Consider the following 72,089-nt stretch of genomic DNA (forward strand, 5'->3'; position numbering starts at 1 on the left):
GCTGGAGTTATTATGAATATTAGAGATGGATGACCTGTACTTTTCTCTGTGTTTTTCTTCACAGCTCATCTCAGTTGGATTTCTCTTCTTGTGATAACCATAGTATTTTACAATGACAAGCCAGTGTAATTATCAAGTTATAAACAGACTGTAGAAAGAAGTGAAATGGGCAAAGAGAGATAAATACTCTGTGTACTTGACTGCTGTCAAAAAGTAACTGCTACTTCTCTTTTTAACCAGCAAAAAAAATTAAAATTATGTTGTACAAAACTTTCCCAGTATGTGAATGGTGTTCCTTAAATAAATGTGCTCATTTTAACTGCTGTTGTAAATCAGAAATACTATTATATTTTTATTTACTGGCTGCTGAGAAACATTAAATTAAGATTAATTCTTATTCTGTTGCATCCACTGTATATTTTGTTTATCAACAAATAATGGCACACAATCTTTTTGTATGAAAGTATGCTTCATTCTGTGCAGGATACTAAAGTGCACAGAGTTTCAATGTATAGCAATATTGTAATAATTTGCAACAACAAAACAAAGGTCTGAATAGCTTGAAAACAGAGAGTAAATACAAATGATCTCATTCATGTATCATTTATAACATTTAGTATAATAAAATAATAATTTAGAAAAACAGAGAGATTAGGGAAAAAAAGAGAAATCCTTTTGTAGCAATGTAATTATCCTCCAAGTAATTTGCTTGTTTTAACTGTTTGTGCATTGCATGCAATCTGTCTTTCACCTGTTACCTTACTACCAAATATTATTTTCAACACCAAGGGCAGATCTAGCCATCTAGATTTACATATATTTGAAATATTCATTCACCTCTGTTCATACTTCCTCCCTAGGTGCAGATAAGCAAGTAAGAAGGACCTTTGGGTCTATCTTGGCAGGACACAGTTGAAGAGAAATCAGATGGCTTGTGAAAACTTTCTGATTTTCTCAATTTTTCAGCTAAATTAATAGTACTTTGGAATCATTAGTGTCAAAGGAAACTATTGGATATGACAGCTTAATATGGACATCTGGATTAAATATTAACACATACATAAGACCAGGATAAAATTTCCTTTACTTGTAAAAGAGCCAAGATTTCACTTGGATGCTCATGCTTTGTGGAGGAAAATTGTTGTGGCAATGTCTTTCCTGCTATCTGTCTAGCTAATGTAGCACAGGTCAAGGAATTTTTGTGTTTTGAATGTAGCAAATCTGAAGACAGAAGGTTTCTTATAAAAACTTGGTTCAAGGAAGGAGCAGATTTACAAACACAAAGAACAGGCACAATTTAAGATCTGTGTTGTTTTCTGAATCTATTTTCAACTTCGAGCTCCTCCAGTTTTTTCCAAAAGTTGTTTAAATATTTTCTTATGGGAATTGCAATTAATTAGATATTCCAGTGTTAATTTTAGTCAAATCACGTGAGAAAAAATGTACATTGTCATAGAAAAGGTGATTAAGCCTCATGCACTCCCTGGTTATTCCTTTGTAATTGATCAATTGAACAAATGGCCATGCCAGTTGATGAAATTATAAACAATAATACTCTGCATATATATCATAATTTTCAGCTTCAATATGTTATACAAATTATCTAACTAGTACAACAATCTTTCTAATTCAATTTTTTTTCCCTGAAACACATACTGATGAAAGGCAGTGTCAACACATAGCTGACTTGCACCAGGCATATGGTCTGTATTGGTGTCAACTTAGACAAGGACAAATTGATACAAAGATGTAGTGTAAAGTCAGCTGACTAGAAATTAGGTTTATTATTTTTGGTTTGGTTTGGTTTTATGTATTCTTTTTCCTTTCCTTCTTTTCTTTTTTTTTTTTTTTTTTTTTTTTTTTTTTTTTTTTTTTTTTTTTTGTTCAATGTATCTAATAAAAATATCTCGGGAAAAAGTTATAAAGCAAGGGCATTTATGTAGTTTATGGAATGGAGCATTCAGACCTGGTGTTATTGTTCAGAACATAAATTACTGGCTTTTTAATAATTTTTCAAAACTCACCTCTTTTTGCCTATATCTTTTATCCAAACCTTGTCAGTTCTAACCAGGGACTAAATTCTGGTAAGAAGCAGGATGTGGATTTTTCCTTTAATTTGGCAACATGGTTGTGGTTTAACTCCATCTGGGAACTAAACTCAACCCAGCTGCTCACTCAGTCCTCTTGGTGAGATGGAAGAGAGAAGAAGGGTAAAAGATGGAAGAGAGAAGAAGGGTAAAAGTGAGAAAAATCATGGGTTGAGGCAAATGCAGCTTAATAGGAGAAGCAAAGCCATCCAAGGAAAAAATAAAACAAAAGGAGTTGATTCACCACTTCCCATGATTAGAGAAGTGTCTAGCCATCACCAGGAAAGCCAGGCTCCATAACCCATAACCATGCCTTTAGAAGACAAAGACCATCAGTCCAAGTGTCCATCCTTTTCTCTTTCTTTCTCCAGCTGTATATGCTGGACATGATGCCACATGGTATGGAATGTCCCTTGGGTCAGCTGGTATCAGCTATCTTGGTTGTGCCTCCTCCCAGCTCCTTGTGCACTCCCAGGTTGCCCACTGGTGAGACGGGGTGAGGAGCAGAAAAGGCCTTGACTCTGTGCAAGCCCTGCTGAACAATAAGGAAAACATCTCTGCATTATCAACACCTTGGTCACAAATCCAAAGCATAGCCCTGTGTCTATGGGGCTACTATAAAGATAATTACCCTAGCATGAACCAGTACAAACTCTAAGAGTACTGGTTCCTTGTGTGCTCCCTTATGATGTTCCCTTCAAGATATTGGAAGGCAAAAAATCACTGTAGTGATCAGAATTGCTGGATCATCAATAACATGGGCAAGATAGACTTGTTCTCATATAAAACCCCTTCTGATGTCGATGAAACATTGAGTGGACTTAACTGACTGATGCATGTGGAACTGCAGCTATCAAGCTTAAGTGACTACAAGAACACCAGAAAATTTAAGGGTCAAATTCACCAATACTTTCTGACGGTTTTGCACGGATACAGCGACAAAAAAGAAGGATGAGGCTGGCTTTGTAACCACCTAGCTAAAACAATATTATTTACTGAGTCTGAGTCCAGATAGGCTAGCTGTGATCATCAAGTTTGACCTTCTGTACTACATATGCCTTTGAATTTGAAGTGGCTACCATATCAAACCTGTTAGAGTTGCTGCTACACATTTACTAAAGCAGCACATACAGGTCAAACTGCCCCAGATAACTGTGTGAGGTACATGAATAGTAATTTAACTCATTCTGTTCCAATTGTATTTACCCTGTATGCAGCTAGCAACTACAGAGTCTAAGTTATGACTTTCATGTTTGGTGCTAGTTTGGTGTCAAAACTAGAAGTTGTTTTATATATTGGAAGCATGCATCTCTTTTTAACTTTCGATCTGAGTGAGAGACAGTGGGTTTAGATTACATACTAAGAAAACATTGTTTACTGTGTGGGCACTGGAACAGGTTGCCCAGAAAAGCACCTGGCTGCCCCACCCCTGGAAACATTCAAGGCCAGGATGGATGGAGTTCCAATCAGCTTGGTCTAATGAAAGGTGTCCCTGTCCATGGTAGGGGGTTTGGAACAGAATGATCTTTAAGATCCCTTCTAACCCAGAGCATAATGCGATTCTGTGATTGTATAATATTGTGCAAAAGGCGTTCATATCAGTCATACTTTTTTATTGGTGGAGAAATGGTGGCATCAGAGGATTCAGCCTTTTCTGAAAGCCCTGATTTCAAACTCCTGCTAGCAATGCAGTAGTCCAAGGTGGCAAAACACATGAAAATGCTGCTTCTGAAGTGGCATAACTGTATAAGGTTGTGTCAGCTATTTCCAGTCCTTTTTAGGTGCAGCCCTGTTAGCATGATCGCAGCCACATGGTAACAGACATGTCTCAGGAAATTTGGGACAGAAGCTGCTTTCCAGCCTGCAGTAATTTACATATGCACGGTTGCATTTTCCACTGGAAAGGAATGGAAATTTTACCAATTGATTAAATTTTCAAGCCCTCATATTTGTCAAAATCAAAACTTCGAGGCACATTCTGGATGTGAATCAGTCAAAACTGTCTCTCTCTCTCCCTGGAGCTTTGAATACAAGTGTGATACTTCATTTCCCATTTCAACCACTTTCATGTTCAACTGATATTCTGTAAGGGAAATGACAGTGTCTAAGTAATGAAGACATGATGAAAAAAATCCAATAAAATACAACGTTTCCAGATGATGTTTTATTACACTATTAAATGTACTAGAATTGCAGGTAGTAATGTAAGAGAAAATTCATTGAAAACTGAGCCAACAGAATCCACCAGAAACACTCGCTTTCCATTTTTCTCTTTTCACTAAAATCAGTGCAGTCTTGTGAGTCTTCAGTAATTGTCACTTTTTGTAATTTATGATATTCTTCTGTAATTTGTGATGTTCTTCTTCTGTTTACAATTTGGACTACCGAATTTACCATAAAGAACTTCAGTAAGAGCGTAACATCTGTTCTGAATTTTTCACATTCTAACCACTTCTTCAGCTGGTGTGCAGACAACAGAGGGAGGGAAGGGATTACTCTAGTCTTGCTTACAAATGAAATAAATATTTCTGAGTAAGGCATTTTGGCTTACATGTTTCTGACAGTTATATAGGCATATAAATTAAGCAAAGTCTTCCATAACATTTCCATTTCTCTAATCCATCAGGTTAACACTCCTTGATATATAGGTTTTGTTAACTGACCACCACTCACTAAAATTTATGTCTACTAATTGCAATTTCATTGTTTTTTAAGCTTAGCAGCTTAGATATCTTTATGTATATGAGTAAGGAATCTTTTCTTTCTGAGATTTGATTTGATTTGATTTCTTTCTAATAGGAAGTTCATAAAAGTACTGCAAAAAATCCCCATCAATACCAAGGGGAAAGGCAGTCAGATCTGGCTGTGGGGACTCTTATTGAATTGTTTTCTAATGCCTGTAAAATGCATGGCAATATAGTCCTCCCTTCCATGAACACTTGGCACTTTTGAAAGTGGTTTCCCTGTCATGAAAATTAATTTTCAAGATGTTGTAGTATTGAAATTACACATACTGAAAAAGAAAAAATATATTTGTATGCATATACATAAATGTATGTATTTATCTGAGCTGTCATGTGTGTACTGCTTGGTTCAGAAATAACATTTGATACATGTATACATTATTCATATATAATGGCATTAAACAGGTATCCAGAAATAATTCTGCCATTAAAATACAAGCAGAAAGAAAGTTAGATAAATATACAGCAAGCTGTCTTTCCTCTTTAACCACATTCCTTGGTATGAGATGCAGGTGTTCATCATATGAAAATAGAAAAAAAAAAAGACATTTTTGAGAGTATACTGTATCTGCAATGAATTTAATGCAATGAATTTAATGCAATGTACATGTGCATATCTGTTATTCATTGAGGCATTTTTATTACCTACTTTAAGGAATGTAAGAAGATAAAAGATCTACAGCTAAAAGGAGAAATGGGCTTACATGAAAAAAGCAGCCAAGGTCTTCTGTTTTCAGTGGGGGTGATAATTAGTTCTGAAGCTACTGAAAAGGCAGAGTGATTTTAGGAAGGTGAATGCAGTGGTTAGTTTCTGTTGACTGCACCAACTTCATACATCTGCAGTTGAAATTACTTGATTCTCAAATTGGAGACCTTATCTTGTAGACAGTTTCAGAATCAGCAGGCAGGAAAGATTTGATTATTCTTCATAGAAAGCTATGAAAGGTAATATTTTCTTTTCCAGTAGTCCTCCCACCTTCCCCTAATGTTCATTGGATTTTATTTTTGAGGTTTAGTATTGTTCTTACCATTACTTGAAATGGCGCACTGTAGACTTTCAAAACTATCAAAGAAAGGAGAAATTCTATTCCTTCTGAGAAACAAATTTTGCATGGCTAATATCAGAAATTATACTTTGATTTACAAGTTAAACTATGATTAATATAAAATTACAACCAATGTTTTTCACAAACTAGAGCTTCTGTGAAAGCCTGTTATATTTGATGGGATTTTTTCTTAAATTCAGCTGAATTTTTATCAGATCTGGGAAGTTAAAAGGGAATTTCACTAGATTTTAATATTCTGTTCTATCTGGACCTCCTACAACCTGTTTCAATACAGTAAAGAGTAATTTTTTTTCAGGTCAAGAATTACTCCTACTCAGGTATTCATTGGTCAGTACTTTAATCCACAAAAATGTATTTATTCTAAGCAAATAAATAACCTGAAACCACCTAGTAGAAACATACAGAGAAAAACACTCTAGAACTTAAAAAGCTTTTCTGAGTGGTTTAAACAAATGAGGACAGCATAATAAACGTTTCTTTGACCTGTACTGTGAATATACCCAGGTGAAGCCTGCAAGGAACTCTAATAGCATATTCCTTGTAGCTTTCAAGTAGAAAGAGCTCTTTTCTGACCCCAGGTTTTTTATGTTTCCTCATTATGTAGATTGACTGGTTTGATAGGCTGAGGTGACTGATGATAGCTGAGTCTCAAGGTGGCAGTGAATCTGATTGTCTGTGCATTGGTAGAGAAATGAGTACTCAAAGCAATTGTCAGCTACATTATTGGCGTTACTCAGGAGAAAAATCAAATAAAACTTTGAAGGAGCTAATAATTTTAAGAATGGTCATTGAATGACAATAATGGCAAAACTGGAATTATGAAGAGACTGAAATCAAATAGGACACAAAAGAGAGAAAAGCATTAAAAAAGAGATGAATATTGTCTTTTTTATTATTTTATTTTTGACTTTTTAATTCTGTGAAGAGATAAAATTAAATGATCTCTGTGACAGTGGAAAAAACATTGTAGGAATCAGCTACTGACTGAGGTCACAGAAAATAAAATGGATTTGCTTTCATAAGGAGCTTCATTATTTTAAGAAAGCTGTTGTATCTGTACTGTATTTCATAAAGTTTTGAGTGACAAATTCCAGTTTGTTACAAGACTGGCAACATGTGCAAAGCAATCCTGATTTAGATATCTAAGCCGTAAAGATAAGATACCCTGGTTTTCAGTGATTATCATTGTGTATAAGGCAGTAAAGAGTCCTGTGAGTTAGTATTGATCCCAAATGACATATCCATACAATATGCTATAGATTTTTGGAGGATTACTGTTTTCGCTTTAATACATTGTTCTGAAAATGCAATGATTTAGGAGTGAGTAAGCCTCAGCTGTAGGAGCAATGTGGATGTGTGTAAGGTAATGACACACACTCCCAGTTTAATTTGCCACTGAATTTGAATCAACACCAGCCCTTTAGATACAGACCCTTTCTCAATCCTTTTGACAGATTAGCCCACAGAGAGACAAATAATCTGTGATTCATAATCCTGTCAAGTTCTTTAATGTTTTTGGAAGGCCAGCTGTAAAATTATACTGGGACACTCAATATTGAAAGGTTAGTTAAAGAATTTTATGGTGTTGCAAAAAGCACTGAAAGCAATAACAAATGTCTAAAATAAAAGCTGGTTTAATTGGTTTCCTAAGATGTTCTGAAAATGCAAGCAAGGCACTATGCTCTTAAAGTGCTTCTACCCAGCAACAGACCCGCACTCTATTTAGAAAGTTAATGAAATTCATGCTAAATATCTTGCAATATTCCAGAAGAAGAGTTTTGGTTTAAGAGGGGAAAGGACTATTGTATCTAATGTTGAATGCCTGTGTTGTTTTAAGGTTAATCTATTTGCTGGTGCAGAATTTTTGCTTACGAAAATTGCTAGAACCACTGACACAACTGCTAAATAGGGAACAATGTTTACCAGCAGAATGTGAAATTTAATGGTAATAAATGCAGTGAATTACTGTGCACTAGAATATCTCCCAAGTCTTGTATCTTTCATCACACACCTTTTTGTGCTCAGTAATCCCTAAACTTACATAATACAGAGAAAATGGCATTCAAAGTGATCTTTATGAATGTTTTTTGTGTTCCATAGCTTGAAGATAAGAGCTTCTGTCTGCTGTGGAAAGTCTCTGTCAACAGAATCTGCTTGATCAAAGCATCCTTTGTCAGTTATTAGTAGAAAGAGTGAAAATCCACTAAATTGTGATTCACTGTTATCTGTAGCATTTTCAGCTTGCAGCTTTTGCAATTTTCATGCTTCCCAAATTGTAACAATAGTTTAACATTTCAAATATGTTTTTTGGCATGCAGCTAGGAGAATATCAGGGGATGTTTTTGTTTCTTTTCTTTGGAAAATAATTGAGGGGGTTTTTGCTTTTTTTTTTCCTTTCCCCTCCTGCAATGAATTTCTACTACTGCTTGTTCAGTTCATCATTTTTTGACTTCTAGAGCATGCCTGTATGAACCCTTAGCCATCGTATCTGAACAAGCCTTTGCCTAGCCTTTCTGGCAAACTAAGTTACCATCACATGCAACACACTAGCCAAAGAAAGATAAGAAAACCCTGAAACTAAATCATTCTTTCATTGTGAAAGCAAATGGTTCCTTTAGACAAAACTGAAAGGCACTAAGATAAGATAGAATTTAAGCTCTCACTTGCCCACATCCTCCTACAAAAGGTGACTTTTCAGCATTGTCTCTCTTAACTCCTATTTTCTTTCTTCACTTTAAAATTCCTAATATATTGTATTCCTCCCTTACTCTTTCCAATATTTTTAAACAATTGAGTCACTCATGTGACTGACTTCCTCCACTATGCCTCATTAAGTAATTGAGTTAAATTGATTCAAAATAAAGTGACACACTATTTCACAATGATTGGATTAAATCAACACTTGCCTTTTTTCCATTGCCTCTCCAAAACAAGCTTTTTCTCTCTAATGTTCCCAGAGTTTTTGTCTTGAGTTAAGCAAGCAGTGAGCATAAGCATTGTTCAGATATATCTGCAAAGAATAGTGTGTCAGAGCTCTTGTGCTTCTATACAAAGATTAGAGCCATTCTTAAAATCATAATTACTCTGACACTACTAAAGAAAAGAATTACCAACCTTTTTCTTTTTTTTTTTTTTTCAAATTGTCTAGGAATATTTCAGAGAAAAAAAAATAGATTGAATTAAAATACTTTGAAAAATATGCAGGAGCACAAAAATATTCATCACAGAGTAAATGAGTGTCCTCAAAAGGTACATACTAGATTACAAAAAAAAACCCACTACCAAAACAGAACAAAAGAAAGACCTCAATTAATTTTTAGAAGATAATTAAAAACATGTGGGGGAAAATCATTCTTTTTTCCATTAAAAAGCTGGAAAAGTAGTAACTAAAGTAAAAGAAATTATTGATGGCATGTCATAAGAAATGTGTTCAGACAAATATTTCAATCAAATCTTTCTGTAATGTCATACTTTGTATTTATGGTTCACTAATTCACTAAAAAGTGATAACACTTTAACATCGTAAGCTTTAAATTAATCACAGAACCACAGAGTCACAGAATAGGCAGAGTTGAAAGGAACCCATGGAGTTGGAAGGATCACAGAGTCCAACTTGTGTCCCTGCACAGCATCATAAAAAGACGAAATATCTGAAAATGTAAGGATAGACTGCTGTAAAAAGATTCCAGATGAATGTCTGAACATCAGTGCTTTATTAACATACCAGTTGCATTATCCCTGACATAAAATTGCAGCAGATTATACTCTTCAGGAAACAAATACCAAGCCTGAAACTTATGTAACTGTAACACTTCCAATAGCTGTTGGCAATGGCAGCTTACTTTACTAATGAGAAAAGTGTTTTTCTAAAATGTGAGTGATAGCAATCAGAATTTTTAAAATCTATTTGCTTAATATAGCAATCAAAGAAAAAAAAGAAGAAAATATGTTTTTCTTTTCTCTTTGCCCTGAACTTATCCAAGTATCATTAGAAAAACAAAAATGCTCCATTGATTAAGTTGCTCAACCAGATTAATGTTCAAGCACTTTTTCCTGCAGAAAAGATCTAGTCTTTTACATGGTAATATAGCTAATGACCCATGCCTAGTCTTGCTATTGCTGGAAGATTGCTATTTATAATTTCTTATAAACACAACATACATTTTAAAGAATATTATCAAGGGTGAGAATGCCACTGATGGTAATCCTTTATTATTCCAAAACCATTCCAGTCACCAAGGCTACAGAATATTACATTATGTAAAATCAGAACGTGAAAAAAATGTGTAATTGAAGTCTATATTTTGGTTTTGCTCTCTGTAGTGGGTTGACCCTGACTGGATGCCAGGCACCCACCAAAGCCACTCTACTACACCCTTCCAGAACTGGATGGGGAGAGAATATAAAAAAAAGGTTCATATAATGTCCAGGAGAGATCACCCACCAAATACCATAATAGGCAAAATGGATTGGATTGAGTATATTATTTAAATTTATTGCTAGGAAAATAAGAGCAGTATAATGAGAAGCAAAGTAAAAAACATTTCCCCCATCCTTCTTTCCATTCCATAGCTACCTTATTCCCCTCCCCACAGGTGCAGAGACAGCAGATGGGGGCTACTGTCTGTTCATCAACACTGTTACTTATGCTGCTCAGGGAGACAAATCTTTCCCCTTCTTCAGCGTGGGGTCCCTCCCATGGGACACAGTCCTCGACAAAGTTCTCCAGTGTGACTCCATCCCAAGAGCAACAGTTGTCCACAAGCAATGTGGGTCTCTCTTTCACAGTGTGCAGTCCTTCAAGGAGAGGCTGCTGCAGTGTGGGTCCTCCTCAAGGTCACAAGTCCTACCAAGAAACCTGCTGCAATGTGGGCTCCTGTCTTCACATCTCTGCAGATCTCTGCAGGAGCTTGCTCCAGCACAGGCATCTCACAGGGTCACAGTCTCCACTCCAGCATCCACCTGCTTGAGCACGGGTCTCCTCCATGGGCTGCAGGTGGATCTCTGCATTCCCCTGGACATCCATGGGCTTCAGGGACACAGCTGCCTCATCAGGGGCTGCACCATGGCCTGCAGGAGAATCTCAGTTCTGGTACCTGGAGTACCTCCTCACCCTCTTTCTCCACTGACTTTGGTGTCTGCAGAGATCTGGTCTTCTCTGTCAGCAATTACAACTGTGTAATAACATGTCTGGTTGTTTATTTTTCTTGTTAAATATGTTATCACAGAGGCACCACAACAATTCTGATTGGCTCAGACTTGGCCAGTGGTATGTGCATCCTGGAATCAGCTGGCATTGTCTCTGCCAGACGTGAAGAAAGTTCCTGGCAACTTCCCACAGAAGCAACCCCTGTAGCCCCACTGCTACCACAACCTGACCATGCAAACCCAATACACTTTCCGCTATTTCCATTTTTCTCATAGTTTTGGAAGATCCCATATATTTAATACTAAAGTTCTTACGGCCCAAAAAGATACTTTTATGAATGCAAGAGTGCCCATATATATGTAGATTGAAATAAAGGAACATCTGTTTTTGTTATCTGCTAAATTAAAAGAGTATCCATCAGTACCTACTTCACCAAAGCAATTTTTCCATGAGCTGACAAAAAAAATTATAGAATTTATTCTAAAATACATATGCTAACTTAAAAGGTTTGGAATGTGTCACTAAAGTTAAAGACTTTGGAGGAATTTTATAATAATTAACATATGATTAAAAATTATAATTGTGAATGACTTCCATTTGTATTTTCTCCAAAGAGAAACCAGCTTCATTCATTCATACAACTGAAGAATGTGAGCATGAACAAATATTTATTTTCATAATCATATGACATAATTTTCAGTTTTTTGTGTCCTTGACCGTCTGGAGGTGCAGTGTAAATATAAGAATTGACAACCCGCCACTGTAGATGAAGAAATCAGAATGTCTATTCTCCATAGAACAGGAAGACTGTAGATTAGGAATATCTGGAAGGTAGTCACAAATAAAACCAAGAAAAGGCCTTTGAAAAGAGTTGCTAGTTTCAAATAAATGAAACCTTCATTTTCTTTTATATACATATATATGTCTGGTGAAGAAGGTTCCACAACCCATTTGGTGAGCTGTTCACAGCCTTTGTTTTTGTCGTAATTACGATGCCTTACCTAATATGATCTCAGTTCTGATTTGTCTTACTGAAGACAATTTTCCTTAACCATCCTAAGTGAATAACATTTCTTTTATGGCTACAAAACTGTCTGAATAGAAATAATAAGCATGGAGCTTGGATATAATTCAAGAATAGATTTAGAAACATGGAAGCAAAACTTGTCTCAGGTGCTTAATATCATAAAAATGCATGCCAGATCAGTCTTCATGTATACACTTATTACTCTAAGAACTTTATTTTTAAACATCATGTGATAAAACAGAAGATGTTAACTCTTTAATAACAGTTCAAGAAACATAATACAAGTAGAGTGTGTGAAGAAGCCTTTAACTGACATATGTGACATATGACAAATTGAGGGTTCTCCTTCACAAAGTCTCTTTGGATGGAGGAAAGAGAGTTTTCTTCCCAGCTTTGGTCTTTACTAATCAATACTTGAACTGGATGAGAGATTCTATCCTAGAAAGTTGCAGGACACTTACATGAGGAATTCTTGTCTCCCACCAGAAGAAGATTCTGCTTCAGACTCACAAGGCATCGAGCTTTACAATGCTCTGCTGTACAGATTACATCACACACAGTGGTCTCATAGAAATTAGGAAAAATCTGTACTTCAGCCTTTGATTCACTTCATTAATTTCTTCCTTGTCTAGAACTATATGGATATACCAAAGAATTATTTTGCCATTCCTTCATTTATAGAGAGAATAGCCAATATTTTTCTTTTATAGTCTCGCCTTGAAAAATTCAATCCTTCTGTAATGACTTATGAACACTCATTCAACTCAGGCTATACAATCAGAATGGGGAAAACTTTTCTCTGACAATAAATCCATGAGCAAAATCAAAACTGGACAGATAATATGAAGCTTGTTCAGCTCATATCTTTAAATGTTGAAAAGTGTGTTTTACTCCATACAGAACATAGCTACCAAAAAAGATTTAATCAGTAAGAATAAAAATAGCATTCACTTCAATGCTTTCTGTTTGTTGAAATTGTTGAAATTGTTGGTAGGAGAAATGGTTGTATTATGTGAAAAAGAGCATTTACTCTTAAAGTCTCATGCCAAGAAAAAGAATAAAAATGTTAGCTATATTCCCTTGGAACACATTATATTGTTTTTTTCAGCTCCTATGAAATATATTACTTTTCCCTTTGGACTGGCCACTGCATAACCTTATCTGATGCACTAGATGCATGAATTTCTCCATAAACATATCAGTGTTTATATTTGCATGAAAAAATATCTTCAGAATGAAACCATTATATATCCATTATTTATTAAAAATATTTAGTTTTGTCAGACTTGAAAGTGAATTCACTAAATTGTACTCATTGGTGGGTACATTTCTGCAATCTGCATATTTTCATTTGAACCTATTGTATCTATAGGAAGATAGTTTGATAAGTTGCCTAAGGATCACTTATGGTGAAATAAATACAGATATTTGTGTCCTTTGTTTAATTATTATTCAAAATAAAATATTTCAAAATATGTGGACTTTTTTCAGTCATATTTTTACAGAAGTAATATAAGGCAAAGTATGGTAAAGTGCAAAATTTTCATCTGAATTCTCTACTGAGCATTGAAACAAAACTTTTCTGATATGAAATGTTATTGAACTGAAATTGAAGGAAAGAGCTCGAAGTTTCCAAGATCTCTCTGCTCATGGTCAGACCCCAAAGCAAGAGCTCAGTCATAAGTACCATCAATTTGTAATGCTCCCCCCCAGTGATGGCTACAGAAGTAATCCAGGAAACTGTCTGGACAATGATGAATTTCTTCCACCTGCCTGTGGTGGAAGAAATCCATCCACATCTGTATTTATATTCCAGGAACTGAGGTCTTCAACCACTCTTTATCCCATGACAATGCACATCTTTATTGGATATTTTCTGTTCCATGAACCAAAAATGTTAAAATTAATGGCTGTTCTGGTCTCTAGGTACCTTAATAGAGATTTAAAAATCAAACTTTGGAAAAGCAAACTTATAGTTCTTCTCAGTGCCAAAGAAGTGGGAAATACAGTCACTCCGAGCTAGTTCTCCCAAAATCAGTGTCACCTTCTGACTCTTTAAAGTCACCACAAAACAAGACTGGTCATCAGTCAGAAGATGTTGCAGAGAAATGAGATAAAATGAGCCTGAAGTTTATATTTGCTTGAGCTTGGAGGAGCTGGACAACAGTAGAGCATCATCCACATAATTTCTTGCAGAGATTCATAGCTTCAGAATTTTTGTCCAGGATAGAGAAACACTTTTAGAACCACATGCTCATGTGTGTCTCTGCCTGGCAACACTGTGCTGGCTTCAGCCAGGGTTTCTTGGCATGGTTGCAACAGCATCCCTGATGTTAAGGTTCTGTGATACCTCCAGTGCCATGAGTCATCTTCTCCTGTTCTCCTCTCCCATCTGTTCTGAGGGTGAGTGCCACCAGTGTCAGATGGTAACATCACCAAATAAGTGCCAAGCAAACACGTTGCTCAGAAAGGCACTCTTTGTCTGACTGCAGCACATAAAGTGGCTGTATTAATAAGTCAGTGCAAGGCAGCTAATTGATTGGAGAAAGCACTGCTAGGCATAATTTATGGGAAAACATAAAGTCCATACATTTTGGGGCTGCAGAGCATTGTTATCATTCTCACACAAGTGAACCCGTCTTCAGTTCTCAGTCACTACTTTTTGGCCCAAAGACTTATAAATAGGCAGAGATGCAATTAATTTGTGCCCCAGTTGCCCTTTCTTGGAATTTCTCAGGAGGTAAAAACATAGGGTCTGAAATTAAATTCCATTTGACATTGCTACATTAAAACTGGTAGCCTGAGGATTTTGCTAGCTGTCCTTAAAATCCTTCCAGGCTGACATATCTAACTAGAGGCAGCTTAATTCTCCAAATCAATATACAAGGCGAAAAAAAGTCAGCTGGTGTTTGACAACAAGATAATACAAATTGTATGACTTCTTTCAGCCTGCTCAATTATTATGAAGGCCAGGGATTATTTAACACACTTAAGAGCTGTTAATTTTCATAGCAGTAGCTTGCAGACAGCCTAAATTAAAACAGACTGCTGCTGTGCTGTTACTTTAGATAATCTCTCAGTTAGGTGCTCTGAATTTCCAGACAAGTTCATTAAACACAGACAGACAGAGCTGTAGAATTTACACGTGCAAAATATTGCCAAACAGATGTCAGAGTTTGCTGTGCTGGGCCATGCCAATACTGCATTCTTCTCCTATTTGCATATCACCTCATGTTATCTGGTATTATGCTAATTGATGCTATACATAGTATGTGGCCACATGCTCTCTGAGTTTAAAATAGTGTTATGACATTTTATCTTGAAATGTGGAATAATTTATAGAGAAGCAGTTTCAAGTATTTTCCATTGAATGCAAAAATGATTGAGTTAAGGTGAAGCAGCCATTCAAGACTCTAATGCTGTGCACACCAGAGACTGACCCAAATCCTGAGTCAGTTCTAAACAGCTTTAGTTACCAGCTTGTTTGGAAATCAATTCCTATTCTCTCCCTGATCAGCTCACAATCATAAAGTGAAATTAGCTGAAAAATCAAGTGAGGTTGCATACCAATAACATGTTAATAATTTTGAGAAATGTTTATTCTGCTTTTGATTAGAACATAGGAAGTTTGTCTTGCTGTAAAATATGCTCAGTGTGGTGTTGACTGAGCAGTAAGATAAAATTATTATGGAAAAAGGGATTAGTTTTCCAGTGAAATGTTTGTAGTATTTGAAAGGAATATCTGAAGCATTATAAAAAAAAGGAATGGTAAGGACAAGAAAGAAGATGATTAAGATAAAAGCATTATTTGTGACATAATTTCAAGATTCACAGTTTCTACTGCTGATGGCAGTGGGTTAGGAAGATTCCTTGAAAATGATTGAAATGTCTAGCTATTAACATGTACACTATGTAGAGAATATTTAACATTACTTTTCTGAGTTCTGGAAAGCTTATTGGTTTTATTACTCATCAATAATCAATCATAAACCTACATACATTTTATGCACACAGGAAAATTTCCAGAGAAAGATTGATTGTCCTGATCTTCCTGACTGAAAAGCACATGAACAAATATAACATTGAAATAACCACAGGAAATATTTGCTAAGGACAAGAATTGATTGAAGGCATAAGCAAAGGTTTTTCAAATGTCTATCATAAATATAGATCCTCAAAACTGGAGTACAGCAAAAGAGTATGGGATAGGAAAAAGAGTATGCTGAATTAATTTTCGACTAGTTTTGGAAACAAATTTTAATTATAAAGTTTTAGGGTAAAACAGTTATGTTAAGCTGCATGTTTACAGGTTACATTGATTTTTTTTCCACTAATTTGTAACAAAAATAATTCCTTTGTATGTATGCATACCTATACAGGTACAGATATATAGATATAAATACATAAACACACACACACACACCACACACACACACACACACACACACACATATATATATATATTTAATCAGAAATCTATCTATCTATCTATCTATCTATCTATCTATCTATCTATCTATCTATCTATCTATCTATATCTCTATTTATTCACACCTCTTTGTCATTTGGGAAAGCAACCTTTGGATTTCTGTAGAGACTTAAGAAAGTTATTATCATAACTGAATTCTGTATCTTTGAACTCTACCCTCTCAAAACTTAGTCCCCAGTGTTTTAGTGTCAAAAAAAATTGTTTAGATATTAAAAAAATATTCAAATTTAAAAAGCAGTGCAAAATCCCACAAAATTAGAACTTTAGGAGCTTATTTCCCTAGAAAGGACATGTAAATAACTATTTTTTCCATGTTAGAAGGCAGTGAATAGTTCTGAAAATGAAGTGTTTTGAATAAACTGAAATTAGGTGTTCCATGGTTTTATTTTTACTTATTTTATTTTATTTTCCCCAGCCCAGCTACTCAACTTACCAGAAGTTTGAATTATTTTATTGAAATTTCACTGCCACTTTTCTTATATGAAAAGCTGATGTATAAAAAATGTAAGATGATCTTCTGAGTAACTTGTGATTAATGGTTTTAATATGGAATTAATTACTTTACCCTCAGATATTCAGCCTCCTTTTTTTTGTAACTCCACCATTACTCCATCATTACATGGAAAATTAGTTTTTTAAAACCACCTATTAGAAAACCCCAAGCTAATATAACATGCTAGCTACACAAAAGAAATAAAATTTTGAAAATACCTGCTTTGGAAATTGAGATTTGAATGTTCCTTTAAACATTTGCAGACTTTGATTAGGAAGCAGCATCAGTAGTATTAAAGAAGTATAACATAAAGAGGAAATAGTTCTACTTTTAAATAGGAAGTAAAAATTCAGGTGTTAATGGACAAGAACAGCAATCAATCAGCACAATCAGTTTAACTTAGGTGATAGTGCTGCCTGACCGGACAGAGCACAAGGCTCTCATAACACAGAGAATTTAAAAAAAAACAACAAACACTGGACAAGGAGGATTATGTTTTGCAGATAAGGTCATGATTTTGGTTTCTCTTGTAGCATGTGTGCCTATATAGTTCTTTCGGACCTCTACAAATAATTTATTCTGTGTTTCTTTCTCTTCTTCTTTCTTTCCTCTGACAGCTCACTTTGACCATTGCCTAGTAGACTTTAAAACAGTCTCTTTGCTATAATTAGCAATGATCTGTGCCTACCTTCCTTAAAATGTTGACATAGCAGTGATTTATACATTCTTTTTTTAATGTGGTAAAGACAGAAATCTGGAGTTGTAAAGATGCTTTTTTTTCAAGACTTGGCATACATCTGGCCCTCTCAGAACATCCATAAAATCTCAATCAGAACAATGCTTGGATGCCTTGTTGTTTGGTAAACCCTGAATGAATCTATTCACTGAACTGATAGGAGTGCTTCTTGATTAGGGGGAAAATTGTCAGCTACATTGTGGAAAAATTGATTGGATTCAGGTTGAGCACTCTGCCTCTGCAAAAGAAGAATAAGGTCTTTTGGGAAAAATAATATATTTTTTAAAAAAATTCTTTTTAAACATTGCATTCTGTCTGAGATCCTGGATAACTTTACACCTGATCTGTGTTCTGAGTCCATGACACACTCAGCTGAGGAAAAGCCTGTGGGTGAAATACTGTGTTCAGTGATAACAGAAACCTCTTAGACACGTAATGTGTTCTGAGGCCATCAAAGCATTGACAGTCAAAGCACTTTCAGTGCACTTTCTGTAATCTTTGTAGCAACACTGAGCACATCGGTGACCTCCTTGTCAATCCTGGTGACATTTTGAAACAGACAGAATTTAAGAACTAGATTTGATATAAAATTTTCCACAAGTTTTTTTGTTTTTTTGTTTTTTTTTTTTTCCCTTTTGCAGGAAAAAAAATATTGGAGGTAAGTAGTATATCAAACAAGTTTTAGTTAATACCCATCAAAATAAATCAAGGTCTCCTTTTCTAAGGAAAAATTTTTTGAATCCTGCCTGGAAAACAAACTGTGCACCATACTGAGAACAGATTTCATGTTTGTAGCTTAGGGGCTTCTAAGGTTCCTCTCCACACAGATTCCTCTCCTTCTAGTATCTGTACTTTGGAAGAAGGTCTCAGAGATTTTTATTCCTGATACATTTAGTGTATATTGCCTTGAGGTCTGGGACCATCCCAGGAAATGCCCTCTTCAAGAATGAATGAAGATACTCTCAGTGAGTTTGAGAATTTGATTACATTTTCTGCCACTAAATATTTTAATTTTCTTCATATTAAAATTTGGCTGAAAGTCCTTTTTCCTGGCAATTTAGAGTATTTTAAAGTTTTCACAACTTGGAATTTGTAAAGAGAGTGACAAGCATTACCTTTATCTCCTTAGCTTTCAAATTATGCATAAAGCAAGTTAACCAAGCATCTCTTTTTCCTCTTTTCATTAACATAATTTTACTTAAAGTCCACAATATGTTCAGTAGATTCATCCAGAAAAAAAAAAATTAAGATTTTATTAGAAAAAATTCAGAAATCTCACTTTTGGAACTCTGATTTCTCTCATGAAAATTTTGAGTTTCTGGTCATTGATGAGAAATATTTCCATAAATAGTGTGCTACTTGAAGGTTGAAAATCTTTTTCTGGTACCTCTAGAAAGTTTTGTCTGTAGGAAATCAACAGAACTGATCTGACATGGTTTCATTGACCTAGCATGTGAAAACCTTAAACTAGAGTGCTGAGCTTTTGCTCTTTTTAAAATATAATTCTTGAAAGGTCCTAATAATCTTAATTATGCTTTCCTTGTTCTTCAAAAGTGGGGAAAACCAGGATTCCAATTAAAAGAAGAAGGTGAAGTTTCAGTGTGTATTGTCCCTGTGAAGATAAACCTTCCACATTCCAGCATCATGTCTCAAATTCTTCCAAATCAATGTTTGAGCCTCTTTGTTTTTTTTTCCAGGGTTTGGCAGAAATTATAGCAAAACATCCAGCTCAGGATCACTCTGGATAAAACAAATTATATGATCCTGGCTAGAGGAGATCTGGCATGCCTGCCTGTGTGTGATATTCAATACTTGTGTGGATGTCCATGGCTCTAGCTCTTGTTATTTTTTTGTATGAACAGCTTTCAGCAGAAGCCAGGATTACCACCTCTTATTTGCATGTGGTGAAGAGATTATAATTTTATTTCTGAAGGCCCCTTTGTCACTTTAAGATTCTGACAGCCACATGGTGTCCTACTTCAGAAAACAGCACATCACATAAATAATAGACCTTTGATAATCAGTGTGAAAACCAGGTAATTAAGTTGTTCCACTGGTAAAATGCCAGTGTCACTCACAATTTCCAAGTCTTGGTTGTAGAATGTGCAATTTAAATTCTTGAGCCCTCTCTCCTTGAGAAATAATTTGTGCTTAATACAGTGATTCCTAGAATCTACTAATGTAAATAGTAGATTTCAACACTTTTTAAAAACTACTGGACATGACATTTATTTAAAAGCTTTATTTACAATTTTTTTTGTACTTTCATTATATTTTTTCCTTGCTCCTATAACATATATGCAGAATCCAAGGGCTATTTTTCCTTGGAATTTCAATGTTTTTTAATATTTTAGGACTATGAAAGATCCAGTTTGGGTAACACCACCCTGGAAGGAGGCACTCCCTCACAGTGATAGTGAAAGTGATAACCACCCATGTTAAAATAGCACAGACATATAAATGGAAGCTTTTTCAGTTCAAGGGAGGGAACTTTAATAGATTTTTCCCTTGCTGAATTTTTAGTTTTTAAATTAATTCTTCCTTTCTCCCCCAAAACAGCATGGATGTGTTTGCCTGTAGGGCATGCTGGAAGGATTCCAAAGTTGACTACTTAAAAAGTGGAATTTGGTTGAAAATCAAATCTTGTGGCAAGATTATCATTCCACCCATAAAAAACCCAAAAAAACCCCCAAGATTTAATTGATTCTTGCTTTATGTAGTGGGGCTGACAACTTTGAATTATGCCTAATTGACAAAATCATGCAACACTTAAGCTTGTTGGGTTTGGTTTTTTGGTTTTTTTTTTTTTTTTTAATTATAATCAGTCTGGTATAAATATACAGGCAAGGTTGTAATAAATTAATGCAAATACATATTTTCTCATCTTTTCACCTAAATATTAGGACAACATTAAAATAAATGACACAGAAACCTCACATCCATTGAGGATGTCATTGTTAAATTTCATCAGAAATACTCCTAGAAATGCTTCTTAATTGTGCCTCAGCAGAAGAGATTCACATCATTTCAATTGCAGATGGCATCTGATGTTTTTAGTGTACATGGTCAAAGCATGTTTCTCCAACTTGCATATAAATAGATGGTGATTTTTCATCACATCTCTATATGCAACATAACTGAGATAAAATGAGGGTAAGTGCAGGGAGAAGATATTTTTGACTGCCCTCTTAACTTCTTGCTTCCCTCTGTCTGGTAGAGGGAAGGAAGAATTCAGGCTTAGCGCAGCTTTGAGGACCATTTTTACAGACTTGAATGTTGCTGTCTGATTGCAGAATTCAGTTTCAAGGCCTGTGTGGAGAGATGTTCCCTGTTCTTCCAGTCTAAGCCACACTGAATGTTAGGCATAAAATGTTGCATGGTGAAGTTGGTCTATCGGCTAAGTTGCTGTTGTGGAGCATTCCTATCCTGGGACTCATTTAGGATTGTCTCTCCACCATCCTGAGACTCCATCACCACTGTGCAGTTTCTCCTTTGTTTGACTCGCTGCTGGTTGCCATTGTTGTTAATGTTACTTGATATTATTTAAGAAAAATAATAATGTAGAAAATGCAAATGGCTCACCTAAAAAAGAATAATAACTGTGCCAGCTTTTCCAAGGACTTCACACACCCATGAGCTTTGTAGACATTTTTTCCTCCTGGAAAACATTCAAATGGTGGGAATCATAGAATGATTTGGGTTGGAAGGGACTTTAAAGATCACTTAGTTTCAACTCCCTGCCATGGCAGGAATGTAATTTACTCCATCAGGGTGCTTATGCCCCATCCAATCTGAGGCACCCACAATTTTTCTGGGCAACAAATTTTTATTATCATTTATTCTGCAATGTCCTTTTGTTCCATATGTTTATATTGCAAACACTGGACATTTTTGTTGCATCATGATAATTGTTCACCTTAGCAATGTGATTTTACTTCTCTTTGTTCACTCTGGTACATATAAACAAAGATGAAATGGCTTCTTTCATGTGCAAGTATGAAATAATTTGCCTGACCATTAGCATAGGAGACTGAATTTTGTCTTCTTGGATTAGTCAAGGAAAGCACACAACAACACAAAAACAAGGCAAAAGCTAATTAATCTAAAAGTTCATATGAAATCACATACTAAAAGTCTTTTTTATTAAAAAAAAATCTATGGAGTTTAAAAAATAAATGTGTTAATACATTTAGAGGGAGGATTAAAAGTAAAACCAGTGCATATTTGCTTATCATATTAACATTCATTTCTATATGTAGTTTTAGTTCTGGCCTATGACACACTTATTTAAATTATGGACATAAATTTTCCACAATTTCTGAGTAGACTAGTTGTATCTCTATAAGGCTTCACTGAAATATTCTGGGTTGAAAAGGCTACCTCAATAGAAGAAACTTCTGGACTGGGCATCTTGCAACCATAGCTGCAACTCCCACACTTCACACTATGTTGTCAGAAGGAATCATATGAATGTGTAGAGACAGTAATTGAAAATATCATATTTTTTTTCACTGGGGTACTTGCTAGAGGTTTTTTATTTTCTCAGGGTTTCCAAAACAGGTGTTATATGTACAGATTTAGTCCAGTCAGAATAATGATATAGGTTAATCATGTGCCATAACACGAGCCCATCAAAATTTTGTTAAAACTTCAGTAAGAGAATTTTTATCAGAAAAATGGGGGAATGATCTTTTTTATAAATAATATAAAAATGTAAATAGCAAAAGGAAATCCTAAAATTGACAGGTTTCAACACATTATTATGAAATATTATTTGCATGGGTTTTTTTGTGTTTTGGGTTGTTTTGGGTTGTTTTGGGTTTTTTTGTTTGATGGGTTGGGATTTCTTTTTTAAAGACTAGTTTTCATTAGTGAAAAAATCTGTGCTTGTAAAAATACAAGCACAGATTTTCATCTGACTACCTTGGATTTCAAATAGCAACTTTCAAGATTGTTCACCGACATTTTCTTTTTACTTTAGGCATTGTACCACTGTCAAGTCTTGACATGGAAGAAAATAATAAGTTTGCAGTTCTAAATGAAAACAAGACCATAGAAGCAAGATCAACTTAAAATGCAGCGACCTGTGCTTTCGATGTGTTTGGCATTTTGTTGTGAACTTTTCACTTGGGCCCAGAAAAAACAATGCTTATTTTTCTGATCCCAGATTGAATTTACAGCTCTGGCAGCCAGAAAATAATCTTTGGACTTGTAAATCATTCACATTTGATCTGGAAGTCACCGAGACAGAACAAATACAGAATCTCACAATGTAATTCATTCAGGGTTACTTTTGGCACATAATATCTGGCTTGAAAGAGGACATGCAAACAAATGAAAGTTCATTGAAGCATATAAAGACCAGTTTTCCAAGTGAAAACCAGCATCATCTTTGTATTGGTCCTTTGGCCATTTCCAGCTTTATTATGCCTTCAAGGACATTTTGTCCTCACTTGTGTAGCAATGTGCTTTGCACTCAATGCAGTTATCAATAGGCAAAAATCTATAAAGAAACTTGCATTTAAAGGAGACACATTTACCTGAATCAATATATTTCATTCTTTTTGTCAATTAGTCTTCCACATTGTTTATAATATTTTAGGGCTAGCAATGCAATCTTCGAAAGACAGCAGAACAGCAAGTGAAGGTAGAAGATGGGAGTAGAGAAATGAAAAAGAAACCATGCTATATAACAGCTTGCTTCACGCTCATTACTGCTATTCTGTCAAAAAATGTGCAGAGCCCTCTGTCAGTGCATATACCCTTTCCTCTTTGTTCTTTTTAATGATTTCTTAGGGAAGTTACTTCTAACTTCCTTATGTGCATCCGTCACTGATTGTGAATCAGAAGGTATGTGAGGATCCATTCATTTACATCATAATTCTGATGTCAACCTTTCCTGTTACCACAGAAACACAGCCCATGACCATGCTTTGTATTAAAAAGGAAATATATGATACCATCAATGATGACAGCTCCCATGATTTAATCCTTGATTTTTGCCATAAAATCTGACCTTTACTTGATCTTACTGCTTTACTTGCACATTTGATTTTAAGACTGCTGATAGCTTGGCTTCATTTGCTTTCTCAGTCTGCTGTAATACGAATTTATAAGGGTTGGAGTTTCCCAAATGCACCCACCACTCTGTGTCTTTTTTTCCTGTTAAATAAAATGTCGCATTTTTACCCACCTAGAAAAACAGTGTCTCTAATGTCTCTAATGCTCATTATACATTATCTCGTCTTTCATATCTGAAATACAATCTCTCTGGAATAATTTCTTTATAAGCCATGGTTCTTTTGTCTGCCTGGGTAGCAGTTTCTACATGTCAGACAAAGCACACACAGATCAAGTCCATTCTTAGCTGTCAGGGATGGTTATAGGTCACAGCCATTTGATATTCACTCCTCATGGTTTTTATTTAAGTTCTCCTCATACTGAGAAAACTGATAAGTGAGCTGTATTTGCTGTTTTACCTGCATTCCAAATTTTAGAGTAAGGGAGCCTGGAATTTGTCAGTAAAGATCTGAACCCATATATCACCTAGTGTTTGAAGGTCAGCAACATAAATCTCTCAATAAAAGAACAAAGGTCTACAAGCATGTTCACATTCCCTTAGCTTTCAGTGATAAGGAAGCCATTTTCAAAATAGCAATCAGGTCAAACAATGAAAATGCATTCTGTAATTTTGTCCTTTATAAAACAGAGCCAGCATAGACTTGCATTTATATTCAGCATTAACTGATTAGTGTGTGAGCCTTCTGATTTGCCTCTAAATATGTTCCCTGTTTTATTGTTGGTCTTTGTTTGTGGTGGTTTTTATTGTTGGTTGTTTTTGGTTTTTGTTTTTTTTTTCTCCACTTTCCCTCTTTATGCTAGCAGTTATTGCCTTTTTTCTTTGTCAATTTTATTTCTCACCTTTATCTCCCATTTTACTTCAGGAATTTTTCATTATCTAATGGAAAGCAGAGTCCATTTGAGGCTACCAGTTTTAGATAAAAATAAATTCTATAGAAAGTTCTGTTTTCCTAGTTGAGTTACAGGCGAAGACTGATGATGGTAATTCAGAACTTTTCTATTACCTCTTTTAACTTCCAAATGCTTCTCAAACAGGAACTTTTCAGAGATGGGGAAAGTGAAGGAGGGGTAGTAAATTGTGTGTTCAAGGCTAAAGAGAGGGATTACTGTTGAGCACGATGGAGCTTGTGCCCCTTCTTTTGTTCAGATGAACCTTTCCTTTATGGCAGCATCTTAGCTGAGTTGTGTCTGGTTTTAATAGCCTTGATGCATTGCCTCCTACCAATGTGTTTCTGCTGTGGCTGCTGCAAGAACTACTTCAGTTTGGCATAGGAATTCAACATTTTTAAGCTGATCTGTGAAATGAAAAACAGGGTACCCCTGAGTCTTAGACACAACCAGACATTGCTTATGTTTCTGGAAACTGAGGAAACCTAAAGGAAACGCACTTTGTAAGAAACTCCTTTTTAAGAATACACTTCTTGTATCTCAGTCAGCAAGAGGAAATTTTATTATGGCAATTTTATCTCTGACTTCAGACTTGTCACTGACTCTCTAGGAACTGCGTCAAGACACTGCTCAGATTTTCATCCTGGTAATGATCATGAAGCAGCATTTTGAAGTACAGTGACATAATTCTAATGTGTATTTTAGCCAAAATTCAGTCTGCGTGGGCTTCTTCAGATTTGTTGGAACTATCCCTAAATCAATTATACATAATGGAAGTGTCATCTAAATCTAAATGTTTATTATTGAATTTTGGAGGGGGGACAAAAAAAGAGTAATTCGCTTCACTTCCATGGAGTAAAAGAAACTAGTGCTGCCTCGTTAAAGAGGAAAAAAGATTAGAATAATTTTTTTGTTGGGTTTGGTTTGGCTTTTCTTTTTTTTTTCAAAAATGGAAGAAAAAATGAGAAAATAAAAAATATTTCTTTGAATGCTGGTGTTTCAGCTTTGGCCAAAGTAATGGGCAAGCTGGGCTGCACCATAGGAAAATAAATAACAGGAGACAAAAATATGAATAGTTGGAAAAAAAAAACCTGAGAGACAGAAATAAATGTAGAATGCATGATTATGACAAGTGCTAGCATCATCCCGACTGCAAATAAATGAGCTAATTTGCATGGGATTTTTATTTATGAATTCAAGACTTAGACTGAGCCATAGTAGGAGTGCAGCCAGGAATGCTCATGTTCCCTACACTTCATGAGGGTTATGGAACATAGCAATATTTAATTGTGCCTATATGGAAAACAAGGGCCAGGGGGATATATAGATTTTGGTGGAGATTTCTGAAAGCATAATATTATAAAAAAAGCCTCAAAAGGAGTTCAAAATTCAGCTTCCAGGGATTCAGTCAACTCAGAATAAGAATTCAACAACTGTGAAAAGGTATAGTAAAGCTATGGAGGCCTGGCAGATATACAGCAGTGGACTACAAGAGACTCATGTCCTTCTGGAGGGGCTGCTGGAAGCCAGAAACATTATCTGAGGTACATCGAGTTGCCCTGGATACTTGTGTACCTGGGCAATTGGATTTGCTTTTGTCCATTCTTGTTAACTGCTGGTAGCTTCACATAAAAACACAATAGTATCTCTAAAGTGGTCTGAAGGAGTGTGTTTAAAATATGTGTAACTTTTCAGGCAGGCAAATTATTACTTTATTTCAGAGCTTCATACTGGAAGAGAACAGGAATAAATAGTAAGGAATTAGAACCTTACAGTAACTTCACAAATAAGTAAAAGAATAGTGAAAGATTTTTAAAGTTAAACAAAAAGCACCAAGCCTACAAGAACACTTTTTTTAACCCCTAAATGCAAAGCCCTAGCTTGAAAGCATAAGGGAACCTGTAAAGCATTCCAAATAAAACAGCTAAAAAGATAATCCATATCTTCATAATCTGATACCTGAAAGTGGTTAAGGTTGGAAGCACAATGCTTGTGCCTTCAGAAACCAAAGCCTCCCCCTTTTCAGATAATATTTACTCCATTTGTTAGTCCTATGAGGTCACAGGACACTAAATCTTAAACTGTGTCAGCCTGCCACTCATATGAGGGGTTGAAATTACACCAGCCTGGGAACAGAGCCAGGACTGCCAGGTGTGTATTGTTTCAGGAGAGGCTGAGGATCTTGAATAAGATGCTTTTATTCTCCTGATTTTGGTTTCTTGGGATTTAGGGAGATATCTCTGGAGGAAGAGCTGAATTCCCTTAGGAGATCTTTTCTAGGAGGAGAGAAACACTCCACAAGAAACACCGGGAGGAAATTTCTGCCAAGGTACTCTGCCAAAGATTCCCTCCTTCTAAATCTGCTAACAGGAGCATACCTTATAAGTATGCCAGCATGGTTTGGAAGGCATGTAAAGAATCTAAGCGAGCATATAAGCAGCTAATTTGAAGTGCACAGATGCACTTTCCCTTGGGAATTATCTCAGCTCCTGAAATTTCATTCCAGTAATTACCAAGGCAAATCACAAAGATTTCCATTTACTAGTCTGGGGCTTCCTGAAATCCTCTAATTAAACCCCAGCAAGATGGTTTCAATAGAGCAAGGATTTGATTTTTTTGTCATGCTCTTTTCTGTGCTTCCTTCCCCTCCACCACTGTCATGTGGTCAGATGAACAGCACTGGGCGAGAAGGCACAAGTCTAATGCCAGGAGGAAACTAAATGCCCTGTAATAGTAAGATGCTACTAGTTTCTTCCTTCAGTATTCTGTATCATGAGAATATTGTTTGACATAGTCAAAAACTGATCTTACCATATGGAAAAAAAATAATATGGAGCTAAAACCATGTAATATTCATACAGAACCTGTCAACACTGAAACTTTGGATTAAGAATTATTTTTTTATTATACTAAATGCAATCTAGTCGTCAAAGGTTTTAAACTGTACTTTCTTCTTCTTTACTTTACTTCTTCTTTCCTCTTCTAAAATCTTTCCCTGAGCTTTACTATCCATTGTACAGACAGGTGACTAAGACAGTCTGCCATGCACGTTCCTTTTGTGGTGACAAAATCCAGAAAACCTTTTAGTCCTTGACAGTGATTATTTCTATACAGCCTTTCTGACCACTGCTAGAAATTAGACACCTGGAAATGTAATTACACTAGGGAGCAGCTGAGTCCAATAGTGAGAGATAGAATGATATGATATGATATATGATATGATATGATATGATATGATATATGATATGATATGATATGATATTATATGATATTATATTATATTATATTATATTATAATAGAATTACTTTAAACCAGACTCTTCTGTGCATATTTAACTGAGCTCTGCTCAAACTACAGCCCAAAGGAAATCAGTGATATAGCATCTAACAGACTTTTGTGATTCTCTTGGCAGCTTAAGGTTGGCTATTGTTATGTGCAGGTTTGTATGCCAGCTTTAAGTTTCTGTTTAAAAGGAGAGGCCTTTTATGAGCGCACATCATGCACTTTCACATAATCAGACTGCTCATCTTTTCACCAAGACAAATGAAAGCATAGCAAAATAAGGATATATGAAGCCTAAGGATCACAGAATCACTTGGTTGGAAGAAACCTTCAAGATCAAGTCCAACCCATGCCCTAATACCTCAACTAAACCATGGCAACCAGTGCTACATCCAACCTTTTTTTAAACTCATCCAGGGATAGTGACTTCAACCACCTCCTTGGGCAGACCATTCCAGTAATTTATCACCCTTCCTCTAAGAAACTTTTCCCTAATATCCAACCTATATTCCCTTAGCACAGCTTAAGACTGTGTCCTCTGGTTGTGTCAGTTGCTGCCTGGAGAAAGAGACCAACCCCCACCTGTCTACAACCACCTTTCAGGAAGTTGTAGAGAGGGGTAAGATCACCTCTGAGTTTCCTTTCTCCAAACTAAACAACCCCAGCTCCCTCAGCCTTTCTTTACAGGACTTGTGTTCCAAGCCCCTCACCAACCTAGTTCCCTTTCTGTAGACATGCTCAAGCCTCTCAATGTCCTTCCCAAACTGAGGGGGCAGAACTGGACACAGCACTCAAGGTGTGACCTCAACTGTGCCTAGTACAGGGGAAGAATGATCTCCCTGGTTCTGCTCCCACACTGTTCCTGACACAGGCCAGGATTCCATTGGCCTTCTTGGCCACCAGGGCACACTGCTGGCTCATGTTCAGTCCAGGTGCCTTTCTGCCTGGGCACTGTCCAACCACACCATCCCCAGCCTGTAACACTGCAGGGAGTTATTGTGGCCAAAATGCCGGGCTTGGCACTTGGACTTATTAAACTGCATCTCTCTGGACTCTGCCTATCAATCCAACCATTCCAGGTCTCTCTGCAGAGCCCTCCTACCCTCCAACAGATCGACACGTGCTCCAAGCAAAGTGTCATCTGCAAATTTACTGATGGAAGACTCAATCCCCTCATCCATGTCATCAATAAAGATATTGAACAGAGCAGGCACCAGCACGGACCCCTGAGGGACAGCACTGCTGACTGGCCCCAGCTGGATGCAGCACCTTTCACCAGCACTCTCTGGGCCTGGCCATCCAGCCAGTTCCTAACTCAGCAAAGAGTGCTCCTGTCCAAGCCAAGGGCTGCCAGCTTTTCCAGGAGTGTGCTGTGGGAGACAGTGCCAAAGGCCCTGTTGAAGTCCAAATAGACAACACCCAAAGCCTTTCCTGCATCCACCAGGGGGGTGACCTGGTCATAAAAGGAGACCAGGTTGGTCAAACACAACCTACCCCACCTAAATCCACGCTGACTGGGTCTGATACCCTGACCATCCTGTAAGTGTTGCTTGATGACACTCAGTATAAACTGCTCCCTAACCTTACTGGGTGTTGAGGTCAGGCTAACTGGCCTATAATTACCAGGATCCTCCTTCCCACCCTTTTTGTGGATGGGCATCACACTGGCCAGCTTCCAGTCATCTGGAACCTCCCCTGTAAGCCAGGACTGTCGGTAAATAACAGAGAACAGCTTCACAATCTCATCTGCCATCTCCCTCACCACCCTGAGATGGATCCCATCTGGTCCCACGGATTTATGAATATCCAAGCAGCTCAGCACATCTCTGACTGCTTCATCCTGGATAACAGGGGGACCATTCTGCTCCCTGACACCATCTACCAACCCGGGAGGACATTTGTCCTGGGGACAAGCTGTCTTCCCACTAAAGACTGAGGCAAAGAAGAAGCTAAGCACTTCTGCCTTCTCCTCCCCTGCTGAGTTCCCTCCCTCATCCAGTAGAGAACAAAGGTTGGTATTACCCTTCCTTTTGCTGTTAATGTATTTGTAAAAACTTTTTTTATTATCCTTTACAAAAGTTGCCAAACCAAGTTTGAACTGAGCTTTGGCCTCTCTAATTTTTTCCTATATGCCCTAGCAACCTGTTTAAGTACTTCCTGGGAGATCTGACCTTCCTTCCAAAGATAATACATCTTGTTTTTATTCCTAAGTTCCTTTGAAACCTTGTTGCCCATCCAGGCTGGATGTTTGCCTCATCTTTCAGCAAAAAGGGACAGTCTGTTCCTCTGACAGTCTGATCTCTGTTTTGAAGCATGCTACATCTCCTGGGCTCCCTAGTTTTTAAGTACGGCTTCCCAAGGAATTCTCTGAATTCTCCTAAATAGGCCAGTGTCTGCCCTCCAGAAGTCCAGTGTAAGAGTATTATTGACATTCCCCCTGATTTCACCAAATGTAGAGAACTCTATAATTTCATGATCACTATGCCCTGAGCAGCCTCCAACGACCACCTCTCCCACCAGCCCATCTCTATTTGCAAACAAGATGTCTAATATAGTTCCTCCCCTGGTGGGCTCACTCACCAGCTGTGACAAAAAGCTGTCCTCCATACACTATAAGAACTTCCTGGACTGCCTCTTTTCTGCTGTGTTAAGTTCCCAGCAGATGTCTGGTAGGTTAAAGTCACCTACAAGAACAAGGGCTGGTGATCCTGAAACTTTCTTCATCTGCTCATAGAATAAGGTGTCCACCTCTTCTTCCTGGTTGGGTGGATGATAGCAGACTCCCAGTAGGATTTCAGCCATGCTGGCCTTCCCCTTAATTCTTACCCACAGGCATTCAACATCGTCGTCATTAGTTTCAACACCCATGACATCAAAAGCTTCCCTAATACAAAGGGCCACCCCTCCACCTCTTCTCCCTTTCCTGTCTCTCCTGAAGAGCTGATAGCCATCCACTTCAGCCACGTGAGTCATCCCATCACATTTCTTTGATAGCAATTACATCATAGCTCTGCTGCTGCACCACGGCCTCCAGCTCGTGTTTGCTACCCATGCTGCATGCATTAGTATACATGCACTTCTGCTGGGCTTCTGATTGCACCCCTAACTCAGGCTTACCACTCTTGGGCCTGCATTCCCTTCCCCCTTCAAACCCAGTTTAAACAGTGAAGGAGGGATGGCTGTGCAGGTAGATGTGCATTATTCTGTGCTGCTGTATGGCTGCCCTGTATGAGCTGGAAGGGATAGAGGCTCTAAAGCACCCCAAATCCTCAGAGCTGCTGTGTGCTTGCAGAGCACTTAAACAAAGCGCAAAAGAATAGTGAAGCTATTGAACCACACAAAAGCTTTTACATGAGAAGAGAGTAAAATAAAAAGGAAAAAAAAATAGTTTGGGGGTGAGATAATTGGAGATTATTGGCAACATAAACCAACACTGAATGAGCAAGGCTTTCAGAAATCAAGTTAATATGCAGAGTGCTGAACACTGGTCAGAGATCAGCGTAGAAACAATAGATTTGAGTGGGTAGTCCTTGATCTGGAGGCCTTTGGATTGCTTCTAAATACAGCTGCAGAATATCTTTATTAGAAACGCAGTGATAATCCATTTAATCAGGACCTATATATCTACCAGAAAGCCTTTAGGGTTCTGATATTAAAAAAAACATAAAAGGCCAACAAATAAAAGCCAATAATATCCAAAGACCAAGACCTATTGAGATCCTTGCCATATTACTTAACAGGGATATAGTAATGGTGCTCATCAAAGAAAAGCAATATGAAGGGATTTTAAACCAAGATAAACTTACTTGCCCTTTGTCATGAGACAAAGGGACAGTAGATGAAACTGAAAGGAAATAAATTCAAGCTGATAAAACGGAGGATTTTTTTTATACAATGCATAATTAGTCAAACTCACCATCATAAGATTTCACTGAGACATAGAGCTCAGAAAGAAAAAAAGTCATTTATATGGATAATGAGAACATCTTTAGATAGGATGAAAAAGAAAAAAATAGAATAAAGGGTACTGCATTGTGGCATAAATCAAGCATTAGCTTAAGGTAGAAGGCATTAAGAAATGGTATAGGACAGGTATGACCATCAGAGAGATTATTAGTATCCTTTATGAGAATGAGCCATTATCCAAAGTATGAAGGCACTTACTCTCAAACTTTTGATGTATTTTATTTATCAAACCTTCTAGGTTCATAACCTCCAGGTATACAAAATAGGGACTGTAAGACACTCAGTAGATATTAAGAAGCAGAAAATACTTGGGCATCAAGTAAGGAAGAGTTTGACAACAAGAAGATCAGGGAAAACCCATACTTGATTGGCCTCATTATTTCTGCATTAGCAAGAGACTGCAAAAGGCTGTGAATTTCAGCACAGCTGAAGTTTAACTGCTCCAGCCTTCTGCTTCTGCCTCAGTGGATTCTGTTTCCATCAGCATCAATGGAATTGGAATAAGGCTTTAGGGCAAGCATTTAGCATAGACTTAAAATCTGCAGTTTTATTTGAGCAACTTCTCTGGGGGTATTGACTAGTAAATCTTTGAAAAAGCATTTTTAAAATGTCAGCTTTCCTTATATCACGCGGTGGTACTTAGCTGTTTAAGAAATGATTATTCTAGTTCTGACTTGCAGGATGATGAATCACTGGGTGACACACCAGTGTGCTTTTAACACTGTTGTGTTTGCATCAGGGGATGGTTGGGTTGATCTGCAGAAGGGAAAGACAGGCCAGAACCTTCACTCAAGTGTAGATCTGTGGTTCAGCCACAGATCTGTGTAAGGGTTTCATTATTTCCTGTTTTTCTATTTTGGGATTCCTGCTGTGGCCTAAAATGGAGGATATTATACTTGTGGCCTAAGGTTATTTAAGAACCTCTTCAAGGACCAGATGTGCAACACACAGAACCTGTGAACAGGGTTGAAGAAGATCCTAGACATGTGCTTGCAGTAGCAGGAGGCAAACAGCCAAACAGCTAAGTGGGTTTAGCCAGGAATGTCCAGCTTATGTTTACTTATTGGGGTTGCAGGAGGCAGCACTAGAGCTGACCATGTTAGCTTTATGAAAAAGGAAGAGTAATGTGCTGCATGGTGGAAAGAAACAAAAGCAGTGTCTGGAGGAAGTAGTAGTACCAGCAGAACATCTGGAGCTCTAACTAAGCGCAGAAAGAAGGTGCCTATGTAAATACTGGAAGCAATTGAATTACAATGGTCCCAGTGTTTACTTACTCTTTTCTATCTTTGGACAAAAAAAGAAGCCAGAGAAAACAGCAATCTTTTGAGCTCTCAGCCCCATTTTGCAAATCAGATGCATGGAAAGTGAGCCATCCAAAATTTCAATCTGCTATGATTCATTCCTCTCTAATTTTGATTTATGATGATGTATTATGTGCTTCATGATACACGGTGTGAGAATGAGATGCCTAGTCTAGAACACTTGGGAGGATGGGTTGGAGAAATCTTTTTTAAAATAAGTCATATTCAAAATAATCTTAAGAAAGTAAGGCATGTCAATCCATTCTTAAAAATTTGCTTTCACAGGAGAGAAAAAAATATAACTATATGTATAGATAAACATGACATACCCACACAGTATTAAGGCTTTAAGCTCAGTTTGGCAAGCTATTAGCCAGTTACTTTGAATTTCAAAAATTTTAGTAATGTAGATGTCAATGTGTGATTTAGTGGTTTACTTGTACACTTTAAATTAGAAATAAACCTGCTGAATCAGCAACAGAATGTTTCTTTTTTTCTGAGCTGACATTAATAATCATGTTTTAGGTCATTGGCTTTCCCACCCACCACAAGTGTTTGCATCTCTCACAAGAAAAGAGGAGAGTTCTAAGTGCATCTCAAATCTCAGAATAAGAAGCTAGAAGGGAGCTAGGATTTTGACTCCTCATCCTAGTTTCTCTTTCTAATACCACCACCCTTCCTCTTAATTCAAGCCTATCTGGATTGCACATCACTGGCTTCACAAAAAAAGTGGAATACCGTGCTTCATACAGAACGAATGTCCTTTAAGGTGCTATCTCCTTTCAGAGCTGGGTCAGCTTCTTCTACTGACCACACTTTGATCAGTTAAAGCAATGCAGTCTTCAAATAGCTTTTTTGCCCACTTGGGTAAATTTTCTTAGTCTTGTGTTTATTTAACTGTGCACAGTATATTCCTCTATATTACTCTATGTGGCAATTAGAATACCTTGTGGGGTGGGAAGGCTGAGTTTCTTTCTTCTTCTGTTGTTTCAAAAGTAAAAAGGTTTTCCAATATTTTCTATGTTGTCCTGTATAGGAAACCATTCTTGCATTCATAGATTTAGAATAACTGCCTATGTATGTATACCTTTGAGTAAATGTCTATGTGCATAGAAGTTTGCATATATGCCTATGTAGAATTAGTTCTGTGAACAGATACCTGTTTGATCAACCATGTTTCCCTTATTTTTCTTTTTATCTCTCTGAGACATCAGTGACACATCAGGATATGACTAACAAGCTCCACACAGAAAAGCAGTATTTTATCTGTAGTTGTTCATCAAAGAAATCCGTTCCTTGCAAACTGGTCACTGCAATAAACAGCATTAGGCAGCATATATGATTAAACTGGTTGTGTTGGTAGAATGCATTTATCTGACTTTCTTTTTTTCTAAGGGATTTGAGAGCAGCTCTTTTTTTAAACTTTAGTCAAAATGTAATCACTCTCTGTTTCTATCCAAATGTTATGTATTGTTCTAAGAGTATTTTTCACTGATAAAGAGCTTCTCAGGTGTTTTTTTTCTGTGCTTATCTTGCAATATGAAGAACTTGTTATTGTTCAATACTGAATAGAAGAGATAATACCCAATTTCCAAACCTTCAAGTGGAGCTCCATCTTGTACTCAGTGAGTAGAATAAGATATACATGACAATTGGCATTTCACATACCTTTATCTACAGTTTTTCCACCCAGTCATGAAGTTGTACATAATACTTCTGGAGAGATGTGAGAAAGGAAGGAAGAAGACTGAAATTAGAACCAACCAAACAAAACACCCCCACAAAAGTAAAATCTTTCTCTTTTTGCCTCTGCTACAGCTTTCCAATAATTATGATTGTTATAAAGAGTGATGTATTCTGAAATCAGAGACTACCATTTCAAAAAAAGAAACATACCCAGCATTCTTCTGTGCTCCTTCTAAGGCATCAGTGATCTTAAAAATTAATAAAAGGTCATTATCTGACAGTTCCTAAAGGCTGGAATTTTTCAGGATCAGACGCAGTCCTGCTGGGAAGGAGGAAAAAAAAGTCTGTCTGCATTCTTTCATAGCTTCATGGGTTCATGCTAAGTATGACTGGTTGGCATAGGAATTTCTGCTTCCATGATATCCCCCATGAATAATTGACAATGAAGGGTCTCACTGAAGTATGCTGGTGTAAAGAGCTATTCATGAGGTGTTCCAGCTTGTATTCCACCTGAGTGCACAGTCTGGCCCACAGCTGTTATTATTAAAGCCTGTGAAAGCAAAGCCTGTTATTCTGAGACCATGGGACAGAGAGGACAATGTGGTATCAGCAGAGACCTTGGCACCCTTTGTGAGGTTGAAGTGACTTGGGACAAAGATGATAATACAGACTTTGAGACCTTTGCCTGTTCCAAGTTCTGCTGGCTGTTGACTGAATTTAGAAATCTGTCCAGTGTCCTATGTGAAATTTTAGCATTTAGTCTCCACCCAGCTTTTGTACAGGCACAAAAAATTATTACTCTGTGTCCTTATGGGTGATCACAGCAGGGAGACTGAATGACAGAATCACAAAATGGATGAGGCTGAAAGGCACCTCTGAAAGTTTTTTGGTCCTACCACACTGTTCAGGCAGGTTCACCTGGAACCAATTGCCCAGGAACATGTCCAAACAGCTTTTGAATATCACCAAATGTGGAGATTCCACGGCCTTTACAGGCAACATCTTCTAGTGCTTGGTCACCCTACAGTAAAAAAAAGGGTTGATATTCTGATAGACCCTTCTGTATTTTAGTTTCTGCCACTGCCTCTGTTCCTGTCACCAGGTGCCACAGAAAACAGCCTCCCTTTTTCATCTTTTCACCCTCCTTTTGGGTATTTTCAGACATTGATAGATAGATTGTAGACCTTTGCAGCCTCTGAGCCTTTTGTTCTCCAAGCTGAGCAGTCCTAGATCTCTAGCTCCTCCTCACAGTTAAAATGCTTCAGACCCCTAATCCTCTTTGTAGCTTCATTTTTGATTGCTTCAAGTATGTCCATGCCTGTCTTGTCCTGAGAAGCCCAGAATCGGACACAGCACTCCAGCTGTGGCCTCACCAGTGCAGAGCAGAGAGGAAGGGTCCCTTCCCTTGACTTTCTAACACTTCTCCTAAGGCAGCCCAGGAGAACAGGATATTTAATCATGAAGATTTGTTCTGGCCTCTAACTCAAAACCCTGATCTTTTCTGAACAAGGATGCTGGCAGTACTGTGTGCCGAAGCCTGGACTGCCATTCTCTGTTAGTCAAACAGCCATTCTGCTGGTAAACACAGAAAGTCAGTCTTTAGGCTTGTCAGTCCAATATCTGCTCATATCTAGGCTCTCTTTTTCTTCTTTTTCCATAGAGAGGCAGAACCTTGGCAATGGTTCACACAAACTCTGTCTTGATATCCTCACCACCACTGGGTTTGCACACAGGAAACAGCAGGAATGGTGCCAAAATTAATCTGGCACACCAGATAAAAACAACTGCTATTGTCCAAATTGTATTAGAATAATTCTCATTCCTTCTATAATGCCCCATAGACTAAGGCACTTATGTATTTAAACTTGAACTTTTAACCACAGGAAGAAAAACAGCCCAATGTAAAAATATTAAAAAGAAAATTTTTTTGTTTCTATTTTTCATGTTTTGGAAGATATTTGATTAAGTTGATTGAATGAGTTGTTTGGACATATCTAAACTGTAAAGATTATAAATCAGAAGTATTTTTTAACCATAATAATACCTATTCTGCTAGCACTGGCACTTATTCCATTTAGTTTCGCACTACAATCTCTTGATTTAAATTTTATGTGTTCATCTGTGTATCTTTCATGTTTATACACAAAGCTTGCTTATTCCGCTAACACACCACCCAAAGTGAGGTAGTTCTGCAAAGTGATGAAAGCACAAAATTATTTCAGCTGATCTGTAGCTCACATCTTAGTATAGAAACCATGTCTGATGAATTTTTGTCTCCCAGCATAGCCCCTGGTAGACCAAATATCAGCAAAATGTTGCTGATTGCAATAAACTGGCTCTATCTTCTAGTGAACCTTAAGCTTTCATTCAGTCTCACATAAAGTGTGTATGGATCAGATTTTATAAAGAGTGCATGACCTAATACTTAACAATAACAGAAAAAAACCCCATGGCTCATTTTACTGGCTATTCAAAACAAGACATAGCATAAACCTGCTGTCCTAGTTTCAGCTGGGATAGAATTCTCTTTCTCCTTAGTAACTGGTACAGTGCTGTGTTTTGGATTCATTACTAAAATAATGATAACCTGTTGATGTTTTTGTTGTTGGCCAGTGTTTATTCTCTACATCAAGAACTTTTAGTACCATGATCTGCCAGCCAGCAGGTACAGAAGAGCTGGGAGGAAGCACCACCAGAACAGCAGACCTGAACTGGCCGAAGGGATATTCCATACCATGGAACATCGTGATCAGAATATAAACTAGGGGACTTGCGTGGGAGGGGCCAGTCTGGCCATCACTGGTCAGCCCGTGGTGAGCAATTGTATCTGGCATCACTTGTATTTCTTAGATTTTATCTCTCTCTCCCTCTCCCTTTTCTCTATCAATAATGAGAATATTATTAAAATTATTTTACTTTGTTCAATAAAGAAACTGTTCTTATCTCAATCCAGGAGGTTTATTTTCTTCTCTCTGATTCTCCTCCCCATCCTAACAAGGGGTAGTGAAGTGTGTGAACAGCTGCCTGCTGCAGTTTGGGATTAAACACCCAAGAAGTTCCTATTTGCCAGGGGCGTGTAATATCTGGCCTCAGAGAAAACAGAAATTATACCTTTTATTCAAATATTTTTTTTCAATTTAGAAAGGACAATATGGTATTTGAAGTGTTGGACTTGATGAACCTTGTGTGTCCCTTCCAGTTCAGAACATTCTGTGAGTCTGTGATCTTGCTTATGTAATGGAAAACCAAGGCAAAAAAAAGCCCTTAGACTCAGTACATTTTATAAATTACTGTATTAAGCAAAACAATCAATGAGAAATATATTTTAAGAAGAAACATCCATTTACCCACTTCCACCATGGTGTCCTTGAATATCAAGCTGTTGCTTCACTCACTGTTCAGCATCACTCAAACATTTTCTGTTATAATAGAACATGCAATCTATCATTCGAAAAATTGTAATCAAGATTTACAGATTATATCCCTAAAACTCAGCACAAGCATTTAAAATAATCAATTGGTATTTAATTAACACACAATTGCTGCTCTAATGCAGAATCAAATCCTCTTAAAGTGTGTCCATAATTCCCACTAGAATGGTAATGTCCTGAGAGTGGAAGAAATACCCTGCGATCATTAGAAGAGTGTTGCAAATTATGGAGGTTTTGTCAAGAGATTAAGCACTTCCAGAATCTATTACACATGCAAAAAAAAAAAAAAAAAAGACACTTTAGAACAGAATGAATTATGGTTGTTCCTTCCAATCCTTTAAAAATACTTTTTTATAATAAACATATTATCTCACCATTCTTTCCAAGGAATGTACCTAAGACTTCTGCATTGTACTTTTTTATAAAATATGGCACAGGAAACTGCTTAGGAAAAATGATGCTGACACAATTTTTGTCAAGTTAGCTGCAGCATCTGTCCTGTGAAGACAGGCTGTGAGAGTTGGGAATGTTCAGCATGAAGAAGAGAAGGCTCCAGGGTGACCTTACAGAGACCTCCTAGCGAGACCCTACAGAGACCTGAAAGGGACTTTAAAAAGGCCAAAGAGGGGCCTTTGGTCCCTTGTCATAGGGAATCAATATGATTCCCTGTCATATGATTCCCTTGTCATAGGGATCAATATGATTCCCATGACAAGGGAATCATATTGATATGACAAGGGGGAATGGCATTAAACTGAAAGAGGGTAAGTTTAGATTAGATATTAAGAAGAAATTCTTTATTTTTAGGTTGGTGAGACACTGGAACAGGTCATCCAGGGAAGTCCGGAGTGCTCCATCCATGGGACTGTTCATGGACAGGTTGGATGGGGTTTTGAAAAAAGTGGTCTAGTGGAAGATGGGGTGGCCCTGCCGATGGGAAGGTAGTTTGGTACTAGATGACTTTTAAGCCCATTCCAACCCAAACCCTTCTATGATTCTATGAAAATCTAGAAAAAATACTAGCTGCAATGAGCAAAAAAGAAACCAAACATTATCAGGAGACTTTTCCTTCAATTTTTCAAAGAGAAATGGTTGGAAGAGTCCTAATCAAAATAATTTCAGGGAACACCCTCCATTGTTTCTTTTGAAAGAAGTCAAACATTATCTTAAAATTGGTTATTTAGTGAATGAAATAAAGAATTATGATATACATAGACTAATTTTACCAACTTGTCACGTCATAGTCAGAATCTACAAAAAAGAGCAGATTTAAGAGGAGAATAATAGTTGTCCTGAACTATTCTGTTGTGCTGAAGAAAGGATTAATCAAAGCTGGGATTGTAAATCCAGCTCTTGACTAAGGGAAATGTATGTATTCAGCTCAATTCATGTTAGCACTTTTTGTGATGGTACCCAGCTTCTTCCAAGCTGTGGTTTCCTCACTAGGAATGTCATCCTTCATATTTAGTTGGCTGTTCGCTAACTCTTTTTTTTGCCTCCCCAAGGATTTTGTGATTTTTCAGTGCCTTTATAAACCTAGCACTTATGATCTCCTGAGGCAAAGATTTCTATGATCTAATTACTTAGAATGTGCAGCAGTGCTTCAATTTGCTTAGCCTCACTGCCCAGTCATTGTACAGGATTAACTTCTAGTCTTGCTGCTGTATTACATTATCACAGTGTTGTATGTTTTTGTCATCTGCGATTTTAATTGCATGATTTCAGTGGGGGCCTGAATAACCTTTCTAAAGACTGATCCATCCCAAACCAAAAGATTTTGTACTAGCAATGAATATTGCATTTCAAAAAGTAGAATATGCATTGGTTGAATATTTGCTGTATTTCATGAAGTCAGTGGAGTTCCATGTTGTTATTGCTGTTCCACAGGTCTCATACGGAGGAAAACTCTTTTGTTACATATTCCTATGATTTTGTGTTTGAATATCTATCAGAAAAAATAAAAACAGAAAAAAAAATCTAGATAAGTATTAAATTCAAAGACATAATTCTGCAATATTTAAAACAATTGTTCCTAGCACAAGATCCAGGATTATTTTAAATGTTTTTTAGGTTTGATTTGGTTTGGGTTTTATTTTTTTTTAATATCCCAAGTGATATATAAATACATCTGTCCCAGTATTTGTGCAGTAGCTATATGACCTTCTAGCTGATAGATTAATATTCTGTTTCTTGAACTGCTGTCATTCTCACATAAAATGCTTCTCAAATGCATGACTGTGTGTGGGTCTAGATCTGTCTACGTATCCATATATTTATATTTTTATATATACACATGTAACCCCTTCCCTTGTCCTGATAACTGTTGTTTTAAGTCCATGAGTAAAAATTTGCCTGTAAGTGAAAAGCACCAAGGAGGACTATTCTCTGGAATTTTTTATCTGAACTGCTGCCTAGGTATACCAACCAGAAAATTTCTTATTTTTCAGTCTCATCTCCTACAGAAATAACACAGGGTGATGATCACATCTCAATATTTGGAGCTACTTAATTCTGGCTATATTTTTCAGAAGAAGGTACTTGTCAACTAATTAGATTTTCCAGAATTTTGTGAAAATGATTTTCTAACAAAAATGCAGAAACGAGCTGGGCATTATCCGACATGGAACAACCAGTCTGGGAAAGAGGATACATGTTTTTACTATCGATAAGATTCAACTGGAGCTTATTCTACTTAAACTCAAAAGCTGCTCAAATGCACATGAACTTTTTGAAAAACAATGTTCCTTATTACACCAAGACAGATATTATTGTTGCCATGAAGCTCTACTAAAAAAAAAATTATGTATATGCTTTATATGTACACAGCATATGCACAGACCAATAAGGACACATTCATGTACATGCACAGAGAGAAACTTTGAGGCTTTATTCCCTGGTCATTTCATATTGCCATTAATTTTATTTGGAACTCTTCAGTGAATAATTCTATTCAACTTAATGATAAAGTATTTTATTCTTGGAAATTGTTAATATGAAGGTTAGCACATGAAAGAAAAAAAAACATAATAGTAAACAAAAGTAATTTTAATTTTTAAATATTTTTTTTAAATATTAAAATAGTAATAAAAAGAATATTTTTAAGAGGCCAGATTTGATTAATGAAATCCCAGATTTGATTAATATCTTTAACTTATTATTCTCCTCAGCTTTATTTTTTTTCTTTAATATATTTATGTTAGGTTCATCAGCTATATTATAAGTTCATTCCATCACTCAGCACTTTCTCTATCTAATAATTGATTTCTGAGTTCAATTTCTATTATGCATATTTTCTTTGTCATTTAAACTTCATTCTGCTTGACCTGAAAGCTCAGCAAGACAATCAGTCTTAGCTTAGAAGAAGGGCATGCTAGACAATACAAATTTTGGGCAGATGTGCAGCTCATTAGGGAAAAAATCTGCCTGGATTGCTGAGCCCAAACTGTGATGGTGAAGGGAGTTCTATTCTTCTGGTGACTGGTAAAATGCGGTGTTCTCCAGAGTTCACTCTTGTAGCCAGCTCTGTTTAATATCTTTGTCAATGACCCAGATGAGGGGATCCAGTGAACCTTCAGTGAGTTTGCAGATGACAGCAAGCTGCATGGCAATGTTGATCTGCTGGAGGGCAGGAAGGTTCTGCGGAGGGATCTGGACAGGCTGAGGCCAGTGGTGTGAGGTTCAGCAAGGCCAGGTGCCAGGTCCAGCACCTGGGTCACAGCAAATCCAGGCAGTGCCACAGGCTGGGGGAAGAATGACTGGAAAGCTGCTCCATGATAAAGGGCCTGGGATGTAAAATTTTGGAACAGGATGCCCAGGAATTTGGTTGAACCACCATCCCTGAAGGTATTTAAAAGACATGTAGATGTGGCACTTGGTGACATGGTTTAGTGGTAGACTTAATAGTGCTGCGTTAGTGATTGGACTTGCTATCTTAGAGATCTTTATCAGCCTAGATTATAGAGTTCTGTGCTAAATTTGAGGCTTGAACAATTTGCAAAACTGATTTTTCTGATGTTATGTGGTGAAGTCTCTACTTGTTCTTTAACTCTTTTTTCTTTAACATAGACTACTCTATACTACATATTTTTTCTACTGTGCTATCTGACTGTCTTCAAACAGGTATTGAGCAATGAGTTTTAGCTAGAAAGTACAGCTGTTTCATTCATCCTCTCTTGGGTATGGATGCTTTATTTCTTTTACAGATATGATGTATTATATATCTTGACTCTTGAAGAGTAGATCAGAAAGGGCATTGTGAATGCAGAAAAGTAGATGAGGTTGGATCTGACTCAGATATTCTAAAGATTCTTCCTACAGCCTTGAATAAGGCCTGAAAAAACCCCCCAAATTCTTCTTCCCTTGAAATATAGATCACATTAATAAAATGTTTATTTAGTTTTGAGTAGCACTTCCTGTCCCCAGTTCTTGTTACTAATTTTTTAACTTGAAGTAATCCTAGAGTTTTATCTTTCTGGAAATCTTAAACCAATATTTTATAGAATGGGTGATTAAATATACTTGGTGGCATCCCATGTTGTTTTAGCAGGATATAAACTTATTTATCTTTCTGCAGGATAATGTCATCTGATTAGGAAGCAGCAGTTGCGTGCGTAGTTAAAATGTCATTTTTGTTGTGTCTTAGTCAAAAACTAGGCCACCTATTTTTTTAATGACAATGAACATGGCAACAGCACACTCTGTGAATAAGCATTGTGCTATTTTTGTTCAATTTATAGGATGGAAGTCAAGCAAAATGAGACATGCAATGTTCAGATGATAATAAGAGAGAAACCATGTGAAGGCTTTAGATTTTTTCTTTTCCTGTTGAATATTGTCAAACTTGACAAAACCTTTAGCCTCTAGAAAGTAAAAGAACTAATTAAGCTAAACCCAAAATTCTATGTTAGTGCAGTAGGCTAAAAAAAACCAAAAACTTCTACCTTGGCAAAATGACAAATTTTTGTTGTTGTTTGCAAATAGTAGTGATTTTACTCTCGATGTGGTTGAAATATTCCCATCTTTTCTTTCAATTAAAAATTACCTTTTGTTCAGCTGTCAAAGAATAGCCAAATTACTGTGTCTGACAGTAATTTTTATTTTGTTCTGTTTTTTACTAGCTTTATAACACTGAATCACATCATTTCTGACAAATGTCAACATCTTACAATTTCACCTAGATTTTGGCTCTTTTCCAGCACACATGGTCTAGTTTAGGTGTCATATTAGAGAAAATCAGGTTCTGCACAGAGTATCCAGCCAAGTGCACTACCCTTATTCCCAACTGCTAAATGTTGACACTTTCTTATATGTATATCAGGTTACTGTTTAAAACAATGTCCTTGGGAATTATCAGCAAACATTACTTTCTGTTATACAGTAATATTATACATGGGGGACAATTATTGGAAGTGTTATGAACAGATGGTGCAGAAGGAAGAATAGTGTTCAAGAATGAAACATAATGGGACAGTACACTACACAACCATGTTAAAAATCTTCCACCTTCTTGACACCTGAGGAATAAAATTCAGTTATTATTTGTGAATCTATATTTGCCTGGAAAAACACTGTTTTTCATTAAAATGCCTTCATTTTGGAACCTTTCTGTAACAGATCATTATTTTCCTGGCTTTAGAGGGCAGTTATAGATGCCCACTTGTATATGCAGGTGTTCATCAAGGAGAGCCCATGATGAGTCCTTCCTGTTTTCTTCTTTGCTTCTGCAGTCCTTTTAACCAATAGTTTATGATAAAAGAGCCCAAAAACCTTCTACCAGAAAATTAGTTTCAATCCTAGGATATTTTTTTTTCATTTTAAATTACAAGTAAAATTAACTGAGTTGGTCTTAACAGCTCTAAGTGAGCTAATTATCCCATTGAATTTTAATCTCTCTGAATGAAACTACTCAAAAAATAAAAAAAGTCACGGCTGTCTGACAGGGAATATACCTACTCTTGAACTCTGAATAATATAAGTGCATTTTAGAAGACATCATTCAGCAGTTTAACATGATAGGTGAATATTACCTGTCATTCAGACCACCCATATCAGATAATTAGTGTGAAATACATCTCTGTCTTCCTATTTTCCCTTAAGGTCCATGTGGCTTCCCATACTGAAGTATTAGGGAGCTACAAATTCTTATAATGTTGTACTTCTATTTCATTAACAGAAAATGAGGAATAAGATCTTTAAGTTATCAGATTTCACAATGTCTTTGAGTCTCTGTTTTGGAATCTTCTGTATTTTCCAAAGGGCTGACTTTGAACAAATAGCTTTGAACGTGCTCAGAGGGAAGTAACTAACTTCCCCAAAAGACTAGAAAAATATCTATTTGAGAAAAAACATTTCTCACATATCTGTCCCATGGACTATAAAGTGACTTTAAAGGACTGTTTGAACAAAATTAGGTATTTCCAATTTTGATAAAAATTGTAGGAGAGAAATTATTAAAAACTATGATGGAAAACTAATGGAATGCTAACATCTCTAACAGACCGACATTTTTGAGTCAGTTTTAAAATGGGTGTGGTATGAATAACCATCTATTTTTATCCAAATCTATTCAGCCATTCAGAATTGTTAAAAATGCATCAGACATTTCCTTCCATCCAGTAAAGACAAAGCTGCTGTGATGTAGCTGACAGTTTGGATTCAAGTTAAAATCCTTAAACTCATGAACCTCTTAAAATAAAGTTTGGGGTTTTTTTTAAATATAGTTATAAATCTAATGCAGTATCAGTCCCCTCAGAATACATTTGATTTAAGATTTTTTTAGTGTCTGTATAACCATAAAGTGCTAATCCCTACAGCAGGACTGAGTTTTTAATCTCTCATTGAGTGATACAGGGCTTTGAGAAACTAGTGCTATTCTTAGATATAGAAGCCAAGTACTGGTTATTAATTATGGCTAAGCCTCAGAAATTTCAGCTTTGAATGAGAATCTTACAGCATCAGGTGTTCTACTGAACACCTCATTAAATAATTTAAACTAAATATTTGAGAATCTTGTGGAATGTTAGCACCTGAAATCTCTGGCTGGACTTGCCCTATAATTTCCTTTCACTTTTCTGCTTTTCCCACTGTAGAGCTACAACAAGGTGAAAACCAGCTCTAATTGACTGTCTGCCATCCTCCAGCCAACATTTTGACAGGTGCAAGCTTCCTACAGGTGGTGTCCCTGCAGTCTACCAGGAAAGATGCTTGGCTTTTGGGATCTGCTGTGGAGAAGAGATGCTTTTCAAAGGACTCACTCAACCGATGTGGACCCAGCTCTTCACAGCATAACAAAGACAATCTTCCAGGTGGCTCATGGAGTACTTGATGATGCAGAGTATACTTCCCCTGACTTCAATTTCCCTACACACTCAAGCCTTCCAAATGTTATCAAGGGTTTGTCCAAGGCAGGATGAGAGCTGTAAATAAGATAACTGAGGAAACAAAATTTTCCTGAAAAATCTCAATGTGGTTGGTTGAAAAGTTTTTGTTTGGTTTGGGTTTTAACTGATATTTTTCTCTAAACATTAAAGAAAATGAAACATAGTCATTTTCTGAGCAGTGGTACTAGCTCAGAATATATAATCTAACCAGTCTTGTGGCTTTGAAAGGAAGAATTAACAATTTATTTATGAATTAATACTTTTCATTTATGCATTGCATCTTCTATCCTTGTTAACTCTGAATGATGCAATTCCTATTTATTATTATGTAATTTTTTAATGAAAATAACTGTAACAAGAAAATTTATGAAGAAAAATGAATGAAGAAAACTTCTACTGAGGTTTACTGGCTTATCCTTTATTGCTCTTCCATATGTATTATATATGAAACACAAACAAATTGGCAATCAATTATTTTCTTCTCTGATGTGATACAACGCAAACATTTTCTTTTCATATGTCTTTCAAGAACATGTTTATTATCAAAAAATAAACAATACCAATATTATATAAATTGATACCAATGGTATAAAATAATACCAATATTATTTAAACCATGTTTATTATTTAAACATGGTTTAAATAATATTGTTTTTTTTTTTCCTATAGCAGGAAGTGTATTTTAGCTGAAGCATCTCTTTGTCTTATATTCTGAAAATCATATTTATTTGAATCTGTGACTCTTTCTCTGGATCAGATCCAGAAAGAGAAAAAAATTGGTTTTGGCTTGACACTAGTTAAAGCTTTTAAAGTAAGTAGCATTCTGATTCTGCTGCTGAAAAATGAGAAGGCGAAAGCCAGATAGTTTCTCATGATGATCTGTTCCTTCATGGGACCTTAAAGTCCCTTGGAACTGAATGCAATGAACAGATAAAAATTCCCCCACAGAATATCCAGCTGGGAAACATATGCTTCATGCCACCTCTCCAAATCAAAATTAAGATCAGAGAGAAGTAGCAATGGAGTCTAGTGGGACATGAGTTCAGATCTGGAAAGATGGGCAGGAGTAAAGAAAATGTGCTGAGAATGTAAGGAAATTTCATACACATACAACCATCCTTAGAGAAATTTTGTTTTTAATATATAATAAACTTCAAATTTGAATTTCAAAACATTGCATTTACAAAATTGCTCACACAGGGAACAAAAGAATACATGATGGAATGTTGCTTCTGCAAAAAAGTATTTTTCATACTGTTTTCTTGTTTCATAAATATATATTTACACACATCTTAAGGTGCAACTACTGAGAAAATTCTAGAAATACACCCATAAAATTACAATAAACAAGACTATAATGAGGACTTCTAATCAAAGTTTATCTCTTAGAATTTTTTCACCATATAGAGTTCACTATACTGAGACCATGTAGCTCTGCATTTATAGGGTTACATATTATCTTAAAGGTTAAATATGCTTAAAGCTCTAACAATAAAAATGCCATCAGTAAGAAAAATTACTAGTTTAATTTATATTTGTATCAGTGAAAGAAAATATTTAAAATATACATTTTTCATTTAGATGCAAAGATTATCAGTTTTTTATTAATTTATTCCTTTTCTCCTGACCCACACTTCTCATCTGTTCTGAAATATCTTATGTATTGCTATAATTTTAAGTTTATTGAAAGAGAAAGCATAATTTTAAGTTTTTTGAAAGAGAAAATAACTTACATTTTATGGATACTGGGGGTTTTTTATATATTAAGTAACATGTATTACACTAGTCTTTTTAAAGTTCTTTTGTCCTTTCTAGCTTTCATATGCACTTAGCAGGAAAATCTCTGGGCCATTACACTAATTGTCAAAGAGAAAAGTGAGAAAACTAGGCAAACAGCATAACTTGCATGAGAAGAGTGGAATTAATGTCGAATTTAAGTTTCCTCACAAACTCCATTTAGGGTATTTAAGATTGCTCCAAATGCATGATATCAAGAATGCAAATGTATTTGAATAGGAATGTATTTGTTTTCCATTAAAGTAATGAGATACTGCATAATATTCTTTTAATGCAGGATTATTAGGTGTATTTGTGTTGCTATTACTAACATTTTTTCACAAAAAAAAATTTCTGAGGTAAAAGAAAAAAACAAAAAACTTCCCTGTGGAATGATCAGATTTTGGTGGCTGAAAGGGAACCTCTACTTAATCTTGCCTTGTTCTGCTGTATACAGCTACCTCAATACCACAGTTAGGCCAAGAGTTCCATGTAAGTACTTTTTAAGACTATTCTGAATGTAACTGTTGCTGGCTGTTTCCTTGAGAAAAAGAAGTAATAACAAAACTGCTGTGAAATCAGGAGAAGCTGTCTTGATCTGAGAAATGGAAACCACTCAGTTATACAATTGTCTTAAAACCAGTTTTCAAAGGAGGATTCTTTGACAGTGGTTTTGTTTATGAGCAAATTTGAAAGTTTACTTTCACCAGACAAAAATTGGATTTCCAGAGGGTGTTAATAGTTATGCAGAAAAGAGATATAATGTATCATAGAAAGCACTGCATTCCCTAATTTATGATTTTATAATTTTGTCTTGAACATTTCTATGTAGTTATTTTGCACTACATTATCTGTTTGTTGTTTGCTATTTATTTGCCCACTCAGCAGGGTACAGATTGTGTGTGGGTGTACGTTCTTGCATTGGGACTGCACAGCTTGTTTGTGGAGGTTTGCAGCTATCCCAGGACAAGCTGCTGGAGTCAGTGGTACACAAGAGCTGGCACTGTGCAAATGAGCCAGTTATAGTCCCAGCTCTGGGGAAGGTGGGAGAGAGTGTCCTGTCAGGGTCTCTGCCTCATTCTGCCATTAGTATATTTCAGAGAAGTGATGGAAATCTAGACGGTCCTGCTAGAAGGCTCACTTTTCTGTCCCATTCTGGAAAAATATTTGTCTTCTGAAGGTCATTTTTGTACCTGGAGACCTCTGCATGTGTCATGTACCTCTTACATGATTTGAGTATTCATGGATTAGTTTTGTGGAAAGATCATGATTTTATCCAAAAAATGAATGTTGAATGGGTTTTTGAGGAGCCTCTCAAGGTTTCTAGTGCAGATTATACAGGTCATATTTTATGCACATAAGAAATTGTGTTTTTTGTACTTTTGTAGATATTTATTAATGACACCTAAGCGAAGAGATGAAATTTTTACACCTCCTTTCTTTAGCTTTGTTGAATAGTTTTGCTTCAGGATTGAGACCATGGACCTGAGGGAACTGCCTTTGGTTAAGGTAATGGGAATCTAACCACGAACTCCTGATGAAACAATCTCCAAGAACCCAGGTGATTAAAACCTGTTTAAGAAATCAAGGCAGTAATGCACATATATACATTTATATATGTATACACACACACACACTATAACACTTAAGGGATTTTAGACAGCAGACTGGGACGTTCTGCTCTCTGACAGATTTGAAAGTCTGCTGAGAATGCTCTTACTTGAGAAGATGCCTTACTGTATCTCACACTAGAGTGACAGGCTTGGTACACTAGGGGATAGAAATGTAATCCTATCTAATGGATGGTATTGCTCAAATCTCCTGACCTCCCAGGGTAAAAATTAGAACAGATCTTGGATATTTTTGAACAATTCAGGTTCCTTCCTGTAAGAAAAGAGATATTTCAACAAGAAAAGTTACACTAAGGGTAGCAAGGATGATCAAAGGTGTGACATGGCTTCTGTAAGAAGGGCGCTCAGATACAGTAGTCTGACCTGGAAGAGAAATGATCTAAGATGGATATGGCAAAATGTCAGAAGTGTCAGGGAGAAGGTAAATAGGGAAAGATTGTTTACTGTCTCCTCTAATACAAGATGTAGGGAGCATCAGATAAGACCAGTATGTCTGAAGTTCTAAACAGAAAAAAAGGGAGATACTTCAGGTGTAGCTATCCATGGAATTCTCTGCCACAGGAAATTAGACATACTCTGACTGTAAGTAACTGAGTGTCACATTCATGAAGGAAGAAAAATAGTGACAGCTACAGAGCAAGAGTAGTACCTCCCTACCTAGTGTTCTTAACTGCTACAGATTTGATTTATATTTTAAGGAGTGCTTTTGCAGTGATTGCTACACATCTGTTATTGGTTTTTTCAGCTACATAAAACTGGGATAGCTGTTTCTTTGGTCTGATATATGATTTATATTATTCCTGTAAATGTTTCTTGTTACAGAAAATTTTATTACCTATCTGTAATTCCTTACCAATGTCCACAATTCCCATCAAGGATTAAACCTCATTTAGAAACTGTTTGCTCTGGTCACACAGGTAAAAAAAAAAAATAAAAAAAATCTGTGACTTCAGAGCCATGAAGTAGCTAGAGAATCTTGCCTTTACACAGACACTATGCCAGGAACAGGGAGGGATTCTGTGAATTCCCAGGGTCTCAGAGGACGTCTGCATAGTCTATGATATCTAGAAAAAGTTGATAATACTGAAGAGTTATGTAGTAGTTAATTATGACTGAGTCTATTTCAAGTAAAGAGCACATGATTGTCTCTGTGTGAGAAACCTGCTCACACCTTGCATGTGTGTGTATGTGTGATGAGTTAAATTAAACTTGCAAGGGAGTAAAGGGATAACTGTTCCTAGTCACCTGTCAGTGAAAATGTCCTCAACAATTTATATATACAGCATGCGTCATAAAATGGACATATGCTTTCAGAAGTGTCTCTATACCCATGAAAGATTTCCAGGAGCTAATCTGAAAGGAAATGAGACTGTTTCTTCTGAAAATACCTTATAATTTTCACCACAATATCTCTTTTTAGGAAAAAACTAGAAATAAAGTTTTTCTTTAATGCATACCCAAGTGATATAAAATAGGGTTATTTTCATTTTTTGAGAGATAAGTAGCCATTTTGTGTAAGGATATATTGTCTCTCTTTTTTTAATATTAAGAAAGCTATCAGTCTCTGGTATAGACCACACATTTCAGAATAATGTCTCTATTTCCCCACTGATGATGAGCCATTTTTTCATAATTTGTGACAGAACACTACAAACTTTCCTTGTTTATTCTTTTGGTTGCTTAAGTTTATGGTTTCATCTTAACATTTTTTGATTGTTAACTTGGAATGGGTTTTTGATTACTAGGGGAAATAATCCATGTATTAGTTCTTTAGATCTCCCTGAAATTGCCTGTGATTTCACTCTCTAAGTAATCCATGAGAACATTAACTAAGGAAGAGTGAGTGGGTAGAGGTAACTGTATTTACATTTAGGACCTTTGATAAAGCATACCTGCCCAGTTCCTGTCTCATTTCTGAATCAGTAAATAATATTTGTTTTTTTCTTCTAATGAACAAACACTGAAAGGAAAGAAAATTATAGTGATGGTCAAATTCATTTCACCAGACCAACACAAAAAAAAAAAATTAAGTTACATCGATTTCATAAACTGGGATCACATTAGACCTCTACATAAAGAGCTTTATTCTTTATACTTTGAAGGTGTTATTTACTTTTTAAACATTTCAAGCTACTAGTACAGGAAAACATGAGACAATGACTAATAGCAGGCATTTTTGTTGCAATTATGTCCATACTGAAGCAGAATAATACAAAACAAGGGAAGATCAGTATTACATCCACATGTCATGTGCATGAAAAAAAGAGAACAAGAAGCTGGGGCTTTAGGAGAGGGTTTAAATGACATTTAAAAAATAAAATTGTTTGATTATAACCGTGGTGATCCTAAACGTTTCTTTTTAGTTGTAAATATTCCTCCTTATTTCTGACTTCTGAACAATATTTTAATAAAGCTGGTGCATTATTTTATTGGTCATCTCTTGAATTCTGATTCATTTTCTGCATCCTGTGATTTTACAGATGCAGTTAATGAGCAGTTAATCAGCTGTCAGTAATATATTTGTTACAATTTTCAGATAATTGCATTTAGAGTGATCCTGTCTAGAATATGAAGCAGGTATTACAATGCTGTCCTTTACTTCAAGTAGCTAAGGTTTTTGTCTGGAAGATGAATGCATCTGCTCTCCTCTTGACAGAAATACAAAGCTTTCAGCTTCTAGAGCATCCTGTCACCTATCACTCCTCTCACTTTAAATCACTTACCCAATACCATTTGCATATCAACAGTAATTAATTATATGCTATATTTGGCAACAACTGCATGTAGATTCATTAATGAGTCTGATATTTGGTTTGTTATGTTGTTTTAAACTTTATAACAATTAGCAGAGCACATGTACCTAAAAGTGTGGGTCTCTCTGAATTCTTCTCTGGTGTCTACTTGTCTGTCCTTGACAATAATGTGATACTTTAAAGATGGCTAGATAATCCTACCAAGTGAAAATATATTGATTTAAGTCCCTCAGGGTCTTGTACACAGGACACTGCTGGATAGAATCAAACCATTTCACTTATGCTAAGCTAATAAAGAAAAATTCCTCTTTTTACTTTTTTTATTAGAATGAGATATATGTACTGCTGATATTGCAGATTTGTCCATTATTTATGTGTAGACATCAGAAAATTATGAACTAAAAAAAACAATGACAATGCAATTTAAAACATGTTCTTTAAGAATAGGAAGGATAACTGACTGAAATCTTTTATGCACATGGAAAAATATACACATCTATTCTGATGTGCAGCTTATAAATTTTTAAATGGAGTTTTGGACTTGACAAAATTTTACTTAGTGTTTTAGTGAAAATTTTCAACTGCAATACAATTGATTTGACACAAACTCTCAAATACGTAAACATTTCAGTTCATAAGTTTTTAAAAGCATCATATCCAGACTTTCCAAATACAGCTGAAATTAATATTTCACTGCAAAAGCAGTATCACAAAAGTTAGCTCTTACAGTGGAAGCTACATCTACACAAATAATTAGTTTTACAGGTTATATACACCCTGAGGAAGGAGCACTGCACTGACATGGTTGGACTTGTTCTTAAAACTCCTTCAGAAGCATTGCTGGTATAAACTTAACCTCTGTTCAAACCCCACATTTTGGTGAGAAATTTCACTTTATAAGTAAAAAGGATAAAATCAAGCAAAAATTAGCATTTTTTCTCTTTTGAAACTTTCTTCTTACATGTTTGTTTTAGAGAAAAAAAAAATAGAGAAAATTAATCCATATTAACCTACAGTCATAGATTTCTCCTGCAGGTTTTTGGTTTTAAAACTGTGGGAGCAAAATGCCAAACATCTATCAATGTTAGCCCTAGTCAATTGGCTCTAATATATTCTCCAAGATAACCCATCCTTGGGCTTCAAGTATATTTCAGCATAGAAGTAAATATGAATGTTGGCCATTCAGATGGCTATTAGAATGGTGTACAGTTCAAACAGTCTGAGAGTTTTCAATTGAAGATGGCCTGATTCACTCACAAGGTAGATATTCCTGATGGCAGAAATAGACATGAAATGTTAATTGAAGCCTACACTTCATCACAGGACCTTGAAGCAAGGACAAGAGTCTGTGAGATGATTTGCTGAAGGGCTAGTGGAGGGTTTCAAGGAGGGAGCAACCATAGTCTGTCTAATCACCAGCTAAGCTAATTTTTAATGGGCTAGAAAGAAGAGCAGTGCTAATGCCTAGACCTAAGCTGAATTCCTATTTGCTGGATAAACCCAATATTTCATAACCGTTTCCTGAATCTTCTTTTATTATTCCCTGAATCTTTTTCTAACTATTCTCTTTGCACAAAAGGGCTATTCCTTTCATGGTTAAAGTCTGACAGTAATGCACTGGAACACATCAGCATGAAATATAGGGGTTTATTTTTATACATTCTTGATCACATTTTTAAAGAATAGATACTGAAACCACTTTAGGGTGTAACTGAAGAGACCTTTTAAAATGTCCCTGCTGGCTGTGTTGTGCTGATGAGCCTGGTAGTGAAACTGGCCTTGCTGATATAATAGTGTCTTTGCTAGGCTGTAAACAATGGCTTTAATCAAGGTCCTAAATGCTTTACAGACAAAATGTTCTTTCAGGGTTTCCTGATTTTATGGAGTCAGAGAGAGTGTTTTGCTTTTGCTCCCATTGTGCAGTTCTCCCCACCCTCAATGTCTTCTTGTCCTTATAAATCCTGACAACTAAAGACAACTGTTTAAAGTACTTTTAATGCACTGACAGCTGTTAATATTATAGATTTATGTATGTTGTAAGTAATGTCTTTGCTCTGCCTTATTGAAATGGAAAGAAAAGATGTTCTAAGAATTCCTCTTGGGAACAGGTTTCATTCTGTTTCTAAAACATGCACATGAAAAAGGCAGAGATCCACCTTTGTACTCAAACCCCTTTCACCTTCTAAAATCTTACGTACACTGGGGAACTGATGATTGCTACACAGTGCACCCACATCTCCACAACGAAATTACTGATTAGGATATTGGGATACAACAGTAAACCAGTAGAGAAAAAAGCATTTACACATAGAGTGAAAACGCCTTTCCACCCATTTCAGTTGTTGTGGGTTTCCTCAGCTTCACTCCCAGGCTCAACTTTACTACTTCACTGCAGATACGTCTCCTTCCTGCACTGTTGTTGCCACAGGTTAAACCCCTTCAGGGAGACATGGAAGGTTGTGGTCAAGGCATGGTTGTTGAGCTCTGCTAGCCTCTCATTTTAAATGATTCTGTCATCCTGTGGTTCTGTTTTCACCCTTTTCTTGTACTTCAGGTGAGCCTTTCATGGGTCCCTGCCCCTTTGGAGGAGTGTAGTGCCAACACCCTAAAACTTGGTGTCCCCTCTATTCTTTTTCTCCACTTTTCCCTGCTCCCCTCCCTCTCCCCAGGATTTTCTGCCCTTTTTTAAACACACTTCCATGGTGACACCACCATCTAGGCTCAGGTGTATCCATCTGGAACTGGATGTGTCTAGCACAGGGCAGCCCGGTCCTCTGCTCATGGAGGACACCTCTGCATCCCACCACTGCCAGCAAGACAATTTAGGCAATGCCACCAAGACAATTTGCAGGTAAATGTACAACTCTGAATTGCATTTGTGTGCTGCAGGAGGGGCCAGCAGGGAGTGAACAATTGGGGTTGACAATAGGATCAAGGGAGTGAACATTCTTCTAGTCAGAGTCACACCCAGTTTGCTGGCCCGAGCACAACAGAGTATAAGTATACAACAGTCAATCACTTGAACCACTTTGGGAAGAATTTTGATATTTCAACGTATGGCTTTAATACTTACCAGCAAAATAAAGTGGAGAAGTTACCTGGGTATTTTTATTAGATTTATCTTACTATGAATAAGATTTCTTTTTTATTTGGTTTGATTTTTGGTTTTTTTAACTTTGTTATATTCTACAGTGTACAAAAGAATCAGTGAAATGAAAAGTCATTTAAGCCAAATAATAAACACTTCATCTACAAAATGTAGAACTGGAGCATGCTCTTTTCTTCTGGAAGGCACATCTTCATACTTGCAGTGTTGTGATAGATTATAATTCCACAGAGCTTCCTTAAGGGACTCCTCTGACATGCTCCCCTTTGAATAGCAGTCTATTTCCAGTGACACATCAAAATCCGATCTAAAGCTTTAACAGGTCTGTTTTCTTCTTATAAGGGGAGGTTCCAAAAAATAAAAAAAGAAAAAAAAAATCCAACCTGTGCAGCATGCCTGCCGATTGGATTTGTGTAAAACTTTTTTAAGGATCCTTCCTGTCCCACTCAGATGAGTCAAAAAAGAGGACAGAGATTAGGATGGTCATGCCAATTTGTATATGACTTGCTAAACCTACAAAAAAACCTCCAAACTTACTGCCCTCAGGCAGTTCTGCATATTGCGGTAATATAATATAGAAGATGCAGATATAGTCCTTAGTATGTTCTTCACTGATAGTTTCTATGAGAAATATATTTTTACTGTAGTGTATCCAGGGTTAGCAAAAGTCCTTAAATATTTTAAAGAATCATGGAATCATTTTTTTCACACTATTGAGTTCAGCCATAAACCTAACACAAAATCCTCCAGTTGGCATTGAGGTTTGTCTGTATTTTCCCTTCAGGAACAACTACCTAGGGAAACATGAAATGCAGGTATAGGGCAAGTACTGCCTCTGGGGCTTGTTGTACAGGTTTGCTCAGGTGGGGGTGAATAATGAACTCTTGAATGTTGTTGTTCCTCATTTAGGAATTGGTTTTGACAGAACACCAGTATCACCCAATGACCTATCTACCAATGTATGCAGTATTTCAGTGTCTCACCTCATTAGGACAGGCATTAAGCATCATTCCTAAGGTACATTAAAAAAGGCTACTTCTTTCCCTCATCAAAATAACTTCTCACTTGAAGAAAGATGTATGAAGTACAGCAAAATAAGGCTACCCATATGCCTACCTCCATGTATAGTCCTATCTAAACAAAAGTAAGCCTGAATATTTCTGTGGCCTTTCCACTGCCAATCACTGAAGAAAACAGTGTCTCATAACACTGTATATAAAATTCAGATGTCTGAAGAAATGGAAGGGGACACATGCAAGTCATTTCTCACAGTCTGTCAGCTCCAGTCTGCCTGCCTGTACTCATTCTGATTATAAAATGAGGTAACTCTAGTGTGGTCTCCTGTTTATCTGAGCTGCATTTTCTAGGGAGGGTGTCTTGTGAGCTGTGGATTCCTGGAAAGAAGCAGCTCATGTATTTGCCTATTGTGCAGTCTGCATGTAGGAGCATAGAGAGGTTGTACACCTTTGCTAACAGTCACCCTACCCATAGATTGGATGGAATAATTTCCAGGTGCCTTGCCAGTGTTTGCAAGTGTGGATTGTTCAGAGCCATCTTTTTGATTCAGGAAATCAAACTGAATAAGCTGAGATTTTTCATCAGACTTAACAGTTGCTTATCAGTCATAATATTATGGATATATTTTTTTGGGAGAGACTAAAGCCATAAAACCCTGCAAAATCCAAACCTCCAACCTACCATATAGTTCTTGGTATGGTGGGAAGAATGAATGTCACACTGGAATATGAATTCAAATACAAAGCTTTTATGCATGTAAAATGCAAACTTAGAGTGTTTTTACTGGCAGATGTATTTCTATTCCAAATGAAAAATGTAGGCATATTTAAGATTCAATAATATGGAATCACATTTTTAGCAAAAGCAAAGAGGTTAGTTTACTGATTTCCATATAGAATACATGCAGTCTATTTTCAAACTGAGATTAGGCACAGTTTACCTTTTGCTGACAGTCAGTGTTCTCCCATGAGCTAGAATAGACAGGAATGCCATTCCTATGCTAATTGGACAAGAAGACTCATTGCCACAGCAGTACATCATGAAATATTTGTATCTTATATTTTACTATATGCTTTTCTCTAATTTCTAAAAGGTGCATTCAGTTATTCTCATAAATGCATCTATTAGTCCTGATACCGTATATATGTGATGTAGACTAGGGAAAATATACAATAATTTGAAAAAAGTAAAAAGTGTTAATGTTATTCTGTCACTGTCTCAAAAAGGTTGATAAGGCATTTCTGCAGTTTGCTGATGCTTTATGTATATACCAGTAGGAATCAGCAAGGTGCCTAGAAAATGATTCTCACTAGAAAGCTTTTTTTTCTTTTTTTACCTGTCCTTACACTTTTTAATAACAAATGTAAATTCAGAGGTTGGTAGTGAAAAATAATCAGATTGGACTAATGATTAAGACAATGATGAAGACACTAAAATAATTATATTAAGTAAAATCTAACAAGATGTTGGCACATTGTAACAACTAGTATCTATAGCAGACAAACCAAATCCGAAAAAAAGAGAGAAGATGCATTACTGCGTCCCAAAGATATCTTACTGATTTGATCTATAGTATATGTGACCACATGCATGATAAATGACTTCACAAGAACAAGGTAGGACAGTGCCATTGGAGTCATGCCCTTGTATCTCAGCCAAAGATATAGATGCAGCCATTAGCTTTATAATGCTCCTACTTATTCTCCACACAGAAATGCTCCAGCTCTGTTTCCTGAAGTTTGATGTAAAAGAAAAGCACTGAGAGGATGCACGAAAGAAAAGAGACCAGTCTTATCTTATTATTCCATCTTTTTTTATTTCTACCATAAAAGATTTAGAATACACAAACAATAGAAAATAATATAAATCAGGTAACTCGACAGAGAGAGCTCAGAACCAAGGAGAAAACTCCATTAACTAAAGAAAATTAAGCCCTTTATGAGGGTTAAACACACAAAAAAAAAGTATTTCAGTGCCAGAAATTTATTTTTAAGGTTAGGAAATGTACACTGATTGAATACTGATGTATCAGTTTAATTAATATCTGTAGCCCCCCAGCTATTGCAAGATAATTTGCCCTTTTCTTAAATGAAGCCTTTATAGACTTGTGGCATTGAGTAGCTGATACAATTGAGTTGTGTGTGTCCAGCAGGCCTGTGACAGGAGATACTATAAAGCCAATTAACTAGAAAATAAAAAGAATGGTTCCACCTTTCTCTTCCAGCTTCTTGTCTCACTCACTCAGGATGGGCTTCAAAGTGTGCTGGCTGGTTCACAAAAGCACCAGTCTTGCAGCATGCTGTAAAACCAGAGCAGAAGTAGATGCCATTCATTTTTTTCCTGATGCATGATTGCACAGTGTCAGTGTTATGGTTTGTTATTGAGAAATACCTCTGTCTGAATTAAAATGCAATTAAGTCCATATGCCTGAGTCAATAATATGTATTTTATTTAACAGTGGATGTGAGGCAGAAAGAATAAAAAATATGGGGGGGGGGAGGCAGAAAGGAGAGAGAGGGAGGGGAAAGGAGGGAGGAGGGGGAGGGAAGGGAAAGGAGAGAGACAGAGAGAAGGAGAGGGAGGAAGGAGAGGGAGAGGGAAAGGGACAGGGATGTCCATTGGTTCTTTTTGACCCTGCTCTTCTCAGTGGTGGGGACCCAAAAGTCATTCTTCTTTTCATTATTTATTCATTTTAGCAAATGAGGGAATGCTCAATGGCTACACGGTTCTTTTATTTTATTGGTTAAATTACTCCCTTGCTAATTAATTAACTAATGTTAATTAGTCATATGCTCATCCTTTCTCTTTGAGTCAGTGTGTTTCTTGAGTTGGTGGGCTGTGATCTCATTGGGATGTCCCCCTGCCAGAAAAACCTTTTACCCACTTCAAGCTTATTTCAGCACAGCTGCTGAGTAGACTTTTCGTATGGCTCATCATTCTTTATGTCCACTATCATTGATACATTCTTCTCCCCAACTTTTTTAACCTCCCTCAAGATCCCAGACAACAGTACCACTTTTATGTTGTCTCAAGTTCCAGCTCTGGTTGTTTAACTTACAGTCTAAATTCCAAGTATCCCTGAAGGCATATTTAGTAGGGGCTTTGGTGGTCACAGATGCCATCTGTCCCATAACTTGGGATGATCTTTGTCTGGCTAATGGTATGGAAACAAGACTTGCTTCTTTATACAGTTTGCCAGAGTGGGAATTTTTTTCCAGATGCATTACCCAGGATGTGACATCCAAATTATGCCTTGGTTCGTATTGCCTTGCTTGGTAATGGGATTGTTATTTGAGGGGGTAGTGGGGGTGGGGGTCTTTTTAGGGGCTTTTGTGTACTTGTGGTTTTTTTTCTTTGTTTATTTTTCCTTGGGTCTTTTCACCCTTGCTCTGGTAAAAAAAAAAACAAAACAAAACAAAACAACAACAACAAAAAAAACAAACAAACAAAGAAACACAAACAAACAAACAAACAAAAAAAAAAACACCCCCAAAAAAAAAACAAAAAACCCCCAGAAATAATATAATGAGATTTCCCCAGAACCAAATCTCAATATTTTTCTGGAATGACTAATTTAAAATTCACAATTGAATTTTACTCAAGAAAAAATGAAAAATGAGCTTGCTTCACAGTTCCTTTTCTCATTTCAATATATTTTATAGAAGATCCAATATTGGATGGAGGCAGTCTGAAAAATAGGATGCACTATGCACTTCATTCACCATTAATTTGCAAGTGTTGCAGTTAGACCTCTAAAAAACCTCAGATGCATCTCATGAACAAAAATATACCTCCTAACATAAAGTTCTGATCTTGCTAACTTTGCTGATTTTTTTCCTACTGTTTTAAAAGAAAAGCCTCTCATCTTGCTAAGTGGACACACCCTTGTAGATGCATCTTCAAATGGAAGCAAATTAATAAATCACAAGGTGGTAAAATTAATTACATGGAAACTTAGACATAAAACTTAGTGAGGAGGGAATTTACAATGTGTGGTGGGCACAGAAAGACGTAGCTTATTCCTTGTTAGCTTTTTGATAACAGAGGGCAAAAACAGAAGAAAACTGTTTCTAGTGAAGAGGTTGTGTTTTCCAGAAGGACATGTAAACCTGGTATTTTTAAGACAGTAAATTCAAGGCATAAGTTGTTGCTACAGTCACAATAAATGCTGTATAATTCTGCCACAAAGAACAGACAACAGACTGGGATTCTCTGAGTATTTAAAGGTCTAATTTGCTTAAGAAGTCATCACCTCTGTGGTCAGCAGCCAGAAGAGGAATTTGGGAACAAGCAAGCAAGCATCTGTGCCTGAGACTGTAAATCAAGACATGTCCCTTCCAGACCACATTTCAAACAGGAACCTTTTCAATACCCTGTTTTTCCTTTCACCACTTGCTTCTGGCACTTGGACTCTGCTGAGCTGTGGTCACACAGCATTTTGCTGTGTTTTTATGTAAATGCAAATGACCACGTGAACATGTGGTTGACCACAACCATGGTATTTCATGGGAAGAACATTTGTGTTCTCCACAGCTTCTTGTCCCTTGAGAATTCAAAGCCGTCCGTGGAAGTAAGTATATAATATAAGAGTATGTTTACCTAGAGGTAAAATGAAAATAGTTGTGTGTTCTATTAGAATAATATTGTGCATTTTTTCGGAGTTTGTGTGATGTGTCTAATTATTAATCTTTTTGATACCTTCTTCCCATATTTTCTTATCAACTCCAAACTGATATATTCCTTCCTACCTTTTTTCCTCTAAAGGCTGTGGTAATTTCTGGGACAAGTGACCATATTAAATTCATATGCCTTTTACTATATCCTGTAATCATGCACACTATGGGTCACTCAAGGTGAGTAAGCAAACAGAATTTGCCATGAAGCTGTTTACATATGTATGTATACAAATGACAAACACAGAATGCAATGTCAAAAAGCAAGGAAATGCAATCAAGAATTTTTATAGTGGCATTACTAGTCAAGTGGAAAAATGCCTCTGTAAAACAATGAAGTCACCCTGAATCTGTCAGTTAAAAACAATTGCCAATATGATTACCATTAATATTACATGCTGAAAAGTAGCACCTATACAAGCAACAATTTATTTTAAAGTACCTATTTCTTGGTATTGAAAAGAACAATATTTCCCTCTTGCTTTGCCTTTCTCCTTGAAAGTGCTTTCTTTTTATGAGGAAGTACAATGTGAATTTGAATAGATACAAGCACTGGGTTTGAATTAAATTATTTCTTGATTTTCCTTTTAGGGCATGACCTGTAATCCCATAATGTTGTGCATGACTATAAGTTTAAGTTTTTAACCAGAGGAACTCTGATAACTATTTTAGGTTACTAGTGCTCTTTAATCATTTTGTTATGTACTTTGTATTGCTGAGTACCTCGCTGTGGTACCACCTACATCCCTAAATTTTGTTGCCATGAAAAAGGAGTATTAAAAAAACAAAGCTTGTGGTTTAACAATTTTAAATATTGTTTAAAATTCTAGGGGTAAAATATATACAGAATATAAATGTTCTGGAGAAATAGGTGAAAGCAAGATAAAGCTTTCTGCAAGTAAGTGGCTGGTGGTCCTGTTTCCCCTGCTCCCATTTGGGGTGCACATATGCACATCTGCACACAGTCAAGCCGTTGCATGGGGGGTTCAGCATTGCTGACTCCAAAAGCATGTAAAGTGGACAGAGCAGCACTTTCTGCAAGGACAGAGCTGCAAAGGGAGGGAAAGGATTGGGGCAAAATGCATGGGGTTCATCCAAAAGACACAGTCTGTCCAGAATGGCTGCTGACAATGTGTTTCCTTTGCATGAGCCACTGTAGCAGTTGAACAAAGCTGAAGGTCAGTTTCCTACTTCTAATCTAACTGCAGCAATTTGGAGCTTAAAATGGTCTAATTTATCTTGTTTTTAATAACTACAGAAAATTTTCCAGCTAAGCAGCATAAAGGAGCTTGAAGAACAATCCCATTCTTTTTAGCTAACTGTTCAGGGAATATTGCAGGGCTAGCTCCTGTGGTCACAATTATTTGGCATATACTAGCCTGGCTAAAAACAAACAAAAAAAATACTAACTGTGATATCTGCACTTGGAATGCAGAATATTTCACAAAAAAGTCAAATAAAAAAACCCACAAAAAAAACCCAAAATCCCCATTCTAACTAAAACCAAGAAAGTTCCAACGATACACTGATTACTCAATGAAAGACTTGAAAGAATTCATCATACATTAGAAATATTTTCTTTTTAATATAGAATTGAACTAACATACTGATTTTTCATTATGTCACAATTAAAATTTTTCTAAATTCACATTCTAATTTTTTTCTTTAAAAATCTAAATATAAATATTTTTGTAGAGAAGGTAATGCTTATTTGAGGGCAGTTTCTAGTGAATTACATGTCTTGTGTATGTTAGAAAGTAAAAAGGTGTTTTGAATGATTTTATCCTTTCTAAACATGGAGTATTTTTGTTTAGATAAATATTCACAGAAGTAAATAACAGTGATCCACAGCACATCTGCAAAATACAGTCATGCTTCCCCTTTTATAATCTGTCTGCTGGTGCTTTGGTACATGCTGCTAGTTACTGTGCACAAACACTTGGTAAGAACAAATTTTTATCAATAAATTCACCTAATATCATGATCTAAAATGACTGGACCCTCGTATTTTGAGGTGAGAGGTTTTGAATATGGCATTTGCAACACAGCTCAGGAATTTCAAAAATTTAAATCTTCAGAAACATTCCACCAATATTCTATGAATATAAATAAAAGTACTGGAAACCCTGAATAGTATTGATGGGATTTTCAAGTATAACTGAAACAGACTAAATTCATTTATACCTTTGGCACTCAGTGGAATTTCTGTTTCCTAAATCTTGGCTATCATATTCTGCCCATGACTCTTACTCATGTGATTTAAAATTCATAAATTTGCTGGAACATAATGGCTTTCAAGTGCAGAGGGACACAACCATATCTACTGGAAACTTCCATATGACTGTTGCCATAGAATTTCATCAGTTTATTCCTTTCTATGCAAACTACTCATATTTCACTAGCATATGGCTATCTACTGCATTTTACAAGATATTGCATGATGGCACTTGGCACCTTTCCTAGACATTGTATTAGGTAATGTAATTTCATTGCTCTATCACTGATTGTTTAAAAACAAAAAATGCTTTGTTGAAATTTAAAGTAGTCTAGCTTTAATTATCAAATGCTTCCAGCAACGGCTTTCTCTATGAGATCATAGGCTTCCATTTTAAGTTTTTTATTGCCATGAAGAAAATTCAGTATATATACAAAGTAAGTAATGTGCTCTTTCTTTTTGTAGAGAAAGACCATCTTGTCACACAAAGGCATTTCTTTGTCCTGCATCACTTTTGCTGCTCTTCTAAGCTTTCTTCCTTTTTCAAACAGCAGGCAACAAAGTCAAATAAATCCCTCTAGTAGCAGTCTAGACAATGTCACATTTTGAGATATATCTCTGTACTGGGATATGATACTCTATTAAAATCCAGTGATTTTGAATGAAGCCTTTTGCCCACTTAATACTCAGATGAAAAGTAATTCAACCTGTAATAAATAGGGAGTTTGTTAGTTGCTGTAAGTGAAATGAATTATAAGAGGTAATATTTGGCCTAGAAAAGAGCTCTTAGCTTGTGTCTCTTGGACTAATAAATATTATCCTGCTAATCTGCAATGTGTGTATAACACACTAATGTTGTTGTGACACTAGGTGTTTTGATACTTGTCTAATTAACTTACAAAAACATGACAGCCATGGTAATGTAGCCAGCGCTGATGTAATGTGAGTTCTTAGGTTACCCCCAAAATCAGGGAAGGCACATGACCATGTCTTTTGTATGAATACATTAATAGGATGTTTAAAAGACACCATCTTGGGCAGTGTTTCTCTGGAGCTTTTTCTCTAAGACAAGATCTGTTATATCTGTCCCTTATGTTTCTGCCAAATCATGAACATGTGAAAGAAATTGCATCTAGGTTTTATTCTAATGAAAGAACTTCTCCAGACTTTTGCACTATGCGACAGTTAATTCACATCTTGTCTAGTTTTCTACTGTACAAATGTTTAACGCCCCAGAAATACCTTCAAATGTCAACTAACTACTGGTATGGACAAGCTTATAAAAAGAACAGGTGTATAACTGGCCATGCCTCTACTTGACAGTCGACACTTAGGATTTCATTGGCCGGATTATCTCAGCCTCCCACAGGCAGCTCATGATGAATTATTTTAGCTATAGGATCATAGGATCATAGAATCACTTGAGTGGGAATGGACCTTAAAGATCACCTAGTTCCAACTCTGGCAGGGACACCTTATTGCCAAAAGCCAGGATCAGGTTGCTAAAAACCTGAATTCGTCTCTGAAATGATGAGGGTTTTTTTTTTGTTTTTTTGCTTTCTAGGATAGAGTTGTAAATTTTGGAGATATAGATTCTCTTTCAGTGTCTCTGTGAAATTGTTTATTCGACAATATTAGGACTCATTTAATGACAGGGTCTGATGCAGTCAACAGCTTCAATTGCTTGGAATGAACGCCTGGCCACCATTATTTGATACAGTACAAATCCATATGTCATTTGATAAGGCAATGATTTGATATTTATTTCCAGACCACTGAGAGGAACACTGAACAATGTCAGTCTAACACTAATGACAGCAAAACAGTATTATCAACATCCTTGTTCAGGGATGGTTCCACTTCACTAGCTACTCTAGGACCTTAGCCAGTATTTAATCCATTTAATACTAGCTTTATTGATATTATGGAGAGTTCATTTATTCATTGAAAGTCTCTGAAAAAAAGACAATTTATTTACAGAATTCTTTACATCTTCTATTCATGCATCAAGCAGGAAGAAAGGAAAACACCAGTAAACTCTAGAAATCCAATGCTTTGGAAAACAGAATTCCCCAGAGTTATAACTTCTCATCAGGAGTGATAATGTCCACTTAGAGCAAATTGTGTAAATAAGCATCCATGTACAGCATAATGTTTTTGAACCCTATTTTCAGTAATATTTGACAGAATTCACAAGGGATCACTGTGATTCCATTGTAATTTTCTTCCTTCCACTTAATAAGTCTTCTCAGGCTGAAAAAAGGACCTGCCTGCTAAAAATCATCAGTTCTCTCCGACTATATGTGTTAGCTACTTTTCATACTGAAAATAAAAGTATGAAAAAAAAAATAGTGAAATCGAAAATGAGTCTGAAAAACCCAGATTCTGCACACTGTAAGAGACTTCCCTAGAATAATCTGAACTTCCCAGTAAAGTCACCTTTGTAAATCTACTTCATTAGGGTTTTCTGGTTTGACTTTGTTTCCCCCCACCATGGTCTATCAGCATTAAAGTTAGTAATCTAAGATTGCTGTTCATTTTCTCTAGCCTGTGTTTGCTCATAAGATATCTGGCTAGACTTTTAGGTACCAGCTAAAGAGAAATTCTAAAATGAATCAACTTCTGAATCTGTCTCTTCAACTTACAAGAGATGCATAAGTGGTTAAAGGCGAAGATAACTCCTATCCCTAAGTGTTCATTGCTGCAGTTGCTCCTAAAGTGCCCCAGAAAGATTCCTAAAAGCAAATTGTGTATTATTGTTTAATTTATGTTGCAATACTTATCAAAAATAGCTTTCAGTCATAACACAGGTGACAAGGTGGACTAAATAGTGACCTTATAAATAGAGACATATATCTTAGCTGAAGTTGTGCAATTTAGTGAAAAGATCATTCCTATCCAGTTAGGTTTCCACATGCAAAAGTAGAGTTACAATTCAGTACTCAAGCCAAAACATGCATAGAATTACATATAAAATTTAAAAAAAGATAGAAAGAAAAGAAAAAAAATAGAGTTTCCCAAGTGAACATTTTGCATCTACAATGAATAGCAGCCTTGTCACTGAATGTTTCCAGATTTTATCCAGGTAAAACATGTGCACTTGCTGCTAGGGAGCATGATAATGAATTTTATTTCCAGAAAGACTGAAGATCAAAGGGAACCAGGCTGGTCTAGTGAGCTCAGTGGTGGAGCTGTCAGTTGAAAGACATTTTCTGTTCACATCTATTACCACAGAAAATCTGAGATTGTCTTGAAACTCTAGCTGCCTGAAAAGAAATTTAGAAAGTTGCATTCCTGCACCACTACTTTTCTACTCTGAGTCTGTTGGGCTGTCCTTAGGACACACACTGATTTGGTTTTATTCCATGCATTAGGACTTTAATCAAGCAAAAATGGATAAACACATTTCACTGTGTTTCAGACTCCAGTGTGAGGGCAGAAGATGAGCATCTGAACTGGGGAAAAGTAAGTGATTGACTACAAGCATAAGTAATTCTTGTGTCAAGGCTTTGACAAGTCATTTGTTGAAAAACCTATTTTACTGATTGCAGTCTACACTTAATAGATGTGCCATCCAGGGATGTGTCAGCTGCCTTGCAGCATACCAATTAATGGCAGTCACTGGTGGTAAAAGTAGCTCTTTTAATCTTATTTTAAAAAATGCCATACAATATAATTTTCTTTGTGGAAATGTCTGAATGCGTTTTATCTGCTGAAAAAAGAACAACACCACACTTGAACAAGCTAGACAGAAACATGCCAGCCTCCCTGTGCCTTTTGACAAGCTATCTTTTGCTTTCTATTAGTGTTCACAGTTTTTAAACCTGATCAATAGCAAAGCTGTTTGGGTGCTTGTGTCCCTCCTATTCACACTTTTATACTACTAGTGGTTCAAATTTAATTGAATTTTGCCTTGACAATCCTTGAAATATTTCACATGAAAGTCACAGATCCTTAAATAGAATGCTTCGGTCTGCTGAATGGAGGCTTTTTCTTACTCTTCATGATTTTTAATTACGTGCATGAAAATCAGATATTATGATTTAACTTTGATCTAGAATTTAGACATCTACTGCACTTGCACCATTGCTAGAAAAATGTGTGCTTCAATCCTGCCTAACCCTCTCAGTATGACTCTCTCAGTATGTGGAACGGCTTAGATTTTAATTTTTCTCTTTTCCTTGGACACCCCACCTACAATAAGAATCTTGGAATAGAAATTCTTCAACTGACATCTGAGATGGCCATTTACAGAAAAAAAATAGCATATTGTGCCAGCAATTCCCTTTAAAACTTCGATGAGTAGATGACACCCTTGGTCTGGCTTGCAAGCATTTATTTTTCTCATTCAGGCTGATGTTCAAGAGATTCAATATCTCTGTCCTTGGAGATGTTAAAGATATGCCTGGACAAGACTCTGAGCAACCTGATCTCATTCAGAATAACCTGAGCAGGGGATTGGTCTAGATGGCCTAGACCAATGAGTCTATAATCACTAAATTATTGGGAAGATATTTTGACCACTAAAATTTAGCAGTGAAACAAATGTGATAATTGGTTCTCTATTTCTTTGAGGCTCTGGGGTCTTTTTGTTTGGTGAAATTATCCTTTATTTGAGGTCAACTAAGTTTTTAACCAGATTTTACCAGCAGTGGCTTTTAACCACACAGCTTCAGTCATTTCTGAAATGTAGGATCAGATATCTGACCTAAAGCTTCCCAAGGTTCTTAAACTAACAATGGAAGAATGTAAACATACACTCACCATCAGAGACATACTAAGCTTGGAATATTTAACAAGGATTTTTGAATGTTAAAAAAGAAAAATGTTTTAATGCTTAGAAAAAATAGCATTTGTATCTAAAGGATGTTCATAATAATGGATTTATTGTAATCCACAGTTAAAGAGACAGAATCCAGTATTTGATAAACATCTATTTAGTTTTCATAGAATATCCAGAGTTAGAAAGATCCACAAGGATCATTTTGTCCTGCACAGGACAACTCCAAGAATCACACTGTGTGCCTGAGAGCATTGTCCAAACACTTCTTGAATGCTGGAGGACTTGTGCTGTGACCATTTCCCTGGGAAACCTGTTCCAGTGCCTCTCAGGGATGAATAATCTTCTCATAATATCTAAACCTCAACCTCCCCAGTCAAAGAGGAATTGGAGTTTATATTCCATTCACAGAGTTTGTTCTGTAATGAAGGATCTCAATATAGACACCACTGAGAGACCTGATTTTAGTTTTGTGTTTGAGCAGTTATTTTGATCAATGTTGAATCACCATACAACCTACAATAATTGAAGTCACTCTTTATGTGCTCTCTCTAGGAAGTGAAAGCAACACTGCCTCATGGAGAGCAAATTAACTGTTTGCAGTTTAGTGAGAAAAGGTAGCAAGGTTCCAGTCGAGGAATAAGTATTTGTACACTATTAAGGATTCATAACTTCATTGAATGAAGATGAAGATATTAAACAAGTAAAAAATGGGGAATCAACTCTTTTCACAACACTACGTTCTTCCACAAGCAGCTCAGGAGTCTTTCCTTTTCCATGGGGAGTAGAAGCAACTCACACTTTCTCAGGGATCTTCTGTAAGAGACTTTATGAGACAGGAGTGGGCTGATGGATTGGCTTTTTTAATAAAAATTCTGCATTACAGAAGTACAGCTGAAAATATTGAGGTATTGCTATGATCACTGGCCCTTTACATGAGGAAACAATGATTGTGGAAATGGGCCTCCCAAGCTATCTGAAGAATGCATGGGTCTTTGTCATAATCCAGAAAGATAAATCACCATGTCCAGGGAGATTAAGAATATACTGATTCATTTACAGGCACAGACATTTCTGAACAAGGTTCATGCAATAAAACTTGGTTTGCTAAAAGAAGGAGACAGAAGGAAAAAGAGAATAAAACTTGAAGTATTTTACGCTTTTTGGCCATATTAATTATTTTTTCAGGTTTGCAAGAACACATTTCCCTCTCCCAATGCATTTTCCGCTATGTCAGTGTAAAATGGAAGTGATAGAAATTTCTAGAGTGAGCTTTTCAAATTTATGATTACTTTAATGGATCTGTTAAACAAACTAATTCACATTTCCTTTATACTTACTGTAAACATAATAAGTTAAACAAGTAGGCATGTAGCTGTAACAGCAAAAAGTTACACGAGCTACTGACTACATGTTCCCAGAGGGTGGTATTGACTTAAATATTGAGGAAATATAAAATTTTTTGTTTTGTAATGTAATGCATATGTATAATGTTATCTGTTATTATAGATATACATATACATATTTAGAAGCATAGGCAGTGTATGCATGTATGCTTCTTCATGTTTTATACACGTATATATTACATACTCATATATGTAGATACATATATAGAAATATAAAATAATGTACTATAAATACATGTTGTAAATGATATAGTTGGTATTAAAATCTAATATATAATAAAATATATGTAATATAAATATATAACAGTATGTATAAAATACTTATCCATATATAATGCACACACACACACACACACACATATATGTATGTATATATATGTATGTATATATATATATATATATATATATATGTGTGTGTGTGTATGTATAGAGAGTAGAAGTCTGCAATTGCTTTTTATTATCCTCAAAGCCAGTGGAGGTCATAAAAGGAAATTGCAGGTAACTGTAATCCCCATGAGCTCAAGGTCTGTAAGCTGCAACCTCTTTGTGAAAATCTCTTATTCCAGGGAGCTTACTTCCATGCTGTGTAAAGCCAGTTCACACTGAAGAGTGCACTGCATGTGGAAATGAACTGGAGAGCACAGGGCTACAGCTCCCCTCTGAAGAGCTACAGCGTTTCAATTATCTCAAAATATTTTGAGAATGTCTCTAAGTAATAAGAAAAATAAAGCCGATGACAATGAGATACTGGAAACATTCTTTAGGGTTTTTTTTACAGATACCAGAGTTCTAGAGGAAATTGGAAATGCAGAGAACAAGATTGTTTTTTATCTATTCTTATTTGTTCTTTTTTTTTTTTTTTTAATGCACTTGTAGTGACCTTGAACATACTTTCTCGTAACACATGCAACACAATCAGATCCACAGAACTGAAATATTGAAACAACTAATTTTGAATGTGAAATGTCTAGATGACTAGGTGGTATTGTAAAAATATGCTCCATTCTGGATGCAGCCTCCAAATGGCTGCAGAACATATCTGACCATTTCCATGAAGAGCCACTGCCTTCAATTCCAAATGCTCCAAATGTTTCATATAATTCACAGATAACCTCTGATTTACTTACCTTTGTATACAATGAACATCTCAGCTGACTTTTCAGAACTATTCCCAGCACATAAAGTGAGGCATGTGCACAAAAACTTGGCAGAATTTGTGCTTAAGGCATTCAGCTTCCGTTGTGCTCTGCAGAAGAATGATGGAGGAGCTAATTTGATCGATGCCAGCATTCTTTTTGCTAAAAGTATGCACCCTGATGATATCAAAACATGATGTGACTATTCCAGAAATCTTGAAAATACATTGGAGGAGTGAGGACAGAAGATTTCTCATTTGCATACTGTATATGTTCTGCAGTGGTAGCTACTGATGGCTTTCTGCTGCTCTACTAGCCTTTTCAATATGCAAAATGTTTAATATGGGTGAACTGGCATTTCCTGCTTTAATTGGCACACAGGTAGACTGTTTCTCTCTAGTAGTTTCAGAGGATTGTTATGGGTCTGAGCTGAGTAAAATGGGTGCAGATGTTTAACTAAATGCAGAAATTGCTAGCACCATCTATTGGTAAAAATGTAAAAAATTAAAACTATTTTCACAAAACATGCAGGTACTCAAATTAGAGACTGATTGAATAAATGAGTGCTCTTGTTTTAATTATTTTAAATGCCATTAGAATATATGTAAATATATCTTTTTATAGCCAGACATTTTGTCTAGGGTTTCCATCTTACTGAAGACACTTAATAGTTTAAAAATGCTCACTGTTAAGTGTAGAGTTTGTTAAGTCTCTGAAAACATCTGTCTCTCCCTTTCCTGGGAAAGGCTAACAAAGCTAAGAAATTGGGCAGAATCTTGGGTATAGCATGGGTTTATAAAAGTAATTAAATCACAGTGTTACTCTATAGAGAGCTTAGTGAAGCTGACTAATATTTATATTTTATTGTTCAAATGTGTTCATTTTCTGCAACAAAGACAACAACAGATATCAAGCATGGAAGAAACCCGCTATCTGCAGGAACCCAGGAAAGAATTTTTGAGGAATAGTTGGCTTTGAGCCGAAGAAAGGATTGCCATAGCATAACCATCTAGCCCATACGTGAATGAAGTCATGTTCCTCCTGCTTTTACACATTGACTCAACAGCAGAGGGATAAAACTGGCGGAAGGACTTGGCAGGACTGACAGGTAAGACACATGTTGATCTACTGTTCATATGATGGTATATTGACTTCTATGTGATATTTGAGAATGGCAGACACACAAAAGGATGACATGTTTCAAGTGAGACTCCCAATGGATAAAGCAAAGTTTCAGAAAAATACCTAAAGACCATCCATAATATCCGAGCATTCCTTCATGTACTGCTTCCCCTGGTTCATGACCTCAGAATCTTTTGCTTTAAAATCAAGTCTGCTCAAAAAATTTGGTATAGTGAAAATTGAATAAAAGTTACTGCAAATATGGTGGAATATCCACAGCTATTTTAATGTTTATGTTTTACACAACAGTGTACAAACACAAGCTGATGTCTAGTGGCAATATTGTGAGGGTTTTGATGGTAGTGACGTTTTTCTTTTGGGTATACATACTACCTCAACATGAACTGTTCTATGCTTCCTTGTTTTGGCAACTTTTAAATTCACCCTGTTAAAGTCACATTCAGAAAGCAATTCTCCCCTTATGGGATTACCAAAATAACTGGTAGGGCCCCAAACTGAGGCTAAAGATAATATTTGAATTGTTTCTATGAAGCATTTAATTATGTCTGAAGTTCTGATTGAAGGTCAAGATGCATGGAAGTATAGAAGTACTCAGGCTAAGTTTTTAATATATTGCCAGCTATAGTAATCACCAGGGAAGCCAAGG

This window comes from Serinus canaria, chromosome 2 (assembly GCF_022539315.1).
Source record: "Serinus canaria isolate serCan28SL12 chromosome 2, serCan2020, whole genome shotgun sequence".
Classification (NCBI taxonomy): domain Eukaryota; kingdom Metazoa; phylum Chordata; class Aves; order Passeriformes; family Fringillidae; genus Serinus; species Serinus canaria.